Source organism: Peromyscus maniculatus, chromosome 1 (assembly GCF_049852395.1).
Source record: "Peromyscus maniculatus bairdii isolate BWxNUB_F1_BW_parent chromosome 1, HU_Pman_BW_mat_3.1, whole genome shotgun sequence".
Classification (NCBI taxonomy): Eukaryota; Metazoa; Chordata; class Mammalia; order Rodentia; family Cricetidae; genus Peromyscus; species Peromyscus maniculatus.
Window position 1 is genome coordinate 92,804,872 of NC_134852.1, and position 70,649 is coordinate 92,875,520.

Consider the following 70,649-nt stretch of genomic DNA (forward strand, 5'->3'; position numbering starts at 1 on the left):
GGCCAGTGATATCAAACCCAGCTGAAACTGAGGAATTCTTCCAGCTCCCATCTACCCATGCTCAGAGATACCAACACACTCCTGCCCAGAGGTGCTCACTTCAGGTGTCAACCGGAGTCTCCCTGAGAGCCACGAAGAGCTTCCCCATGGGGTCACCAGGGTCAAACAGAGTCGCTCTTAGTAGTTCCTCCCCCAACCCCTTAGAAGGAAAGCGGAGCCAGAACCTAGGGAGAAGACATTTTATTGAGATTTTGCTACATAAATACCTACAGAAAGCTGAAGGAGCAGCTACTGTCTTCCCCTGCAGAGTCACTAAGGAACCCATGGGAAACAGGCGGGAGGGAGACAGTGCCCCCACACCAGGTGGGTAGAAGGATGGAGGAAGGAGCGAGGGAGGGAAGGATAGGGGAGAGATGAGTGAGCAGATGTCACAGGGAAGGACAGGTGAAGATCAATGAGGTCACAGTACTGAGGAGTCACTGGGTCAGAGCCTGTATCACATCCTTCACCAGCATGGTGCCAATCACCATCTTCTCACTGTTGACGGTCAGTTGGGCAGGTCCAGCTGGCCGGGCATCCAGAGTCAGCAGGACCAAGCTCCCACTAGTCAGGGTCCTCCCTGCAAACCTGAGGTGGGAGCAGAGGAAGGGGTGGGCGCAGAACTGCCGAGGGTGACTGCCGGTAAGGGGCTCAGCCCTGGGGCTTGGGGCCCCCCTTCAAGCCAGGCCCCAGCAGAGCCCACCTCGGCCCCTCTACTAGTACCTGTACTCATCAGATGTCCCGCAAGGAACCCGACCCAGGTTGGCAGTGGCAGTCACTTTCTGCACCACTGTGTGGTCACTCCGACAGGTGTCTGGCAGTGTAAGCTTCTCTGTGATCTCGTTCATGCCTGTCAGCTTCCCTAGGGGTAGAGGCCAGGATGAGGGCAGAGGCTGTGGTGGACACAGGCTAGCACCTGCACCAGCTAGCTGAACATTCTCAAGTTCTCCCAGGCTCGGCAGGTCAGGATCACCCTCGTTGGCCTTCTATTTGGCCTCTCTCCTTCCTGTGAAGCTTCCCAATTCTCTTTTTTCAGGAAACCGACACACTTGGTATTTCTCACAAACCCTTTATTCTTGGCCAGTAACATCATCATGCCGCTGTACATCACTGGGCATGCTCAAGTCTACCCATTTCTGGGAACTCCTTTCTGGGAGGGAGAGCGTTCCTCACGTTGGTGCCCTGCTCTCTCCCTATTCACAGCCAAGGTCCTCCAAAAAGGATTCCAAAATCTCCCTCCAGCCACTGCAGATGTCTTGTTCCTCTTTAGTAACCCGCTCTCCCTGAGGTTGGCATGGACTCTGGCATGCCAAGTCTGGAAGTGTTTGGTCACTGCAGCCTGCAGGCACCCCTCAGCACCTTTCTGCCTCGTCATCTCTCTGTTCCCGCCCTCCCCCTTTCTCCTGTAGAGGGCAGGCTCTCCTCAAGATTCTGCCCTTGCTGCTCAGCCCCTCACCCATGCCGCCACTGCCTCTCTGTCAGGGTGATGTCACCCACACTCACAGCTTCCATTTCCACCTCGACGCTTGTGACTCCAGCCTTCAGGTGTTTGCTAAGCACAGACCCATATATTCAATCACATCCTAACACCTCCCCAAATGCACTGTAGCATGGCCTTTCCCCCAAACTAGCCAGGCTCTCTTCTCTTGCCTGCCTTGTTCCTTCTTCCAGATCAGGGGTTTGACAAATTTTAGACTGGAAGCCAAATGTAGTCCACTACCCAAATGGCTTGCAATTGTTTTGTTTTATTGCTTTTTTAAGAAAAAAAAAAAAAGCATTGGGTGAAAATTCAAGAGAAGATGAGCATTTCTTGAAACTTGAAAATTAAATAAAATTGAAATTTCCCAAACTTATAAATAAAATGTTATGAGAAACATAGTCCCACTCATTCATTTCAGTATCCTCTGTGGCTGTTTTGTTGGAGAGCAGCAGAGACCACGTGACTCTCCAAGCCTTAAACGTTTGCTCTCTGACCCATCACAGTAAACAGTCACCACCTGCTCTGGTGGAAGGGCGCTCATTTCCATGTCAGGCCTGGGATTCTAGAGTCACACTGTGGTCCGTCTCCTCTCCCTCCCAGGGCCGCTATCTGTAGCTTCCCCCTGCCCAGTCACTGTCTCTCCCATTCCAGCCCTTCACGCCTTTTGCCATGGCTGCGATCCCGCCTCGCCATCTCTCATCAGATCAATTACAATGGCTTTATCACTGCTACAGTATTTACCCCACACCCCAAGAAATTGAGGCTAGAGCTGTGTGAAGCCCTGTGTCTCCCCTGACGGAGGACTACCTTCTCCCCACGGCAGGCTCCTCCATTCTTAACTGTGCTATCAGGCTGTTCTTTCGGAAGCAGAGGACAGAGCCTTTCTCCTGCTTCCCTGGCTCCTCCACTGCCAGAAAATGAGCCCCAGTAACTTCTGGAACCCCTTCTTACCCTGGAATCCTAGGACCAAATGCCTTTAGCATAGCATTCAGGGCTCCTCAGAACTAGACAAACATTCCACTTCCAGTTTTGTTCTTAATGCTCCCTGTGATAGGGACTCCGTTGTCCCACACAGAACTGCTCCCAACACTTTCCACCAACCTCTGCATGTCCTGTGTCCCCAACTGGAGTGTGGGCCTGGGCTGTGTGCAAGCTTTCTCATGCCTCAGCCACATGCCTCAGTCTTTGTGAGGACTTGTCGGAAGCATAAGCTGCAGGGCCTCTCTGTCTAAAGGACTGACGCTCCTCCCACCCGTCTGTACAGTCGACCAGAGAACACTCACCCTGCTCCTTCTTGAACTCATTCTCACTCATGAACACGGGGGCCATCAGCTCCCCAACAGGTGGCTGAATGGAGACGTAGAACTGTCGGGTTTGGGTGCTGGGAAAAGCAAAGGGAACAGGAGCAGACGTGAGGCCAGCGTCCGCTCCCCTCACTCCCATCTTACCTTGAGGCGGGGCCTAGAGACAGGAGATGAGGTAAGGACCTGGGGCTGGGAATGGCAGCCAGACCCCTAGACCTCCATGTAGCCCCACCTACCACCCTGTCCAGCTCTGGTTCTCCCAGACCCCGCTCTCTCACCAGCATGTGGACTGGGTACATACCACAGCTGGAAGTTGGCTGCCTGGGTTGAATCACAGAAGTTAATGCCCATCACAGCAGTGGTGGATTCTCCGGGTGCCAGGGACTCTGGATGTAAGGAAAGCAATGAGGGAACAGGAAAGGCCATGATTGTCCTGGAACCTAGCGAGGCTCCAGGCTCCCTTATCAGAGCAGACGAGCCCTCTGTGGATTCCTGGCTTTCTGGGCCCCTGGAGACTGTCACTGGCTTCCTTTTGAAGCCTAAGTACCTTTCCCTCACCCACTCTCAAATCTGCTCAGTGACATCATGCCTTAATATGAACTTATCTCCTAATCCATCTTGTCTACCATGGTGTGGGTCATATTAGATGCCACCTCTGTTTCCCCATAGCAGGGCATCTGGCTTGACCCTTAGAGGATATCAGCAATCACAGAAAGACTAAGTCTGCCTGGGGACCTCCTCCTCTACCCTGCCCAAGGCCCTCTGTACCAATTTCAGGGAATTCTTGGATGCTGATGCCAGCAGGCAGCTTGGGAGTGCCCACATGCAGCCCCTTGATGGGCGTCTCGGAGTTGTTGGAGAAGTAGATGTGCACTGACACCATGTGGGGATCCCCAGAGAAGGGCTGACGGCTGAAGGCATAGTCTACGGCCAGCCCCTCGCCAGCCACCCGATGCAGCAGCTCCTGCCTCCCAGCGCTGGACACTGGACTCAGCAGCTGGAGGGAAGAAGACGGGAGTGCAGACGTCAGGCAAAGGATAGCCAGCCCCAGCCTTGTCTCACCTAGGGCCGTCCTGAAAAACTTAAGATGTAATGGTATCCCAGTCGCCGCACCCAGCTCCTACCACACAGGCGCACACCACAGGATGCAGCATAAAGCTGAGTCCTTCCCCGACTCACCGAAGGCACCAGAGAGGAGTCTGTGAGTGTCAGGCCCTCCAGGTCAGCAGCCAGACTGGTGGACACAACCACGGGAGGAGACACAGGCTGGGCGCTAGGAGGGGTAACTGGGAAGGGAGGAGCAGAAAGGTGATTAACGAGGAAGAGGAAATCAGAGTGGTCCTGGGTTGAAAGGAGCCCAGGGCTCAAGGAGCAGAATTCAGCACTTTGGACAGCGAGAGACGCACTGTAGCCCAGGAACTAGGTTGACCCAGGACAGACTCCTCAGACCTCAGGACGCTGGCCTGGAGCTCCCAGGGTGCCTCCTAAGTCACACCGGGCTGCCTCCCTCCCCCCATGCCTTCCACCATCCAAACTCACAGTCCTCTAGGTCAAGCAGGGAAATCTCCTTGGCTACAGGGGCACTCTTGCTGCTGGGAGGCTGAAAGAGAGAAGAGGGGGTGGGGCAATGAGGAAGAGGAGCATCCTGGCCTTCTCTGGGGTGGTGGGGAGGTGGGGAGGAAGGTAGGGTGGGAAGGACGCTCTTACTGTTTTCTTCCTCCAGGAGGCAGGCTCAGCCTGCTCCTCCTCCTCCTCCTCCTCGGACTCTGACGTCTCCTCGGACTCTGAGGAGCTGCTGCTGGACTCACTGCCCTCCTCCGATGATGAGCCCTCCCTGTGGCCCTCTGGCACCTTCTTCTTCTTCTTCGCCTTCTTCTTCTCACCTTCCTCCTCACTCTGTTCGCTAAAGGGGGGTGGAAATGTGGGGCTAAGGTCCCGCCTGCACACCCTCCCTGGCTCATAAAACGGGGGAAGCCCTGAAAAGTGGAGGTGGGAGTGGAGACCCTGGGCCAGCCGAGCCCGTATCTGCTTCTTATACCCGGCCCCAGAGGAACTTTAACTTAGCTGGTGCCATCTCGGGCCCCGAGCCCCTGGTTACCTCTCTGCCACTCCCATGGGGTCTTTAAGACCTCCTAGACGTTAGCAGCCAGGCAGAGCAACCATCCCAGGAGATGGAACAGTGGGCGTGCAGGCCCCCAGCACCTCTTGGGAAGCTCAGGTCCTCCTAGGGACCCAAGCCTCCCCGCTCACCTCCCGCTGCCCCCTCCCTTCTCTTCGTCCTCATCATCGTCGTTGTCCGAGTCACTGCTGGAGTCCCCAGTGCCGGGCTCACTGCTGCTCTTACTCTGGGACTCGCTCTCAGATTCGGGCTCTGTGGAGGAGACACGTCAGGCCTCCCCGCCGCATGTGAAGCCCCCGCCACCAGTAAGGAAGGCCCTCCGCACTGGATGTAGAGCCCTTTCCGGGTCTGTGGAAGCTCCAGACTCAGAACTGAAGCTTCAGCTCTATCTGACCTGCCCCAACCCCCGATGCCACCCGAGACTTCAAAGACATGGAAGGACCCCCACACCAAAAAGCGTCACTTGCACAGCACACACTGTGTCTGTCTGAGAATGGACACCTGGGTTCACGCAGGCTGCGACTCATAAGCTAGTGCCTGTCCTTGATCTACACGCAGGTAGAGCATGCTCCGTCACACACACGCAGGCGTGCACAGGGGCAAGACATCACAGCCTGTTCTGAATGACAGGAAGCATTATCCCTCTGCTCACCACTGTCTGCAGACTCGGTGGGGCCAGACTCTCCCTCGGAGTCAGAGTAGAAAGGCTTTTCTTTCTCCTTCCTCTTCTCCCGATTTGAGCACTTGGTCCATTCAGGTACCTGAAGATGTTGTGAACGGGTGTCAGTTCCTCGTGGTTGGAGGAGGGGGAAGGAAAGTACATGCACTTTGCACCCATCTCTCCTTGGTTCCCTACTCGGGCCTGACCCCAAAAGAGAAAATGCAGATGTACAGTCCACAGGGAGAGAGTAAATGGCTCACAGCCACGACAGCACCCAGCTGTGGAGAAAAAGCCTAGGGCACAGCACACAGGGAGAGAGAAGCAGTCGAGTACACGGCACACAGAGGGGACCTCAGTGTATTCGCCCAACAGGCCCACGTGGGTCTCAATAAGGGAGAAGTCTTCTTCCTGTATGTGGGGAGGGCATCAGGACGACTGGACAGTACTGACAAGGTTCCCTGCTGCTGTCCCTTTCCCAACACACACACACACACACACACACACACACACACACATACACACACACACACACACACGCACAGACACACGCACGCACGCCAAAGCTGCTGACCTCTACATTGCGCACGGATGGGTCTGGGGCTTCCTCTGGCCAGTCTGGGAGCTCCTGGTAACCCGTAGCCTTTGCATTGAGCAGATGGGACAGCGATCCCAGCTGGAAATGGTCCCGATCTGAAGACAGGTTTACAAGTTAGGGCAGCGGTGGCAGTGAACGATGCTTGAGGCAGGGGTATTTGTTCCCTGGGTGGGACTGGGTGCTGATTCCAGTGGGGATTCCCAAGCTGGGCAGGGAAACTGATGGAAACACCCCTGTGACTCCTGTACCCGACTACACACAGGCCTACGTGCTGGGAGGAAAAGCTTTCTAGTCAGCCCAGGACAGAGACTAAAGAATGTGGACAAGGTGCTAAGGGAAAAGGCTCCAGGGTTGGAGATGCTGCTGGCCTGGCTGCTCCGGTATCGATGGGAAGCCCAAAGTGTGAATGTGGCTCCCCTCCTGGGCACGGCAAGGCCTAGAAGGCTAACATGGAACAAGGTGAAGAAGAGGCTGGCCAGGCTAGCCATGGGGGAGGAGACAGGTCTGGTGGGCCTCTGTTTTCACGGGGAGGGATAAGCAGTCAAACCAGGAGAGAGTTAGGGTCACAGCGGACAGACAGTGTAGGACAGTAACACGGAGACGTGAATGAGATGGCTTCAGGGCTGTCCAGCAGCCCGGGAGATTACATCACTGTCTTACCCCAACTCCTGAGACCCAGGGGAGGGAAAAAAAGTGCAGAAGTACCAGGAAAACTGGGCTCTGTGCAGGAAGCATCTTTCCTGGGTAGGCCCTGGCTTTGGTTCCTAAGGCCAATGAGGCAGCTGAAACAACCCCTGACCCCAGGTCACAACTATGAACAGAGGCAGAGAGCCTGGAGACTAGGGCATGGCTGACCTCAGGTGACCGCACTTAGTGTTGGCCACTGCATCCTCAGGATTGTTATACTATGCCCTCTCCTTTGCTGTTCTACTACCTGCCTTCCCGGGTCCTTGGTATTTAACATCTTAGTATAGAATCCCAAGCCCAAAGCCTGCTCAGGAGGGAGGGAGGGAGAAGAGCCTAAGAAAGGGGGAGAAAGCCAAAGTCCCATGTGACAGGGAGAGCAGACACTCAGGTGAGGTGAGCTGCGGCTGTGGTGGAGACTGCTGGGAGAACAGCTAACCAGTTCTACACACAAGAGCTTGGTGCCCGGCTAAGGCTGTGGCCTTGGGTGAAGGCCTGAGCCCTGGGACCTGGCCTAGCCACTTCCTGCCCTCTCTCCCAGGAGGGTTACCCTGGTTCCTGCTCCCACCTTTGAAGGATGACTCCAAGACAGGGGCTGGCTTAGGGGCCAGGAAGAGTTTCTTGGCGTGGCGGCTGAGGGCTCCACCCTGCTCCGAAGGGACGATGAGCTGCCGGGTGAAGCGGGCGCGATCTCGGATATCATAGTTCTGGTCGTACTTGGCCAGACTCAGCACGTACTGGGTCAGGAGCTTGGTCTGAGGAGAGACGAGAAGGGGACTCAGCAGCCAGCAGAGGGTGGGGAGCCAGGAAACTTGGAACCAGCTTTGTTCAGCCAACACATGCAAGGAGAGATCGATCCTCTCTTGCTCATGTACGTCACGCGAGTTTCCTCCCCACCTGCCCTGGCTCCAGGCTCTACATTTCAGCTTTCTGGCTCTGACTTCTTCCCCCAACTGTCACAACTGCCTCGGGCCAACAAATGAGGTGGCCCTCTCCTCCCTCTTGGTCCTGCATTCTATTCTTCCTCTAATTTCTGGTCCCTAGTGATCCAGGCCAGCCAACCTCTTCACTCTGGCACAACAAGGTTATTAAAGGGCCAGAACACTGTGCTCCACCTTGTGATTTCCAGGCTCCACCCACCCCCAGAGTATGAAGACAGTAAGGGGCGAGATAAACAAGGGGTCCTTCGACAGAACTATCAGCACACAGAGCAGACTCTGAACAGCCTCGGGGGTCTCAGAGATTCCAGTCTGTCCCCTAGAAGATTCCAACAAGATCATAACAAAATGGCTCTGGCTCTGAGATTTGCCGAGGTTATGTGGAGTCCACAGTCTGCAGCTGTATCTGAGGACCCAAAGTCTCAGATACTGTCTTAATCTTGACCTAGTCCAAGCTGCCTTCATATGATGACAGTGGTGGCCGCCATCTTTTATGAAGGACTTTCTGGAGCTAAGAACTGGGTCCGGCGTCCCCCACTCTCCTGTCATCTCTACAACCCTTCTGAGTGGCAGGTGCTATTGCCTCACTTCAAAGAGAAGGAGAATCAGGAAGTGGCTTCTTCAAGGTCGGGGAGCCCATAGACACTGCACCCAGGTCTGGATCTGAGGCCCATCTGTCCCCTCCCCGTCATTGCCTATGCCTTTGTGTCTCTTTCCTGTGACCAAGATCAAAACCACCAAATAGCTAACTCTAGAGTATGTCCAGGCTACAGGCAACAGCAAGACAGAGCCTAAGGATGACTCTGGGATTCTGAAGATTTGTGATGATATAGTATCACATCCAACCTTAGACGTGACTAGTTTGCTAACCCCTGCTGGCCATCAAGTAGATATCCAGGAGGGGTGGAGATTTCCAGGTGCTGGCCCAGAATCAGAGCCGCTATTGTGGCAGACCTGCCCCATATCACTTTAGGGACCCCTGTGTCTCTTACACTATGTCTCCCATGGACTCTGATGCCTCCCGCTCAGCTCAGTCCCTTCCAGTACAGCACCATCCATGATTCCAGCCCCAGACTCTCCTAGCGCAATGGACTCAGAACACGAACACAGGATGCCACTGGCCATCTGACCAGCAAAAATTGGTAGACACCCTTGTCAACATGTCATTAAAATTCAGCAGCATGTCTGTCCCCTCTCCTTCTGGTTTAGGACAGCATCTTCTTCCATAGGCTGCACAGGTGGCCGATAACAGACCGCCTCCTTCCCTTGCTTCATTCTAGAAAGAACACTTAAGGACTAGATCCATCTGTCCAGAGTCCTAATCCCATGTCAACAATCAAGGTAAGGGGCTGGTCCATGCACTGCCACACTGCAGGACTGTACTAATCTGTCACCTTTGCTCACTCTAAAGAGCCATTCCTCACACAATGTCTAAGCTATTCCCTAGAACCCCACCTCACCTAGCCATGATGTACTAAAACTGTAGGCTGTTATGGTTGGAGAGATGGCTCAGCGGTTAAGAGCATTGGCTGCTTTTCCAGAGGATCTGGGTTCAATTCTCAGCACCTACATGCTAGCTCACAACCATTTCTAACTCAAGTTCCAGGGGATGTGGTGCCCTCTTCTGACTTCCATGGACTCCTGCCTGTATATGGTATGCATAAAAATATACATGCATACACATAGGCACACACATATGCACACATACACACACACACACATTTTATGTGCCTATACATATATAGGCACATAACATAAATACATATATTTTTTAGATTAGGCTGTTCAAGAGAACCTATGAACCAAGTGTTAGTACCAAAAACTCCTATTGACCAAGGGGTCCAGCTGCCAGGGAAGAACATTATGGGACACTCTCAATAACCTGTGTCAACATTCACGCTAACTTATACCCAAGCTGACTATTCAAAAAAAGCTAAAATACAGTCTCTCCTTAATACTACATAAATTCTAGACTCCAGACTTTAACATCCATCCCTGCTTCCTAGTGTTTGTACTTTGTGTAATCCCCTTGCCTTGGTGTGATCAAGGCCTGAGACTCTGGAATGTGGTAAAGGTAATGGGAGTAGAGGTCTGTCTTGCTAGTACAAAGGCTCTACAGACTTCGTCCTTCGTGGCTTAGAAAAATTAAATGGCCACATTGGGAGGCTCATATGGAAGGAACTAAAGACAGCCTCTAAAAATTGAGAGTAGTCTATAGCTGACAGCCAGCAAGAAGTCACAGCCTTGGCTCTATAGCAATGTGTGAGCTGGGATGTGAACCTGACATTGTGTGAGCTGGGACATGAACCTGTCATTGTGTGAGCTGGGACATGAACCTGACATTGTGTGAGCTGGGATGTGAACCTGACATTGTGTGAGCTGGGATGTGAACCTGACATTGTGTGAGCTGGGACATGAACCTACCTATCATTGTGTGAGCTGGGACATGAACCTGTCATTGTATGAGCTGGGATGTGAACCTGACATTGTGTGAGCTGGGATGTGAACCTGACATTGTGTGAGCTGGGACATGAACCTGACATTGTGTGAGCTGGGACGTGAACCTGACATTGTGTGAGCTGGGATGTGAACCTGTCCTCAGCATAACCTCCAGGTGGAAACCCAGCCTTGGCCTATACTTCCAGGACAGTCTTGCATAAGACCCAACTGAGTCATACCAGGTTCTTGACCCATAAAAACTGAAAGAAAATATTTGTGTTATCTTAAGGCACTAAGTTGATAATAATTTATTATTATTATTTATTATTATTATTAAGCTATGGAAAGCTAAAGGATTAAAACGTGACACCTCAATGCCTGTACCTAAAGGCTCAGGGAACATCTAGAAAAGATGATGGATGGATGGAGGAATGCAGACATGTACATGTAGTTCGCAGTGATGACTATTCACAGTCCCAGCATTTGGTGGTCCTGCCTCCCTTGCTTGAGTCCCTGGGGCTAACACTAGCCACTGTGAATCAAAGAAGCCAGTAAAGAAGTCAATTGTCACCCGGGTGTGGTGGCTGCACTCAGGAGGCAGAGGCATGAAGATTTCAGTGATTATGAGACCAGCCTGGTTTACAAAATGAGTTCCAGGACAGCTAGGACTGTTACACAGAGAAACCCTGTCTTGAAAAAAAAAAAAAACAAAACAAAACAAAAAACAAAACAAAACAAAAAACAAGTAGAAGAAGGAAAAAAGGAGGAAGAGAAGAAGTCAGTTGTTACCACTCTCCATGACCGTGACAACTGCCATGTGGACAGGCCCAAGCATATAAAACACAGTGGCCTCCGGACCCTGGCTCAATGCCCGGGGTTCTGGGCATGTCACCCTCCCCACTCCTTGAGTCTTGATAACACCCTTTGCTTGGTTTGCTTCCTTCGGGTGTTGGGAATTGAACCCAGAGGACCAGAGCACCATGCATGTTAAGCATGTGCTCCATCATTGAGCCTCATTTTCCCAAGTGCTCCTCCAGCCTGCTCCTTCCTCCCTCCCAAACAAGACAGCTCACACACACTTGCTTCCCCATGCTGCTCGCGGTCTCTCTCCTGGCTGATTCCCCACAACTGATATGCGGAGCCCAGTACTCTGCTGCCTCTACATGTAGTTTCTGTCCTCCTGTCTGACCCCTGACGAGAGTCCTGACACTTGGTGGCCCAGCCTCCCCCAACTTGAGTCCCTGGACTCATGCCAAGCACTAGGAATCAAAGGAATGAGTAAAGATGCTAAGTGCTGTGATCATGAGACTGCCACAGGATAGCAAAAGAACCACCTTTCAGGCACACTGCAGTCTCAGGCTATAGCCTTACTGCAGACCTGATCCGGTCATCCAGATATTTTGCTTCAAGGATCTGCAAAACCTTTTCTGTACAGGGCCAGAGGGTTTTAGGCTTTACAGGCCATGCATACTGTTTCAAAGTAGTCAACTCTACCACTGTAGCACAAATACACCCATATGTAATATGTAAATGAACATGCTCCCATTGAAATAGTTGTAAAAACAAGCTGCAGGTCAGGTTCAGCCTGTGGGCAGCAGTTTGCCAATGCCAGTGTTGCTGAACTCTCCTCTTGTTTGGAATCTCTAGCTCCTTGAAAAGTTCTGCACGTTCTGCCTTACTCTCAGAATTCACTAGCACCATCTCAGGGAATACCGGATAACCAAAGGCTCTGAGCCCCCCGATATTCCAGCTTTCTTGAACCACATCCTTGACTATAGTATCTCTCACAATCTTTTACCTTTCAAAAGGAACTGGTTGCCAACACCACCCACGCTGGCACAGAGAGGCCAGACGTCACCAAGCTTTGGGAAGAAGCACAGCCCATGTCCCCTGGAATACATGTCCTCCCATCAATGCCCATCCGCCAGCCCCTCCCTCAGCTCAATCAGCAGGAGCACTTCACAGCCCCTGTTCCACCGATGACAGATAAGGACTCCAACATCAAGACATGAACACTCACAGCCTCACAAAAGACTCTCTTCAATGGCAACTCCACTAGAGTCTCAGGAATAGCAATGGACACTGGGGTGGCACTGGTCACTTGACAAGATTAGTCACCTGTCCTAATATGCCTTTTCATAAGAGTCCATGCCCACTGGAGAGAGTCAAAAGAATGCTTCCTGGGGCAGCTCTTGGGGTCCAGAGTAAAGCTGGTGGGGACGTCTCTCACTCCTTACCTGCTTGGAGTTGGTCAGGTAGAGCTTGGCTGCCAAGTTGATGACCTGCAGCTTCACAATGTCTTCCTCTGCTGTGAACGACTTGGCCATTTTTCTCAGGACATCAGGTGCAATCTTGGGCACATGCTCACAGTACTCTCCAATAAGCCAGAGGATGCTGGCTCGTGCCATGGGCACCTGTGGGTATGGTAAGCATTAGGACTAGAGGAAACAGGTTGATGGGGTGGGATGAACAGGCAAGGAAGGGCTGCCATCTGTGCTGGCCTACTGTCCTATGGGTGTCTGAGGGTGGGGGCAGAGGGTAGAACAGATTCGAAGGTGGGGCTTTCATAAACAGCACCCCCTATTCCATATGGTTTCATTACCATGGGTTAAGCTGCCAAGCCCTAAAGTCAACCATGGCTTTCTAGATTTATTTCTGTATTGCCATGTCAGTATTCCTGAATCTCCAGTAATAGAATTAGGGATTCAGTGCAACAGAAAAACAAAGATTACTCAATCAGCCATCCTTGGTGAGAGCTTTAGTGGGAAATAGAGTGGCGCCCCCAGGCACTGGGACTGGGACCTGTCCCTAGTGCATGAGCCAGCTTTTTGGATCCTGATGCCTATGGTGAGACACTCTGCACAGCCTCGGTGCAGAGGAGAGGGGCTTGGACCTGCCTCAACTGAACGTACCAAGCTCTGCTGACTCCCCACGGGAGACCTTGCCTTGGAGGAGGTGGGAATGGGGGGTGGGTTGGGGTGGAAGGCTGGGGGTGGGAGGAGGGAGGACAGGGGAATCTGTGGTTGATATGTAAAATGAATAGAAAATCTCTTAATAAAAAAAAAGAAAGAAAAGAAAATAGAGTGGCGGTGAACGCTGAAGAGCTCTGTGAGGGAGCCCCATAGGGATAATCTTAGACAACAAGGTCACACAGTCCAATCTCTCTCCTTCTACCTGAAGAACTTCCGATGCCCATTTGGAATTTGATTTGGAAGAAGCTAAAGCATTTGGTTACAGGGTCTGAAAGTCATGGACAGGGCTAGAAAGATGGCTCAGAAGTTAAGAGCACTCGATGATCTTGCAGAGGACCCAAGTTCAGTTCCCAACCTGTAACTCTAGCTCCAGGGAATCTGAAGCCTCTGGCCTCTGCAGGCACTGGCACTCACATGCACATCACACACACACACACACACACACACACACACACACACACACACACACACACACACTTTAAAGCAAAATAAATCTTTAAAAAGAAATCATGGGGACAATGTTGGGGCAGGCTGGGAACACAGAGTTGCTCCCTCACCTGGATGTTGTCTGTGAGCTTTGCCAAGTGTTTGATGATCTCTCCATGCTGCGCGGGCTGCATCTGCAGCAGCTTCTTAATGACCACCACCGACTCTGCGACCACAAGCTCTAGGGAATGAGAATGAGAACCTGAGGCCCAGAACAGTCGGATGGCCACACCAAGGTGGACAGGCACACCTGCAATGCCCTTGGTCGTCCTCTTCCTCGGCCCCCTGCACTTCTCAAGCAGCCCTTCAGTTACAGTAACACCTGGACGCTAACTGAAGCAGATGTACATTGTAACCAGACACAGAAAGGGATAGCCACTGGCCAGCAGGGTCAGACATGCAGGCATGCATACACCATCGAGGATGAACACTTCTCCAGGCAAACACTGACCATCACGGTTGGAGAGAAGCTGCACCAAGCCATTGAGGCAGGTGTCACGGACTCGGCCTATGTTCGTTGCACATCGTCCAATGGCCTGGATCGTGGCTGCCACAAAGTCTTTGTCCATGCTGCGAATGTAGGTCTGCGGGACATCACGACAGAGTAACATCCAGTAAGTAGTGACCTCACAGTGAAGGGCTTGAGGGTGACCTTCAAGTAAACTAAGAATGTGACCCCCTCATTTTATAATTCATCATGCCAGAGATTAAGTCTTGGGAGACTATGGCATCTCCAAACCACATCGAGGGAGTTCTCAGCACAAAGCCAACAGAAGGCACTGAATGGGGGACCTAAGGCAACAGTTTCTACAGTTTGGGACTCTTGCTGAAGATGAGACCCATCAGACCAATTCTCACTGGGTATAAGGAACTGCTGGGCATCTCTCCTGGGGGCTGGGGCTGGAGGCTAGCCCATGGCTTGTACCTGGAATTCCCGTAGGACAGTGGGGATGTTGGTCTCATTAGCCAGGTTGGTCAGCACTTCCAGCTGCGGGGAGAGGTAGAGACAGAAAGTGGCCAGTGTGGCCAGCGCATTTTCTGGGCTTTTATAGTATAGACTCTATAGACTCAGGACAGTTCTGCACATGCTTAGAGTGATGCAGAAGCACACGATCATAAACCTTCTTCAAAACACAAGAGGATCGATTTGCCTCCTCAGGAAAGTCCCCGACAAAGAACAGGTGAAGTAGGGTCATGTCCCTTCCCTCCTCTGGAGAAAAGCTATTCCTTTAAGGATAGAAGCCAGGGGTGATCTGCAAGTCTCTGAATAATCTGACCACTCTTCTGCTTCCTGCCTCAGAGTCTGCAAAAGCTGTTTCATTTGTATGGAGTAGTTTTCTTCCCATTTCTGACCCTGCATTTACTTAGGTAATTCTCATTCATTTACCAGGTCTCAGTTCAGACTTCATCTTATCAAGGAAAGCTTCCTCAATCCAAACGATGGTGGCACTACTCTAATTTTTTATTTATTTTCTGCCTATGTTGTTTTGTCTAGGCACCATGTACATGCAGTGCCTGCAGAGGCCAGAAGAAGGCATTGGAGTCCGTGAAATTGGAGTTACAGGTGGTCATGAACCATCATGTGGGTGCTAGGAATGGAACCCTTGTCCTCTGGAAGAGCAGCCAGTGCTCTTAACAGTTGAGACACCCCTCTAGTCCTAGTGCCTCCTATTTATATCTCTCTGCACCTGTCTCTCTTCACATATCTCATAGATGGATTTTTACAACTGTCTTGTGATTAGCTGCTTAATGCTTCTTCCTGCCCCCAACAAGACTATAAACTCAATAAAAACATGGTCTCTTACTCATTTGCTTCACCTTGAACCTTTGGATCTATACCTGGTTGTTGTTGTTTTGTTTGGAGACAGTGTCTCAAGTAGCCCAAGTTGGCGTTGGCGTTGGCCTTGACCTTGATATGTGGCCAAGAATGATCTTGAACTCTTGATCCTTCTGCTTCTACCACCGGAGTGATAGGATTACAGGCATGTTCTACCTCATCCTGTTTATGGGATACTGGGGATCAAACCCAGGACCTTGTGCATACTAGGCAAACGCTCTCCTCAGACCTCTTGTCCCTAGATCTAGTAACAGAGGAAGCAGCAGATGTGCCAACAAGATAGGGAAGTTAGCTATGACATCACTCAATGATGAAGCAAGAGAATGGGAAAGGGTGGAAGCGCAGCTCTCACATTACCCTGTTGGTGCATGTGTGCCAGAAAGTCTGAGGGGTAGGTATGTGAGAGACAGAAAAGCAGCAGGACCCTTCAAGCAGCAGACTTTGATGACTCCACAGTAGAAGCACCACTTCCTGGAGTCTACAATTTTTTAAATATAAAATGGAAGCAAAACATACTTGGGGAGGTGATTATGAAAATTGAGTTATTCTGGGAAGTGTCTTGGGCATACCAAGCAGTTGTGTCTCAGTTTCCTCCAAGATTGAAACATTTCATCCTACAGGAAGCTCATTAAGCAGAAAGGTTAAACAACTCACAATAGCTTCAAGAAGATCCTGAAACTGACCAGATCCACCAGACCAGTCCCTACCAGAGTAAACAACACAAGCTGAGAGTCCCTCTCAGTCTAAGAGAAGCCGCCAAGAGCAGAGGAGCTAAGCTGCAAAGTATAATCTCAGCCAAGCCCAGCTGCAAAGACTCTGAGCAAGCCCCGCTGTTTGGGAGAAGCAGAAACCAGCCCAGCTGCCTGGAAGAGGTGTAGAACAGAGTCACTTGGAAAGGACACTCCAGCCTTCAAGCTGTGCAGTGTGCTCCAGGTTTCCCAGCTTTGTGAGCTGTCACTTATGCTGGGGTGGACCTAGGTGCTACAGCTGTCTTGAGTCATTTGTGCTCCTGTAAGTGAGTCTTCACCCCCTCACCCATACTCCTGTAAATCACCCCAGTAAAACTCACTGGTTCACCCAGTTGGACTTCGGTGGTATCTGTACTTTGATTTGTTGTGGGGTCCCTATCTGGGATGCGTAGACATGTGCTGCATCTCTCCAGAAAAGGTTTTGTCCTATGACAAGACAGAGGCAGTTCCCCACCATCTGGGGCAGTTCCCCTTCACCTGGGGCAGTTCCCCACCACCTGAGCAATCGCCTGCAGCCTAGAGAGGGGCTCAGCTGCAGAAAGAGGCAGGCACCGATGCAGCCAGGTATTCAACCAGGTGAGCAGGAATCCGAGGCCATGCACACTGTCCTGCACTCACCTTCAGGATCTTGATCTGGGTGGGATCCGTGGACCTAATGTAGAAGCTCTTCAGGTAGGGTTCAAACATACCCTGGCAAAAGAGAGCATTCCTGGGGATCTCCACCACAGCCCTAGATTTGCCCTTCCAGAGACACTGCCCCTCCCAGCACAGGTCCAATGTCCCTTAAGCCTCAACACACTCATCCTTGCCCCACGTTCTCAGTCCACCTTAGGTCTGACTTATTCTTTCTCACTAGGCATCCCACCCCCACCCCCGTAGCCCCTTCAGGATCTAGACCCTGTTCCCGTTTGCGTTTGTAGTTTTGAAAACCTATACCCTGCACACAGGGTAATTCCCCTATCATCCATTCTCCCACCCTCTCTGCCCCAACAACCCCCACAGGGCCCACAGCATCCAGAGCGGGCCTTGAATGCATGCTCACCCGGCGCTTGATGGACATGGTGGCCACATTCTGGAGCACTACGTACTGCACCTCACTGTGGAGAGGATGGGTCAGAGGGTTCTGAACCCCTCAACTGGGGGGGGGGACGGTGGGTCGGGGAAGACAGATTGGCTAAAGAGTTGGGAGGAAGGAACTGTTGGGAGGAGGGGGCTGGGGCTGCGGAGGGGGCGGGGCTGCCCGCACCTGTGGCTGCGCAGCAGGCGTACCAGCGCCTTGGCGATGACGCCCACCTCCGCCTTGGGCGCCAGGTGGAAGTAAAGCTGCGCCACGGCCATGACCACCGCGGCGCTGCGGCTCTGCAGCAAGGGCTTGGTGTTGCGCAGCAGCAGCCGGTGATCCGGGTCCATTACGTAGGGCTTCCGAGCAGGCAGCGCCGCGGTGGCCGCCTCCTCCGATCCAGGGCCTTTGGCCTCGTCCTCCTCGGAGCCATAGAAGGCCTTCTCCGGGTTCTCCTCCAGCAAGGACTCCTGGAAGGGACACGGCCGGGTCTGTGGGCGCCTTCCCTGGGTGACCTCCCTCCCCTCCGCCGGACTGGAGCCTCGAGCTTACGTTCTGCGTGGGGCTCAAGAACTGGGTGCGCGCATAGCGCGTGAGCATGCTGATGATCACCACCTGGCCCCACTCCTCCACATCAATGAGTAGGTTGCAGAGCTTCCGGTAGTTTTTGTGAATCAGGTCAATACGCTCCGGACAGACCTCCTCAAAGGCCATCACCACACTGCCCGCCACCAGCTGGGGAAGCAAGGCGAGAGGATGTGAATGGGAAGGGCAGAGGAACTTGAATTGGCATCTGTCTTGTTCCCTTCCCACCACTTGCCCTGTCTTCCCACAATGCACCCACCGTGGTCTTGTCGGCCAAAAGCTTCTCAATGACTTCTATCAGCTGGTCCTTCTGATCGGAGTCCAAACTGAGGGAGAAACAGTTGCAGGGAAAATGTCCCTTTCCTGTCCCCAGGCCCCCCAACAGCTGCCCCCAGCCAGACTCACTTTGGGCACATATGCCCACGCATCAAGAGATCAGAGCCCCCACCTTTGTCCTTAGCCCCCACCTTACTCCAGACAAGTAGGAGCCTGCAAGACCGTGGTAAGGTCAGGGGTCAGCTAGGGGCTAGGAACCCAGGTCCCTGGAGGATAAAGGGGAAAGGTGGGGCATGCACACCTGTAAAGTTTGGGGATCGCATGAGCAGCTGTTTTCCGAACGTAGGGTGACATGTCTGAGGCAGCTTCCTTGATGGCTAGCATCATGATGGGCACTATGATGGGCACACGGATGCTAGAGAGGACACGGAGGGCACTGGCACGGATCAGCTGGTTGGGATCCTAAGGACGGAAGTGAAGACAAAGGCCAGAGAGGCCATTGGGTCCCCTAATGGGAAGACCAGACACTATTCCCGGCTGCTGTCTCCACCAGAACTGTTTCCCTGCCTTTGTGGCCGAGGGTAGCTTGTGTCAGGAACCTTGGTGTCCTGTGACAGTTTCCTGTGAGTTTGTAGCATTCCATCCTGCCGAGAAAGTCCATGTCTTCAAGAAGATCCTGAAACTGACCAGATTCACTAGACCCCTCCCTACCAGAGTAAACAACACAAGCTGAGAGTCCCTCTCAGTCAAAGAGAAGCCGCCAAGAACAGAGGAGCTAAGCTGCAAAGCAGAATCTCGGCCAATCGCAGCTGCAAAGACTCTGAGACCAGCCCAGCTGCCTCGGAGAGGCGTAGACCAGAGTCACTTAGAATGGACTCTCCAGCCTGCAGGCTGTGCAGTGTGCTGCAGGTTCCCAGCTTTGTGAGCTGACATCCATGCTGGGGTGAACCCTGGTGATAAGGGGTCTTAAGTCATTTCTGCTCCTGTAAGTAACCCCAGTAAAACTCAGTTTGACTTTGGCGGTATCCGTACTTTGGTCTGTTGTAGACTCCCTATCTGGAGTGAGGGAATGAGCAGATGTGTGTGTTGCCTCTCACCAGCAAAGCTTTTGCCAAACAACACACGGGAGCACCACCTCTTGCCTCTGGGTTCGAAACCTGACCCAGAAACACGTGTGGCAGGGAGCAGCTTTGTTACTGAAAGTGTAGAAAACTTCAGCACTCTTTCTTGGGAATCAGCATCTGTCTTTGCCTGCCGTGCTGGCCAGGAAATGCAATCTGCTCTCCTCCACAGTTCACCTTGCCACACCTCTCCCCAGAAGCCTATCAGAAGTTGCTCTTCTCCAATATTTAAAACTCACGTGTAGGCCTCTGTTCAGAGGGCATCCATACACCCCTGCTAACAGCATGCACTCTCCTGCTACAATCTCAGAGTTTACACTACATTCCATCTGTGGCAGTAACCAGCGGTTCGCAACCTGTGGGTCACAATTCCTTTGTGGGGAGTGTCAAACAACCCACAGGGGTCACACATCAGATATCCTGCATAGCAGATCTTTACATTATGATTCATAACAGTAGCAAAATTATGGTTATGAAGTAGCTATGTAAATAATTTTATGGTTGGGGGTCACCACAACATAAAGACCTGTATTAAAGGGTGGCAGCATTGGGAAGGTTGAGGACCATGGCTGTAAACAGACACTAATCCTTCAGAGTGATGGACAACAAGCATGCTGGGAAGATAAAGGACCTGATTTCTCTGCTGGAGAAGGAGAGCCACAAAACCAGATGTGGAAATGATGGTAATCCCTGGCAAAATCTCATAATTGATTTTTAGTGGTGTGGTTTTAAAGCATTTATTTAAAAAGCAGGAGCCTATATTTTCTTAGACAAATTGTATCACGCTGACCATTAAAACCTGAACTGCTGATGACTCCAGCTAAGACTCCTAGCAATAGTGGATACATAGCCTGAACTGACCATCTCCTGTGACCAGATTGGTGCCTAGCCCAATTGTCATTAGCGAGGCTTCATCCAGCAACTGATGGAAACAGTTGCAGACCACAGCCAAACATTAGATGGAGTTCTGGGGAATTCTGCAGAAGAGGGGGAGGAAGGATTACAGGAGCCAGAGAGATCATGGACACCACAAGAAAACTCACGGAATCAACTAACCTGGGCTCATAAGGGCTCACAGAGGCTGAATCAACAACCCAGGAGCCTGCATGGGACTGACCCAGGCACCCTGCATATATGTTACAGTTGTGTAGCTTGGTCTTCTTGTGGGACTCCTAACAGTGGGAGGGGGGGCTGCCTCTGACTTTTACAGGCTTTTGGGACCTGATTCCTCACACTGGGTTGCCTTGCCCAGCCTTAATACAAGGGGAGGTGCCTAGTCTTACTGCAACTTGATATGCCATGTTTTGTTGATACCCATGGGAGGCCTGCCCTTTTCTGATAGAAATGGAGGAGTGGATGTGGGAGAGGCAGGGGAGAGGTTTCAGGGAAGGAATGGAAGGAGAGGAGGGAGGGAAAACTTCAGCCAGGATGTAAAATTTAAAAAAAAAAAATTATTTTAAAAAAAACTGGCCTGCTTTACTTTTACCATTTTTTCTTTTGAAAACAATCATAGGAACAAAACCCATCAGTTTTCATTTGGGGAGAGGTAATTAGGCTGGTGGATATTAGCACTGTGGCTCTTGATTTCAGCAAGGCATTCTGGGAGTCTCCCATAACACTTCTGCATTGCCATCCTTGATGCAGGCCTTTGGCTTCACAGAATCACGTGAGCATTTTAGGAGCAGAATTTGGGCCTGATTTATCTCTGTGTCATCATAGCTCTTTTCACATGAAGGGTGTTAATGTTTTTCTCCTTGCTTTCATGATCTTCCAAAGTAAGACAGAAATACTGGCTGACTCTACAGTTGTCTGGGTCCATAACCCAATAAAGCCTAGCTGGGTAAGGTTTAGTAACACAGCACTGACAACCTGGAAACACTGTATGCCACACACTCCATGCTGATGCCCTGGCTCAAATAACCTCTCCCTTTTAACACAGAGGCAGACAATGCACTGGGTGTGGTGGTGTGTGGTGGTGTGTGCGTGAGGTCCCAGTTACCAGAGAAGTCGAGGCAGGACTGAATGGTTGATGCCACCCTGGGCAGCCTCACAAAACTGTGTCCTAAAATAAATAAAAATCAGGGCTGAGGATGGGCCAGATATTATTGTGTACATCTATAGCCTGAACACTCAGGAGACTGAAGGAGAATTGTGAGTTACAGGCTAGCCTGTACTACAATAAGTAAGTTTCAGCAAGGTCCTGTCTCAAAACACCAAAACGAAAAAGGTGTGGTGTATATGGTGTATGTGTGTGTGTATGTGTGTGTGTGTGTGTGTGTGTGTGTGTGTGTGTGTGTGTGTGGTGTGTGTGTGATGTATGTGTGTGTGGTGTGTATGTGCGTGGTGTGTGTGGTGTGTATGGTGAGGGGGTATGTGGAGTTTGCGGTGTGTGTGTGTGTGTGTGTGTGTGTGTGTGTGTGTGTGTGTGAGTGTGTGTGTAGCACAGTGACAGAATGCTTGCCTAGCAAGTTTGAGGGCCTGGGCTCAATCTCTAGCTCTGCACTGGATCCTGGATTAGAGATTTTGTGAAACTAATTAAATAAAACATAGTGTTTCCCAGGCAATCCCAGAGGTCACCCACAGAGACAGAATGGCAGAAGTCTAGATTATCTGTTTGCCAACCACAGGGTTGAAAGAGAAGCATGCTGAACAGAAAAAAAGAAAAGAAAAACAAACAAACAGAAACATGGCTTCAAGTTAGCTGATAAAAAGAGAACTTGGGCATACACAATGGCCCAAGACAGACCCCAAACACAGTAATCAAAACAAGAAAACTCCATTTATATTATGAGACCATTTACAAGACAGTATTCCATCATTTAGGAATGATGCATAACTAAGCAGCAAAGAATAAACAGACGGCCAGTGAGGTGCTCAGAGGGTTAAAGCATTTGCCACAGAACCTGATTTCTCTTGAGTTTGATCCCTGGGATCCACAGGGGGGAAGGGGATCTCTGACCCCCCACATGTGCTTGCGCACACAAGAAGTAAATGAGGAAATATGACTTTTTAAAAGAATAAATATACACTAATGAAAAGTAAGGGAGATACACAGGAGACCTGGGCTCTGTGCTTGTTTGTATACAGCATGACATTCATTAGGCCTTTCATGAACGTGGAATTTTCTTTTGTGGTTCTGGTGATTGAACCCAGGTGCTTGCCTATACTTAAAAGAATTTTTTAAGAATAGCTACAAGCTGGGTGTGGTGTCACAGGCCTTTAATCCCAGCACTTGGGAGGCAGAAGCTAGCAGATCTCTGTGAGTTCCGTAAGCCAGCCTGGTCTACAGAGCGAGATCCAGGACAGATAGGGCTGTTTCACAGAAAAACCCTGTCTTGATAAACAAAGAACAAACAAACAAACCAAAAAGAATTATAGCTACAGGAGTTTCAGTAAAATATAATAGTTAAGAAACAAACTCAAGAGCCATGTGCAGTTGTCTTAGGATAGGGTAAGGGGTGGCTCGTGGCTTTATGAGGAAGTGTGGTCCCTATTACTGGAGATGTGTCGGGGATGTTTGACAACAAAGCTTGCTAGGCCACAGACCTCAGGACAGTTCTATTAGCTGCTTTGTTTTTTTGAGACAGGGTTTCTCTGTGTAACAGTCCTGGCTGTCCTGGAACTCACTCTGTAGACCAGGCTGGCCTCAAACTCACTGAGATCCACCTGCCTCTGCCTCCTAAGTGCTGGGATTAAAGTCGTTCACCATCATCGCCTGGTTTTAAAATGAGAATTTATTGGAATATAACTATGCACATTTTTTAAACACAAAATCTAGTAATTGCATGGTTGAGACACTACAGCCTACAAGCCCTGAATACTATTTGAATATTTTATAATTTTCTGACAACTGTTGTAGAGGATTTTTTTTCTTCTTCTTCTTCTTTTTAATTCTTGCATTGATTGGGACCAAATGAACCCAGGTTTTCTTAAGCGGAGGGATGGGGACACAGATTGTACATAGTATAAGAAAATTCAAATTTTGTGCTACATTTTCAGAATACCTTTGAAGAAATAATCTAACCGTGTTTCAAACAAAAGATTACTTGCCAATCTGAGATGGAGCCCATAGTTTTGACTTGTAAGGCCAGTCTAGTATTTGCATGATATAAAGACAGTCAAACTAGGCCAGGCAGTGGTGAGGCACGCCTTAATCCCAGCTCTCAGGAGGCAGAGACAGGTGGATCTCTGTGAGTTTGAGGCTAGCCTGGTCCACAGAGGGAGTTCCAGGACAGCCAAGGCTACACAGAGAAACTACATCTTGAAGGAAAAAGAAAAGAAAAGAAAAAAGAAAGACACTCAAGCTATTTACTAATTAACATATATACGAGTAACCATGCTTCCTACCCGGCCCTAAGAACAAACTGCTACTCCTGCCAGCCCAGCAGACTATACCAGAGCTGAGCCCCAGAGGACAGCAGTCATCCTTAGCCTGTCCAGCAACCTACAGAATTGTTGGACTATGAAAAGGATGAGTTGTACCTCTAGAACCTGCTATGGAATAATCCTCTGGTACACTGTAAAAATTTGTCACTCAAATTGGTTTAATAATATGCTGATTGGCCGGTAGCCAGGCAGGAAGTATAGGCGGGATGTCCAAACTAAGGATGATGGGCAGAATCAGAGGAGGTCACCAGCAGACGCAGAAGGAACAAGATGGGCATGCCATGATGAGAGAAGGCACCAAGCCATGGGGCAAAGCATAGAGAAGAAATCTGGGTTAATTTAAATGTAAGAGTTAGCTAGTAACAAGCCTGATGTTGGCCAAGTATTTATAATTTATATTAAGTCTCCAAGTCAGTTATTTGGGAAGCAGCTGCTAGTTATTTGGGAGCAGGCAGTCAGGACAGAAAAACACCTTCATATGGTGCCCAAACATTTGGCAAGATTTCCACATAAAACCTGAGAAAGTTTTTTTTTTAAAGGTTTCTAAACACACAAAAGAACAGGGTCAAGCATGGCTTCTTGGTGGCAGTAGGGAGCCAAGTGGGAGGAGCCAGCCACCAGCATGCCATGATCTAAGTTACACAGCAGTTAAATTTGCTCATGCAGACAGAAAAGGACAATAGATATGCAATAAAAACAGATCCAGACAGAAAAAAAAAGCCTCTGATCAGGTTACAGTGTGTTTAAAAATATACATAGGCTTGGGAAACAAAAGAGAAAGAGTATATACAGTCTTAGATTTAAAAAATATAGTTTTAAAATAATAAAATTCTTTAAAGGGGGAGTAAAGCAATATAAAAGGAAAAAGCCACATAACTATGAATAATACACAGTGAGTCTGGATCCTGTAAGTTATTGTGTTGCCTTTGAATTTTTTGACTGCTAAGAGACACTGGGTTAAAACTGCTAGATTAAACCAACCTATATCTTTTTAAAAATATCTTGACTTCAAAACTTAAGTCAAAAGATGTGTTGCTTTGGGGGAAAGGTTATGCTTTTATTTCCACAGGAAATGAGAGGCTGTGGATTCATTCTGGGTTAAAGAAAATCAGGTTTGATCGAGGAAGACCCCCTGAAATCCTGACTACAGATATAAAGAAATAAACTACAACATGAAGAACTACAAGACACGTGATGTATATTTTACCTGCTCAAACAAAACATAACAAAAAAAAATCACCTTTGGCTGACTTGTGTACAATGCACAATCTATAGTTATATTAATACAGATATGTATGTTACCTTTAAAAGTTTATGTATTTTCAGAGCAAGGAGACCAGACACCAATAAAAACAGCCCAGGTGATTCAGCATCCAAAACAGCTTTGAGGCTGCTGACTGCAATGATCCAGCCTCACAGAATACTCCAGCCAAGACCTAACAATTATCCTGATTTTCTCAAGGGTCCCCTAAAGATGTCAGTGCCCCACAGACAACAGGAAGTAGTTTACAGAACTACAGCCACATTCCCAAAAATGGGTTATAGATGTTTATTATCATTTAAGAGGGATTGGTTACAAGTTGTTATTGGTAATGGTCAGGAACAAACAAAGGACATTAGATTCAGGGATCTTATTCTAAAAAGAAAAGGGAGGATATACAAATAATAGGATAAAAGGGTAGATTATTGAATCTACTTTAATCCAAAACAACTATTAATCTTAAATATTATACATTGGTATGGATTTTGGTTTATTGGTACAAATTATTTATTTATTTATTTTTATATTGATACAAATCTAAAGTTAATTTTGTTATACTATATTTATACTTTTATTTAAGGTATTGTGTTTATGCAGCTAATTAAAAAATATAATGTATAATTAAGAAATACAGATTAATAGCCATCTATAGTGGTCAAATTTATAGTCATGTTAGATATGTTTTCAAGGTCATACACAGATATTTAGATATATTTAGATATATAGATGGTCTTCAAACAATTCAAAGACCTACAAAATATGATGTTTAATATGTTTAATAACCTAAGGTTTTTCATAACAGTGAGTCATGTCTGCTCCTGGCAGCACCAGTCTACTTCAGAGAAGATTATGGGTGTTAAAGATTATGGAGTTTATTTTCTTTATGGGAAAAGAAACTGACCTTGCCTCAGTTGCTGAGTTACTGTCCAAACTGAATCAGCAGGACACAAGAAAGGCAACCGCTGAATTTTGCCAAGACAAAGTAGGACAGTCCTTCAAAATTCCCTGCTTCACAGCAAAGTCTGTCAGATGAGCTGGGCTTATAGGCCAGAATAGGATTCTCCAGTGTTACAGAGTAACTCTGGGTGACTGTCCAGGCAGTCAGATATTCCTGTCATTAGGTAACATTTCATCATCCTGGGGTCTTTGATGGAGTTGAAGACTAGATAGTTATAGTTTTCTTTAGTTATGATAAAAGATAAATTAGGTACAAAACTTTGTACTCACAAAGATAAGATAGATAATAGAATATTTTCTGCCGGGCGGTGGTGGCGCACACCTTTAATCCCAGCACTTGGGAGGCAGAGCCAGGCGGATCTCTGTGAGTTCGAGGCCAGCCTGGGCTACCAAGTGAGTTCCAGGATAGGCACAAAGCTACACAGTGAAACCCTGTCTCGAAAAACCAAAAAAAAAAAAAAAAAAAAAAAAAAAGAATATTTTCTTCAATTTTGCCAAATACAGATGGACTAGATATTGTAACTGTAATACTTACTTAATAACTGTTTTTGTTGTATACAATCTTACTATGTTAAAATTAAAACCTTTTTTAATTAGACAAAAAGGGGAAATGCTGTGAAATAATCCTCTTGTACACTATAAAGATTTGTCAGTCAAATAGGTTTAATAAAATGCAGATTGGCCGGTAGCCAGGCAGGAAGTATAGGTAGGATACCCAAACTAAGGATGATGGGAAGGAAAAGGGCAGAGTCAGAGGAGGTCACCAGCCAGATGCAGAGGGAGCAGAGATGAACCTGCCATATTAATGAAGGTAACACCATGTAGCAGAACATAAATAAAGAATATGGGTTAACTTAAAATGTAAGAGTTAGCTAGTAATAAGCCTAAGCTATCAGCTGAGCATTTATAATTTATATTAAAGTCTCTGAGTCAGTTACTTGGGAGTTGGTGGCCAGGTCAGGAAAACTCTTGACTACAGAACCCACCTCACAGAAATCTGAACTGAAAGTTTAGAAAGAAGGGACATTAGAAGTCATAATCCGAGCTTTTAAAAGAAAGTTTGATGTGGAGAGAGGAGGCTGCCTGCGTGCTTACTGGAGGAATTTAAACTAACCAGCAAAGCACCAAGAAAGACTTCCACATGAGCTCATGAATTCAAGTCTAGGCCCTGTACAGAAGGGAAAAGGGGGGAAATATTTACAGCTTAGATAGTGAGAGGTTTTATCCTCTTCTAGAGGACTTGACTCTTCCCACTGTCCGTCCCTCCATTTGGGTGATTTCAATTTCTGTCTGGCTCAGATTTCTTTCTTCAGGAATAGATGTGATCTGGATATTTAAAAGGTAATTGTTTTTTAATACTCTGTGCGTCTAAAACATGACACTGACCCCCTGTGTGAACAGAAAAAAGACCAAGTCTTTTCAACTCTAGAATCACCAGCTGTACAGAACATACAGAGAACGGGATTCCCAGGGTCAGTTTTGGCAGGTGTTTTTGGTCTTCTGCAGTGACCTTAGCAGCCAGCCTCCCAGTGGGAGAGCAGTCTCCTGCATGGGAAACTTGGTTTTCTTCTCACTGGTTCTAGCAAAACCTCTGTCCTCCCTCTCCGGTTAAAGGTAAAAAGACTCTTCAAGTCATTGATCTCTACAGACACCAGAACCAGGAGGCCTGTCCCAGCCAAGGCTCTACTGCCCAGGGGAAGAGACTCCTGTCATTCTTCCCCAAGGGACTGGCATGGGCCTGATGTGAGTCACAATTCCTTTCCTTCTATAAGTAGAGGTAAGGACTGAGAGTCTCCACTCAGAAGCTCAAACGACTCATGCCGAAGGCAGCCTGCTGGTAAAGAATAAATCCACTAAAACAACTTGAGCTGTAATCCCTACCTGAGTCAGAAGGGCTCTGGGTGGATGGATTAATGGCTTAAGAATGGTTCTGTCTCTTGGATATGCCCCTCTCACCATGTGGTACATACCCTGTGCCAACTTGGGACTCTTTAGAGCCAAAAAGCCCTCACCAGATGTGCCCTCCTCCTGGCCTTGGGCCCTCCAGCTTCCAGGGCTTCGAGATGAATAAACCTTAATTCTTTTATTTTATGTGCACCGGTGTTTTGTCTGCGTGAATGTCTGTGTGAGGGTGTTGGAGCCTCTGAACCTGACTTTTCCAACTTTTGCAAGTAGGAGGAGGTCCCCAGAGCCTATAGGACGTTCATGGCCTCTGCATGGGACCACTCCTCCCCTATAGTTCCAGTGAAGCCCGGGGCCCCATGCAGACCTCTGACCTTTAGGCCACGCTGGAAGGTAGAGATCGACAGTAGGGCTAGGTCCTGCTGCTCCTCCGCATATCGCACCAGGTACACGTAGACAAGCTTCTTCACCTAGGAGAGAGCCTGTGTCCTGGCAGGGGTCCCAGCAGCGGGTAGCACCTTCACCTCCCAGGATGCCATCACCACCCCTGCATGCACTGTGGTTCATGGGGTCAAAATCTTCCAATAGGGGACAGCAGCTTTGAGTGTGTCTCCAGTCCTCTAGCCTGATTCGCATCCGGTTCAGGGACATAAGGACAATGTCCTCTGGGTGAGGGATGGCTTGAACAGGTCAGGCCCCCAAGGGTTGGGTAGATTCCATCCTTTCTCTCAGCCCAGCTTGAGTCTAGTCCTGGACTGGGATCGGAGGCCAGTTTCTGAATGGTGCTCACCTCTATGTTCTTACAGGCCACATTCTTCACCACGGCAGGGAACAGGTCTGACGCATTCTTCCCCCGGGCGATCATCTGAATGTTGGGGTCAAACAGGAAAAGAGAAAAGGAGGGTGGGGGAGGCAGAGCACCGATTAGAGCAAAACCTGGTACATACCCAGGGTCGCTGCTCTTGGACACCCAGGCCCGTCACCCATGGGACTCCCCTCTTACCGCCACAATCCTCTTCATGGCCTCCAGCTTGAGGGAATCTTTATTGGTGTCCAGCATCTCTTTCAGGTCATCATGCCTGGGGGGAGGCAGAGGAAGTCAGATGAGGGATGGAGGTGGGGCATGGATCACCAGGCTCCAGGCAGGACTCAGGCCAAGTCCAGTCCAGAGGGACCAGAGCCAGGGGTGCCGGTGGGGAGTGGTAACCTACAGATTAGGCTTTCAGGAGAAACATGTGCGCCAGCCACTATTATGGGTTGGATTGTGTTCCCTGGCCAAAAGAAAGGATGTTGAAGTCCTAACCTCCTAGTGCCTTAGAAATTTGGGAAACTGATTTGTCAACAATGTGGGTAGGGAAGATAGCTTTGTAGCTTGAACCCTAACCGGTTTTAACAATAAAATCCCAGAGCCCAATATCGAGGTAAATGCTGAAAGATCAGAGAGACAAAGGAACAAGCCACAGCCACCTCTCACCTCACCAACTCCTCTGCCAAAAGGGGGAGAGTTGGTGAGGTGTTTGCCCCATGAGCAGAAGGGCCTGTTCAATCTCCAGGACCCACATAAAAGCCGAGGGAAGTGGAAAGTGCTTATAATCCCAGCACTGGGGATGTGAAGAGAGGAAGGTTCCCGGGGCTCACTGGGCAGCCAGTCCAGGCTAATGTGTGGGCCTCAGGTCCCAGTGAGAGACCTGGTCTGAAAAAAAAAAAGTCAGGTGGATGTCTCCTGAGGAATGAAGCCCAGGATGACGTCTGCCTTCCAAACACACACACACACACACACACACACACACACACACACACACACACGCACACACACACTCCACGTACCATACTCCATACATACATCTAATGATGGAATGACAGATGTCTCTTGGTTAATAATGGCATTATGTCCCCATAAACCCAGTATAAAGTGAAGGTATCAAGATGAAAATACATTTAATACACTTCCACTACCAAACATCACAGCAGAGCCAAGGCCATCTTCAATGTTCCCAGAAGTCGCTGATGGGTGGGAACAACACCAAAGCATCACACTGCTCATTATTAGCCCGGGAAAGGACCAGAACTCGAAGTACTTTCTGTGGAATGCACATCACTTTTACAACACCATAAACTCAAGACTCACAGGCTAGACCGTCATCAAGTTAGGGACTACCTGTACTGAAGCTAAATGAAGCCACAGTTATGTCTCCTGGTTTGTTGTGTTAATTCAATATTAGACAGCTCTTGCTATATAGTCCAAGCTGGACCCCCACCTCAGCCTGATGACTCTCCTGCCTCAGCTCCTGGAGTGCTAAGACTACTAGCCTGCACCATTACATCCAGATCCTCTGGTGTTCCCATTCAAAGAGATGGAGTCACAAAGTAAACACTGTAAAGCCACAGGACTGAAGATTTTCATCTGTAAGCCAACAAATATCAATGATTGCCAGCAAGCCACTTGAATTTAGATAGAATTCCCCTCTGGGTTTCTCAGGGAACAGGACCTTGCTAACTGTGGTGGTTTGAAAAAAAAAAAAAAAAAAAAAGGCCCCCAAAGGGAGTGGCACTATTAGGAGGTGTGGCCTTGGAGGAAGTGTGTCACTGTGGGGGTGGGCTTTGAGGTCTGTTTTCTCAAGCTTCACTCAGTGTGACAGTCAGTTGACTTCTTGTTTCTTGCGAGATGTAACACTCTGAGCTCCTCCACCATGTCTGCCTGCACACTGCCATGCTCCCCTTCATGATCTTAATGGACTGAACCTTTGAAACTGAAAGCAAACCACCCTCAACTAAATGTTTTCTTTATGAGTGAAACATGGGGACTGGAGAGATGGCTCAGTGGGTAGGAGCATTGGCTGCTCCTCCAGAGGTCCTGAGTTCAATTCCCAGAAACCACAAGGTGGCTCACAACCATCTGTAATGAGATCTGGTGCCCTCTTCTGGCATGCAGGCAAACATGCAGACAGAACACTGTATTCATAACAAATAAATAAATATTTTTTTAAAAAAAGAGAGAGAGAGAAACATGATGTCTTTTCACAGCAATAGAAACCCTAACTAAGACACTACCACGTTGCTGGGTGGAGGTGGCACATGCCTTTAATCCCAGCACTCGGGAGGCAGAGCCAGGAGGATCTCTGTGAGTTCAAGGCCAGCCTGGTCTACAGAGCGAGATCCAGGACAGGCACCAAAACTACACAGAGAAACCCTGTCTAGAAAAACAAACAAACAAACAAACAAATAAACAACAATAACCAAAAGACACCACCACCTTGATTTTAGACTTTGGGCCTTCTGGGCTGAAACAAAAAGTTTCCATTCTAGGGTCTGGGATGAAGCTCAGATGTTAGGGAGCTAGCTTAGCTGCACAAAGCTCTGGGCTTGATCCCCACATAAACTGGGCATAGTGGCACAGCCCAGTGCTCAGGAATAGGAGGCAGGGGGACCAGGAGACCCTGTCCCCCCAAAAGTAACCCAGCTTGTGGCTCTTTGTTACACCCACCATAGAAAACTAAGCCAGGCGTGATGGCACACGCCTTTAATCCTCACTCAGGAGGCAGACGCAGGTGGATCTCTGTGAGTTTGTGTCCAGCCATCACTACAATGAGACCCTGTCTCAAAAAACAAAGCAACAAAACAACAACAACAAAATTCAGAGAGCCAGGGCAAAGGAAAGGTTGGCGCTAGAGCGATCAGGGCTCCCTGGGTGGATGGGAAGAACCAAGGGAGAGGAACTGGGTGTCAAAACACGGGTCGGAGACTGGGGAGGTGTCCCACTAAAGTGCTTTCCAGGCAAGCATGAGGACCCGATGTTCCTTCCCAGCATCCAGTAAGAGCAGGGCATGGGGGCAAGCACTTGTAATTCCAGTACTGGGAAGGCAGAAGCAGGGGGACCTCTGGGGACTGATAGCTAGCCCACCTCATCAAAGCAGTGAGAGCCAGGAACCAGGGAGAGAAGCTTTGCCTAAAACAAACAAGCAAAACCAAGGTGGATGGTCCCTGAGGAAGGGCACACAGGGTAGGTCTCTGGCATCCACACACATGTGCTCACATGTGCACCTGCACAGTGCTCCCATACACACAAAAAGAGATTATGATGCTCTTTCCCCACATCAAGCATGCTTGCAGGTCTTGACCTTACAGACCAAAATGAATCCAAGAACTGGACAGCTCCCAAAGATTCCATGGATGGCCTCATTGTCCAACGTCAGACATGTTAGCACGGAGTGGCCATTGATGAAGCTATAAAACACCAATGGGAGAAATAAAACATCTGGAAACAGCATACAGTCCTAGGAGGGGGGGAGGCAATGTGTCTGCTGTTGACACTGAGAAATAAATGACCCACACCCTGAGAAGGAGAATCTCCTTACACAGGTCCTAGTCATAGGTAAGCCTAACAGAAAAAAAAATGAGGAGGGACAGGAGCGCTAAGAAACCCATGTCCCAAGAATGTTAGGAAATGTCTCTCCTCACCTGGCTTCCATGTGCATGACACACACAGGCACTTTCATAAACCCAGGTAAACATATACGCACAAAATGAGAAATGTCTTTTCTGAAGAGGTTTTTGACAGAAAGCCAAGTAGAAAAAGAATGCCTTCTAGAACACAGAGGCCCTTGCTAGCTGGCAGAAGCAAGCATCCAGCCCTGCTCATGTTAATTCAAAATGCCTTTGCCTGGGTGGATGCCCCCAAGACCAGAACATTTCTGGCACTCTCGAAGCAAAGACCATAACACAAGCGCTTTGTCTCTCAATACTATAATAGTAGTCATTTCTTAAGAAACAGCCCCTCCTGATGGCAGACTCCTTAAGACTCAGGAAGTATCTGAACCTTAGAAGATCAGAAAATAAGACTCATCAGGTCCCCCGCAAAGTTACCCAGTGGTTACCATCTTGTAGAGAGAAGACTCTTCCACGGGACTAGCCAGAAGTGTGCAGGGGGCTCCAGGGATCCGGCTTTTGTCAACTCTCACCCCTGCTGGAGCGGACTTTTCAGTGATAAGGCTGCCTCTGAGTCACCCTTGCTCCTGCGGGTAACTGCTCACCCATACTCCTGGAATTCTCCGGCTCACTGAGCTGGACTTAGGTAGAATTGTTTCTTTGGACTGTCTTTGGTGCCACATCTGGGGTGAACCTATATCTATACATGTCACTCCAGGAAAGGTCACACAGCACTCCCAGACACAGACCTGGTTTTCAGTTCCTCAGGGGTGTTGAGCTAAGGGTGGGCAGAAGCACAAAGTATTGGGCTGGGCATTGGCAGTACGGAGCGTCTTGGAAGCTGACAGAGAAGGGGCTTTACCAGCTTACCAGCTTTCCTGATGCGTAAGTGTGCGCTGCTGTACCACTCAAATATACACTCCATGTTTAACTCTCATACAAGTACCACACACATGTCCACCCCTGTGGATATACCTATACCCCAGAGACAGAGAGCTATACCCCACACACATCCCTCACAGACACAAATGACCATAAACATGAAACGGCAGACACATATCCACAAACCCCGGAGAAGCACACACAAAACCATACAGCATCCTTCCACAGACACACTCTCAATGCAGAACCCCCAGACACATTTCACCTGCACAACTATGACTATATGCCACAGAGACCACTCCACACACCCCCACACAGGGCCCTTACAGTCACACGCCACAGCCATATCTAATCCATACACAATCTTGACAAATTTGTTCACTGCGGACTCATTCACCAAAATGGCCAGGGGACTTGAAGACGGACAGAGGATGCTCTGACCTCCTGGGGCCTAACCTGGTGGGGTGTGGGGTAGGGCAATGGCCTGCAGTGGACAGAGAGGCTTGGTCTCCTTTAACTCTCAGTCGTCTCTAGAAACTGACTGCTTCACACCTGGGTGTCCTTTCCATGCTCCAAATATCTCAGGACCCCGTCAAAAGCACACACCCCAGGGCATCCCACCCACAAAACTGGTAATGCATTCTAGGCTGTTGACAGAAGCCAGGGGCACTGGGTATAAAACAGAGCAGGCAGAATTGCTCTTCAAATGCCCACAAGCCACACTTTTCCTCTGGAGTGAGGTAGCCTTTGCCCTTTCCTCCTGGGGAGACGGACCTCATCCCTCTTTTGTTCCCAGTACTCCCACTGGCTTCAAGTTCCCTAGAGGCAGAGGAAGGGAGAGGTCCACAACAGTGCCCTGAGGTCATGAAATATTCACCTCCCCTCAGATCCCTTTACCTTGCACTCCTTCTGACCTGACCCTGACCTACTCTGGATTAGCAGACTCCCCTGATGGTGGCTGGAACCCTCAGGTGTGTCAAACATGACCCCGGGATCAGACACATCCACCCACCCCTCAGTGGCCACCAGGCTCGCTCCCCAAGTTACAATCTACAGACCCAGAGAGACTGCTCAAACTTGGACAGTGTTTGTTTCTGTCCTCACAACTTATCCTGAGGCCACTCCAGCCAGGGCTGGGGGATGGGGAGAACAGTCAAGGTGGGACCCCAAACCTTGAATGTTTTACTGCCTCCCTCTACTTGGAAGGTTCAGCTAGTTAAGTTCCTCATCTCCCTTAGTCAGACTCTCAACCCTCAGGTGTCCCGTGACCTCTACCTGCAGCCCCTCAAGCCTGGACCCTGAACATGTGTCTATTGCTCCTCTACCTGAGGAGCTGAAACAGGGAGCTGGGTTGAAGGTAGAGGCCACTCATTCCCTGACCTTCTCAGCTCCCTGGGGGCAGAGGCAGGACATTCTGTACCTTAATGGCTGGCTCGGGGTCTGGCCAGCCTCAGGGCAAGGTCCTTCTGTGGATGTTTCTGGAGCTGTGTCTTCCTCAGGAGCCTGCAGCCACCGAAGCTCCTCAGGCTTCAGGGCCTGATACCAGGGTGGGGGCCCACCTTCAGGACCTAGCACAGGACTGGAAGCCTCCTCCTGATCAGCCCCGCTGGCCCCTGGCCTCACTACAGTCCCGGGGAGCTGCAGGAATCGTTGCATCTGGCACCAAGTCCAGCTCCCAGAGAGTACTGAGCTGGCCAGTGAGCAGGACTGTTTGTCACTGCCCACTGCCACCAGAAGAGCCGCCCCGAAGCTCAGTAACTAGACACTGGCCAGATGGGAGGCTCTGGTTTCCTTCTCAATGCTCAGAAGCAAAGCCACGGGAGGGACAGATGGCTGGGGACAGGGACTGAACCTACACCAGTCTCGGGGCAGGTGAGAGGGTCAGGGGAAGAATTTTTTTTTTTTTTTTTTTTTTTTTTTGGTTTTTCGAGACAGGGTTTCTCTGCGTAACTTTGCGCCTTTCCTGGAGCTCACGTGGTAGCCCAGGCTGGCCTCGAACTCACAGAGATCCGCCTGGCTCTGCCTCCCGAGTGCTGGGATTAAAGGCATGCGCCACCACCGCCCGGCTTTTTTTTTTTTTTACTCCAAATCTTATAGCCACAACTGAACCCTAAATTTTCTCAGAACTGTGTTTCCCTCCTCCCTAGAAATCTCATACATCCCTGCTCACTCTGGTGCAGCCTCTTGATTCTCATCAGTCCTCCCAAAGCCAGTTTGTGTAGTTCATCTTGACCGTCAGTTTGTAGGATACAGAATAATCAAAACAAAAAAAAACAAAAACAAAAACAAAAAAAAACACCACTACCAACAACAACAACCCATAGGCTTGTCTGTGAGGGAATATTTAGATTGGTCCAAGAGAGACGGGAAAACCCATCCTAAGTATAAGTGACAACACCCGGTGCTCTGGGAGCCCTGACTGAATAAAAAGGAGAAAGTGGGGGCTGTAAAGATGGCTCAGTAGTTAAGAGTTCCTGCTGTTCTACCAGAGAACCCAGGTTTGATTCTCAGCACCCACATGGCAGCTCACAACTGTCTGTGATTCCAGTTCCAGGAAATCAGACAACCTCTTCTGGCCTCCACAGGCACCAGGCACGTGTGTGGTTCACAGACATGCATGCAAAACACCAATACACATAAAATAAAAATAATAATAAATTTAAAAAATTACACACACACACACCATACACACAAGAGAGAGAGAGAGAGAGAGAGAGAGAGAGAGAGAGAGAGAGAGAGAGAGAGAGAAATATGAAGCACCAGCATTTATCTTCTTGGCTTCATGGCTGACTGTGTCCAGCCTCAGACTCTTGCTATCACATTTCCCCAACATATATTCTCCATCTATGAGTTAAAATAAACCCTTGCTTAAATTGCTTTTTATCAGATATAGGATCAAAGCAATACAAAAATAAGCCCTTATGTCCCCTGTCTCCCCTAGTCTAGGTCAGGACATCTTAAACATTCTCTGCTGAGCACTTTTTGCACCTAAGAAATTCTTACATGACCCTGTATGCAGATACATAAGACAGGCAGACAAATCAAGCATTACTGGCAATAAATCCAAAAGAAATTTATTGTAAAACAATTCTTTGGGGCTGGAGAGATGACTCAGCAATTAAGAGTGCTTTCACAAGAGACTAGAGTTCAGATCCCAGCACCCATGTAAAAGCCAGACATGGTCCTGTTCGCATCTCTAACCCAGCACCGAGAGAGCAGAAGCTCCAGGAAAGGGCTGGCTGCCGGCCTAGACGAAACCTGTGAGCTCCAGGTTCAGTGAGAGACTCTGCACCAAAGGAACAAGGCAGCGTGACAAAGGAGGACATCTTCCTGTAGTTTGGTGGCATGCTCACCCACACATGCATGTGCACATATACCACACACATACATACACACACTCACACATGCATATAAAAATAACAAGATAACAAAATCAGTTATTTAGCACAGATAATTTTACCATTCAGGACTAAAGTAAATTTGCATACTAATGAGATGGATGTGCTTGTTTGTGTAACACAACCATCGGAGGATACACTAATTTGATACATACTGAAGAATGATGGTAAGACAATGTGAAAAGTCCCTGTTTTAACATTACGCTTTTGTAAGAGCAGAAGATTGTGTATGTACAGTTGAAAGTGCTGTGGGTCATAGCATATCAGTCTCTAGGGAGAGCCTCCAGTGTGCACCAAGGTGTCTCAGGCAGTGTCAATGTCTGGTGTGATCTAATCACAGTTGTAGAGTGTGAATGGTATTTGTTTAGAATCACAGTTGCAGTAAAGTCACAGTAGGCAGCACAGGTCAGAAACGTCTAAGTCCCATTATGTGTGTGATTTTGAATTAATTGTAAAACTTTGTGTGTTCGGAATCCTTTACTGTTGGCAAACTTTTTGTGAATGCTCATTCCACTATCAGACCCAGTTGGGACCCTCAGTTTAAACAGATTTGCTCTAGGCCAGCCTCATGCCCAGACATTCAACTCCAACTACCATCTCCTTCCCTTATTTCTTGCTCAACCCAGATGACGTTCTTTTTTTTTTTTAAGATTTATTTATTTATTTTTATTTCATGCTTGTGAGTGTTTTGCCTGCCTACATGCGTGTGCATCATGTGCATGTTTGCTTGGTGTCCAAGGAGGTCAGAAGTGGGCATCAGACCCCTGGAGCTGGAGTTGCAGATAGTCACATGAGCCAACATGGGGTGCTGGAACCGAACCTGGATCCTCTGAAAGAGCAACAGGTGCTTTTGACCACTGAGCCATCCCCCCCAGCCCCTGAACCGGTTCACTCCCACTTTCTTGAGTCCAGCCTGAGATCCTTCCAATCGACAAATCTGGTGGCAGCCTCTGCTTAGAACCCTCATTCATTCTAGTGACTTGCAGTGATTCTAGCCACACTGCGCTGACATCAGAGGAATCTACACATTTTTTGTATTCTTTAGTCCTCTGGGATGTAGAAAATGCAAATGAAATATGCTTGTTTGTTTGTTTGTTTGTTTGTTTGTTTGTAGCCCTGGCTGTCCTAGAACCTGCTATGTAGACCAGGCTGGTCTTGAACTCAAAGAGGTCTGCTCACCTCTACCTCGTGAGTACTGGGGTTAAGGGAATTCTGCACAGGCTCACAGCCTAACCTTGGTCTAAGACCAAAATATGGGCTCAAAGCTGCATCCTGAGCTGGGTGGTGGTGGCACACAGCTTTAATCCCAGCACTCCAGAGGTAGAGGGATCTGAGTTTGAGGCCAGCCTCTTCTACAGAGTGAGTTCCAGGACTGCCAGGGCTTCACAGAAAGCCTGTCTAAAACACAAACAAACATACAAACAAAAAAATCAAAACAACAAACACAAAACCCCCCAACACACACAAAAAAAGCTGTACCCTGTTGTCAAAAAAAATTACAACTTGCTTACCAGTTGCACTGCTTTTAAGCGTTTGTTGTTATTAGCAGCCAGCTAAGTATGTGATGCCTAACACTGACCATCCAGAGTGAGGAGCAGGATCACCTTTGCATCAGTAATAAAATCCAGGGGACTCCCACTAGGTGCTCCTTCCTGCTTGAATGCCCCTTCTGCAGAAGTAAATTTACCTGCCCCTAGTGCTTTGGATTGTGTGGGCTTTTCCTTGAGACCCCAGACCCATTTCTTTTTCTTTTCTTTTCTTCTTTTTTTTAAAAAAATTATTTTATTTGCATGTATGTCTGCATGGGGGTGTTAGATCTTGGAGTTACAGACAGTTGTTAGCTGTCATGTGGGTGCTGGCAATTGAACTGAGGTCGTCTGGAAGAACAGGCAGGGCTCTTAACCGCTGCGCCATCTCTCCAGCCCAGACCCATTTCTTATGTGAGTACTTTCCTCCCTAAAACGGAACACACCTCCCACTCCCCTCCTGACCCTGAAAGCTGAATTGTCAGGCTGCATTCTTGCTCCCTGTTAGAGCAATCTGTGGTCTCCTGTTCGCTGCTGTGTTACATGGCTAGCAGGTCTATGCGGTAGGCCTTTAATAAATGATTGCTATTGAATTTATGAACAAAGAAATGAATGAGTCAAAGGTAAGAGGCTGAACCACAGTCCTGCTAAGTAGGACTGAATCATAGCGCAATGGGGGGGGGGGGTTAGGGGGGGGTGAGCCAAGTGAGAATGAGGTGGGAGATTGTAGGAGGAGCCAGTTTCTCAGTCTACATCCTGGGCGGGCTTCCTAGAGTGGTCCAGACTCACTCCAGGTTCACGAACTCAGATCCCCCCTCCCCCCTCCCCCACGCAGTTGGGTTTAGGGGTTATGTTTTGGTTTCCCTTTGAGCCAACCCACCCAGCCAATAAAAGGTTGCAAAGAGATACAACACCGGCCGGCAGCAGTTCCTGGAGAATCCTGCCTGGCTGGCCTCTCCCCGACTAGCCTCGGGTCCCCTCGGTTGCCTAGGGCGAGGTGGCAGGGCTGTGGGAACCCCGCAGAGCGAGTCCAGCAAGCCCGCGGCCTCCAGGGCGCTGTCCATGGTGCCCTCGCGCCAGCCGCGTCCCGGCCTGCGCTTCGCTAGCTCACCGCTTATAGTCGGAGGAGAAGATCCCGCCGCTCGCCGGGTCGTGGCCATATTCCGGCTCTCCGGGGCCGGCCGAGCCGCCCTTGTCTTCGCTGTAGGCCGGGGCGGCCGACATGGGTCTGTGATGCCGGGTGGCTGAGAGGCTCGGCTGGGCTAGGGCCGAGGCAGGGGGCGCACGCCTAGCTCTGCAGAGATGCAAGCTGCGCTGCAGAGGCTGCGCGCGGATTCAGCAATCAGGGCCGCGCGCTGAGATTCTTAAAGGCACCGGCACCACACGCGGAGTGCAGGGGTTGGGGTGAGCGTACCAGGGCAGAAGGAACGGTGCCCGGCCCGCGCCAATCCCTCAGAACCCCCTGACACCCGTGCCGCCGCACTTAAAGCCACTGCGAGCACCTACACTGGGAACAGTGAACCAGGCTTTGGAGGGATGCGGACCTCCTGCCACCACCCGATCACCTGACCTCCAGGGGTCCGCCCACCCACGCAGTGAAGGAAGGGGGGTACGCTGAAATAAGGCCATACCCGCAGACACCAGTAGAACACCGGACTTGGAGATTTAGGGATAGTACCTTTACAACTTCCTTTTCCACACATCTAAATCAAATCCCTCTGGGGGCAACCTGCCTACCAATTGGGAAGCATAACAGTTTCCTGGAAGAAGTGGTATGTCAGGGCAGCCTGACCCAGGAAGCAAGCACTAGTGCATTCTGGGAGCAGAATGGTTCCAGGGGAAGTAGAGAGCACATCTAACATCCTAAGCAAGTTTTAGAAAATACTTTAATGATCCTTTCTGAAGCCTCTTCTGCCCCACTCAGGAGGGACTAAGGTCACATTAATCCGTGGTTAAGTCCATTTCCATTGACATCTAGGAGGGAAGGGAGAAGTAACAGGTTGAGTTAGGGTCTGGTGTAATCACCAGGTCTCAGGGACTTGGTGACTCTTGGACCTTAGCGCTCAAGACCCAAGGAAGGGAGGAAGGGAAAGAAGGAAGAAAGGAAGGTAGTAGGTCTGGGTGGAGAGAAAGCCCTAAACTATGCTGATGTATGGGTTATGTCTCTTTGGGCTAGAGTTTGGGGCATGGGGTTGAGTGGTTGGAAACTCCTGGCAAGGCTTGGAGAATGGAAGAGTTGCCAAGGGCTGTCTTCATGGGTAGAACCTAGGATCCCCAAGTCTCTGGAATCAGAATTAGTGGTCTCATTGGAAATGGGATGAACTCAGAAAGGAGGACTTTGGGTCCCTAGAAAGTGGAGGGCTCTAGTAGGCAGGATCTTGGCAAACAAGGCTCTGGTGGGTCTTGCCCCCCATTCCCTCTGCCTTCTGAACTGTTAGATTACACTCCTAAAGCTAGCCACCAAGGTCGATTCCCTTATTTGGCCACTTCCTCCTCCTGAGGCTGACCACCAAGGTCCAGCTGTCAAAGAATTGAAGTCCAGCAATCAAAAGCCCCTTTTGTCTATACTAATGAACATGCCCAACCAAAACATACCACCTCATTAACACCAGGGTTACCCTTTTCCCTTTATAAACTGCTTTTTGCCTATGGGCTACATCTGCCTCCACTTTATCCAAAGGCGGTCCTTTGTTCCTCTGGGGAAAACCTCTCTTCCCCTTCTCCATTGCCCCTTTTCTCCCCTCTCCCTTGTCTCCTATCCTCTGCCTTTGTCCCTCTGGGGCAAAGAATTCTCCTGTGGGCTGAGAACTTGGTCTTGGTGTGTCTTCCAGAAAGACATTCTACTGAAGGAAGAATGATGGGTTTGGCCCAGCACCTGGGTAGGAGATTGGTAGTAATCAGTGAATATGTCTGGCCAGGATGTAAGGACTGGGGCTTGAGGCCCGCCTGGCAAGGGCTCAAAGGGTTTCATAGTGTGTGACTTCAACAAACAGGCACGCCAATTTGTTTCTGGGGACTTTAGAACTGCCAGAGTAAAGACCTTAAAGGAACCTGGTCTGAGTGTAGTAGGGGAGGGGAACGTCTGAATTTTGCTGGAGCAGGTTGATTGGTAGCATTTCTTAGCAAACTCAGGGGCTGAGGTGGAGATATGTACGGCTGGAGGAGAAGTGCTTACTGAGTCCACGCCCAACAGGTTCAGTGCAAAGTGCACGCAGTTGCTGCTAGTGGGATTATAGAGAGGAGGATCGCTGTTCATAGCTTCTTGCACGCGGCGCTCCAGCACCTTGGGGTCAATGCCACCGCGTCTGCGAAGCACACGCCAGAGCTTTCGGGAGCGCTGCAGCGCGCGGTGACCCTGTTTGCACACCACACCTTCGCAGTAACCCAGCAGGGTTTGTAGTCCACCACTGCCAGAGGTCCTGCCTGCAGGGGTAGCAGACCCAGTGCAAATCAGAAGTAGCATTTCCTCAAACCCAAGTCCCACACCCGGGCTGCCCCTCCCCCCTTCAGAGACCTACCCTTTCACCCCGGAGCAGCCCTCTCGCGGCTGGTCCACTATGTTTTCACTCACCCTCAAAGTGTATGATCTCTCCGTGGCCACAGTAAACACCCACGTGGGCCCCGAACCACTGTGCCCTAGGAGACTGCAACTTGAACAGGAAGAGGTCTCCAGGCTGAGGCTCCCCTTTGTCTAACTCCACCTCCTGGAAGTGCTGACCCATGAACGCCTCAGAGAAGAAGAACTTAACGGTGCTGGATGCCCTTTCTAGGGTCTAAGAGGAGAAACGTGGAGACTGCAGGGTAGTACACGCACGGGTGTAGCTAGCTGGGTCATTCAGCTTATCACACACGGCAGACCTGGCTTGGGGTAGGGCCCTGGGCAGGTCTTCACTGCTTCACATCTGCCTCCCTGTCCTTAAGGGATTCCAGAGGCCTGAAACCCACAGATAGACCCTGCCCTGAGCCACCCGTAAGGACCCCATAATATCCAGCAATTGGGCTTCCCTCACCACCCACAGTTATCCACTTATTCCCAAATCCTCCCACTCCTTTCTCCTTTCTCTCCCAGCTCCTGGATCTCCTTCCTCATCCGTCTTCCATCTTGTCATTCCTATAAGCAACACTGGGTTTTGGGTGTCAGCAGGTACCTTGGTTGAGATGTAGGCCTGAAGAAACAGGAAGATGTCAGTGAAATCTGGACCATGGTAGATATCTTACAAATCCAATAACCTCAGTAGCAAATGTGCATTCTTTCCCTCCCTGCTACAATTCTCAAGATAGGTATAGTATCCTTATTTTCAGGAGGAAATTGAGGAACGTCAAATCTTGCTACAGGACACACAGCTAATCTGTGTCCACAAGACCATCCTGTGTCCCATAAACAAACACCATGTCATGTTTTTGTTTTTTATAGAAGGAACTGAGAGATCTAGTTTAATTTCTCATCTTTACTGCAAACAGAGGGCTCTGGAAACTTGGAAGGATGGTTTCACTGCCCTGGTTATACCTGAGCTTTGGTTTCAGAGGAGAGAGAGGGTAGATGGGGGACTATTGAGGGACTACTAAAGGACCTGGGAGCAACAAGTGACCCCTCAGCCCAGGACTCTGGGCATCTTTGTGTCCTTGTGCCCTTTGGTCAGGGGTCATACCCGCTACCACCCACCCACAGGGAGAGCACCTTACTCCTGGCTGCCCTCTAACCCCACGGGGTCAAGCAGAAGTCACAGCTGTGGAAGACAGTGGACTGTCCTGGCCCCTGTTGAAACAGCTACCACCCTGCCTGGGGAGGGGACGAGATGAGCCAAGGACTTCTGTTCCATTTACCTCGCATCTGAAGCTCATCTAGGGAGAGAAAACAGACATTACCACCGGCTGCTTCCCGTGTCCTCCATGTTCTGCTGCTCATGTGCTGTGTCTGAGTCTGCACTAGATGCTGATGACAGGTTGAGAGACCTATGTCACCTCTCCATATGGGACATCAAAAAGTCCCTTCTCTCTCTACCTCAGCTTCCTCATCTGTAAAGTGGGGACAGTAAGGTTGGCAAGCTGGGCATCACCTGACCATTGGGAAGCACTGAGAGGTCTTTGTGATCTGTACAAGGCCAGAGGGCAGGGCTTGTTTATCTAAGGTCTAGTTGGCTCCTGAACTGGCGCATTAGCCTGAGCATGCACATTTGGCCACAAAGTGAGGGCTGAGAAGAATACCTCTTTCTCAGCTCAGAGGAGAAGAACAATGTGTCCCAAAGGCTGGTGGCCTCCCTGTGACCCCTGCCTCACAGATCAAATGGAATCACTCAACTGAAAAGCCTAGACTCTCCCTCAATTTTCCCACTGGGTCAGAGAGGCACTCTGGCTGCCATCGGCTGGGGCTTTGCTCCTTCAAACGGAGTTCCAGGTCAGGTCCATGGCTGGTGTTCCACCCATAATGAAAAATAATACTCATTGCCAAAAGGTGTGTGAGGGCCCCAGTTACCCCTAAAACCAACGGCATGTACAGCCCACTGTCATTGTCATTTGGAAAAACGGGGCTTGGGGAGGTTGTTAAGGTTACATGTAAAAAGTGGTAGAACCAGTGTTCCAGCTGAGGTGATCTGACTTAACCAGGGTATAGGGCTGCCTCTGGAATGCTGGGACCTTTTGCATTGTGTATGGAACCCCACCACCAGGAAGTATTGACCCCCGTTTTCTTCCTGACTAGAGAAGCAGCTACCCTTGCATTTAGCATTCATTCATTTAGTTATATTAAAAGGAGGAAGAGCAACATCCTGGGACCATCAGAGCCTGGGAGACAAGTTCCCGAATTCCACGGCCCAGGGCCTGACAACACTGCCCACCATGTTGGGGATCCTGGCTTGGAGGCTGAGACCTTCCCTCTCTGGCTATCAGAAACAGATCAGTAGCAGGGCATCCCTGTGACCAGCTTTGGGGTCACTGCTCCCAGCCAGGTACCTACAGCTAAAACAAAGTCAGAGTGGCAGCCCACCTCTTCTGACCATCCTCCCCTTTCCAGACCCTCTGGTCGCTGGGATCCCACCCGAATCTGAGCCCATAATGTGAGCCACTTACCTTGTAGTCACCACACTTCACTCCTTGTGAGATGTGTGTTGTGTCTTCTGTGACCAGAGCAAAGAGGACAAGTTGGCCATGGATCTGGCAGATAAAGGGGCTAACCAGGAAGTTCTGAGCACTAGTGTCCTAGCCAATCTGAATGAGGCAGCAGCACTTCTGCTATGACCCTGGGGCAGGCAAGAAGCCAGAGCCTGAGGGCTGGGGTCCAGGTAGGCAAATGGTGCCTCCTTCCTTCCTCCCTCCCTCCTTTCCACATCTGATATCAGACATCCTGTGACCGCCTTCTCCGCAGCACCATTTCCTCACTCTTCAGAGGCCTCAGGGTATTCAACTCTTTGTCTCCACCCTGCCTTGGTCAGAGAACAAGAGCTAGCCTTCAATCCCCATGAATTTGTTGAGGTTTTCTGTATGGTCTGTTCTAGTGAACATGCTTTGCATCCTTGCAAGTGTAGTTTTGCAGGTTTGGGTGTAGTGTTCTGTAAGCAAATGCTAGGTTAAGGTGGTTGACAATATTGTTCATCACCTCTGACTATATTAACTTTATTTTCGATACTGTTTTCTGTCAGTTAAGAGGGATGGTAAGATTTCCTGCTATGTACAGGTGCAGAATTGTCTCCCTCTCGTTGTCGTATACTTTGCTCTGTGGAGTGAGAAACTCTTATTACATGTAGAAACACTTTGCTACATCTTTGGATGAACTGACATTTATCATTATGAATGTCCCCCTGTACCTCTGCTAATGCTTCAGTTGAAGTCTTTACCTAATGCTATGCTTGCTAATTGCCTCTGGGTCTTTAATCATTCATCTGCTTTCCTCTTCCCATTGACCTGTAATCTGTTTGTGTCTTTACATTTATTTTTGATTTTGAGATGGGACTTTCAATTGTTGCTCAGGCTGGTCTCAACCATAGGCTCCAGGGACCTTCTCATCTCAGCCTGGTGAGTATCAGAGACCTTGGATGCATACAATGTGCCTGGCTCTACGTCACTGTTCTTAAAATACATACATCATTGGGTCTTCCTTTTCACTCCGTAGATATTTAATGTGGTAATTGATGTGGTTATCATATCATCTTCGGTCTACTATTATTTACCTGTTTTTCCCTTCTCTCTGTGTGTCTCTCTCTGTTTCTCTGTCTCTGTCTCTCTGTCTCTCTCTCTGTGTGTGTGTGTGTGTGTGTGTGTGTGTGTGTGTGTGTTCTTTTGTTCTCCCTTTCTTGTCTCCTTTTGGAATATTTAAATTTTTTTAGTAATTCATGTTAAGATGGCTGAAGTAGGAGGATTTGGAAGTTCAAGAGCAGCCTGGTTTATATAACCTGTGTCATATAGTTATCTATTTTAGTTTTCTGCTGGCATTAACTCCAGTTCTTTGTCTTATATACTAAGTCTCTTTAGAGATTATAATACAACTAGTTTTCAGGCTGGCCAGTTGACTTAATTGGTTAGAACATGGTGCTGTTAATAACCACTTTACACAAACTACTGAACTATTGAGCTCACAACTGCACATCCAATGTAGAAACCATGGGTAGTGTAGGTCTGGTACCGCCATCCCTAGTTGCTCTTTATATTATTATGTCTGTCATACATACACTATACACCCCACAGGACAATTTTGTAAATTTTTATTTAAACTGGAGTGTATTTTAAGAGAGAATAAAGATGCCCCTTTTAGTTATACTCCTGAAGATCTAAGTGTTTCTCTAATACTATTTCCCTTTAGACAGATGAAATTCCTCAGCATTTCTTGTGCGTCAGCCACTGTGAACCCTCTTAGTTTTATTTGAAAACAACATCTTTGATGTTATTCATCCTATTGGACACAGAAGTGTAGTGGGCTGGCTCATGGCGCCACTGTCTCCATCATCTTGACAGGAAACGTCTTTCATTATTATTTCCTACTGGCTACCTTATACTGTAAACTCTTATCTTCAGATTTTTGAGTTGGTCAGGTAACAGTTTCCCAGGAAAAGCTTCTTCCATTTTTCTGTTAAAAAGTCTATTTCAGATGTGCAGATGGAAAAGTGTGAATGATGTGGCCACATGATCGGGTTTCTGACCAATTTCTGAATGTCTGAGATTATGTGTTCTGTGTGCTTGAAAACAACAACAACAACCATGTGACCTCATGGCAGGTGGCAACTTGACAAAGTTCAAAGACAAACAGGTCATATGACTTCATAGTCATCTTTCTTAAGGGTGATCAAAAGGGCAGTCACCATCTTGCCTAAGATTTACTGAAGATAAAGACCTCTCTGTTTATTTTATGGATAGATTCCTGTCCTGTCCTAAAAACTAAGTTTATAAAAGATAGATTTAAAACAGTACTGGTTTTGATAATTGGTTTTAGAAGTACTAAATTGTTTATAATGTTAAAACTTGGTTTTGCCTTATTATACCTTAGAGACTGAGATATTCCTATTTTATGCTTCCTAAAAAGTTTTATAAAGGGTCTCTCCTTATCTAAGGTCTATTCAGGGTAACAAAGACCAAATTTAAGAATATATGCCTAATCTTCTCACTTTTACTAACAATAGTAAGCTGTAACTAATTTGGAAAACTGTATGTCCAGATTTAACATATTTGCTTTCAAAGTTAAGCCTAAATACCATTTGATGTTGTTTCCCGACCTCATTGTGATGCAGACTGCCACGTGACTGGCAGCCATCTTTTACTAAGGTTTATTAAGGTTAAAGTCCTCTCTGTTTATTTTATCTCCTTCTATATTTGATTCAACTCTGGTTTATAATACTCTATATGACAATAAAAATTAAAAAGATCTGTTCAGATTAACAAAACCTAACAGGTATTTATACCTATGTCTTGTCCAAGTGTTCACCACCAAGCTTCTAGAGAATTTAAATAAATGGTGATATACTTTTTGTTTGTTTGGTCTTTTGAGACAGGGTTTCTCTGTGTAGCTTTGGAGCCTGTCCTAGATCTCACTCTGTAGACCAGGCTGACCTCGAACTGACAGATCCACCTGCCTCTGCCTCCCAAGTGCTGACATTAAAGGTATGTGCCACCGCCTGGCTTGACAGGTGGCATAAGTTTGATAAATAAGATATTTGATAAACAAGATATACATTCTATAATAAAATTTCTGGTCCCCCGAGAGGGTCCTTTTCTCAGACTTGGGCCACAGCCCAACTCACAAGTCCTCTTTTCTCCTGGTCCCACTTGGCCCTGGGATCCTTCCTCGTCACTGTTCCTTGCCTTCTCAGGGGACAGCCTTACCAGTTTGATACAAACTTGTCCTGGTTTTAACCACGTAATGGTTATTTTGGTTTCTTTATTCAAAATCCTATTTTAAGGCTAAACCTGACAGAAATGGAATGCAAGTCCTAGTCTAATGAAAGCTGCTAACATTGAAGACTGTAAGGGAACATAAGTTGATAGTGACTCATTCATATCTAATAGACAGTCCTCAGATGCTCAGAAATCTGCAGACTATGGCATTTAAAATTTTGAATTAAAAAGCTTTTCATAGCCGGGCGGTGGTGGCACACGCCTTTAATCCCAGCACTTGGGAGGCAGAGCCAGGTGGATCTCTGTGAGTTCGAGGCCAGCCTGGGCTACCAAGTGAGTTCCAGGAAAGGCGCAAAGCTACACAGAGAAACCCTGTCTCGAAAAACCAAAAAAAAAAAAAAAAAGCTTTTCAGCTTTTCATGATAGACATGCCAGATTCTGGCAGCACCCCTATCTCCTCCAAAGAAGATGGATGGGCACCGAAGAACTCCCATCCGAACTTGCTCCAAGAGTGGCAATGCTATCCACTGAGCAAAACTGCCTTTTGCCTCGACTGCTGCCAGAGCCTTCTTCAAACCATGGACAACAGGACTCTGGGGACCCATTGCCTCACTTTTACCTACACAAGGTAGGCTGGTCCTCCCCACAAATTCCTACCATACAGCTGTTGGATCTTCTGAGACCTGGTAGGCCTAGACCTGGCAGCCAAATTCTGATGTTTTTGCCCTGAGACCTCTGATCTCAACAACCATGGAGGACCCTGGTGTGGCTGTCTAGGTAGCCAGCAAGTAAGTCTCTGTCACTTTCAATCTCTAACTCAGGTACAATTTATCCTTCTCAGATCTCTGATGCTGTTTGATGACCAGGCTTTGTCAGTTCAACAGCAGCAACCAAGACTTCAGCTGCCTTCTCAGTTCTCTGTGTAAAACCCACGGGCCTCACTCTCTTAGAGCTGATACTAAGTCTAGACATAGCTCACCTTGCTACCAGACTCAAAAGAGAGATGAACTCATTTGCAGTGACTACTTTTGGTGGTCAGCCACCTGTATCTCCTCGTAAATTGAATAAAAAGATGGTCCTCTAAGGTTTGTTTATGTAAAGAGGAAAGCTGTCTCTCTCCTGCTCATTTACTTGTCCTTCTCAGAGCTGATGATATTTGATGGCCAGGGTATTGGTAGATTTGCCAGTTAGTGGCTCTCCCCGACACATTAGAGAGGGTATGGAAGCCTCCCAGACCTTTGCGATGACACCAAGATAGAAACCTGTTCCAGCTGTTTTACAGACACCTGCAGGTTCCTGCACAGGTCCACCCCTTGTGCCAGCTTCGTGCCAACGCTGATCCACAGGGCGTCCTCCAGATATGCCAGCCCCTGTACCAGCTTTGAGGATGCAAATATTGGCAGGTTAACTCCACCCACATACCCACTCAAAAAAACTCCATTATCTCTTAACTTGTTGACATTGTTACAGGATGGATGGGGCATTTCCCACTTCCAGAGAAACAGTAGATGTGATGGCTCAGGCACTCCTGGAACACATCATCCCTCATTTGGCATGCCATTCCCCTAAGCTCCTGGGATTTCACTGCTAGTACCACTTCTCCAGGTTCAAGTGGGCACCTACCAGCATCTGGAGCCTGGTTTTCCAAGATGTCCTAATGAAGAACATATCTGCTCTTGTGTCTCACTCACTCACCCTTGCCTCTTCTGTACAACCAGAGCACTTCTCCATTCCAGTCTTCCTGACTGTTATCACTCTTCCCATGGCTATCTCTGCTCATGGGATCCATGATAACAATCTATTTTTTTTCTCCTAGCAACCTGCCTTCTCAGCTCCCTCAAGGAACAGATGCCCGAGGTCTCCAAGATGACAGCTAACTGAATGGTCCTTTTGTGCCCAGGTCACAATATCCCCCAAGCAAGACCATCACAGAGCCAATATTCAATGCACACAGAGGTTTGTTAATAACAAAGCAAGCCCAAGGGCTTGGTCCTTATTCCAAACACTGGACACAGTGGGTAGAGGAGGATGGCCCCCAGCATTTACTTTAAGGGGTTTATATAGGAAAGTTTTACATGCAGAGAGTTACCTATCTTGGGATTGGACAAGGGGCTTAGGGGTGAGGTAGTTCTTTGAAGTTACTGGCTGAACTATAAGCATGAGGTTACTCATGGCTAACAGGATTCAGAGTATCTACAGAGATATAAATTTTTTACTCCCTATGTCCTGCTTTTGCTGAACCCAGGATATACACATTCAGATTTATTGTTCCAGTTGTATTTTTCCCACAAGTTCAATTTCTGGTCAATTGAGTCCATTACTCCCCATACCCTGTGTTACCAAGTCCACGACTACCAGAGTTACAGAGAGTTTTATTAGGAGGAAGGAGGGGATAGGAGGGGGGAGAGCCAGGCCTCGGGGGAGGGAGAGATGATGGCGGGAGCAGAGCAGGGAGCAGGGAGAGAGCAGAGAGAGCAGAGAGAGAACAGAGAGAAAGAGTGGGGTCCATGTCCAGCTTTTTTAAGGCTCAGATTGCATGACCACACATTGCGTATATAGTCACCAGCGCCTGCTGATGACGTAAGACGCAAGACCCTGAGGAGTGAGGGCAGGATCCTAACACTCATTGCTGCACCATCTCTGCGAATCCCCTCATAAAAAGAGGAGCCCCACCCACCTCTCTTCCTCTTCTCTTTCCATGACGTCAAGTTCACATCTGCGCCTCTGCTCCCTCTCTGTCTCTCTTTCTCTCCCTCTATCTCTCCTTCCCTCCTACCTTTTCCCTTCCCCCTAATAAAACTCTCCACATGAGCACTGTCTGCATGCCATCTCTGTCTCTTACCCACCATGGGGCACCTTGGCTCCAACCCACCAAGGTCTCTCACCCACTGTTTTTAAAATACAATGCACTTCTTAGCCAGGCTGTTGTAATTTCTAAAGCTGCCGAGGGATCTTGCATGTTCATTCTTTCTTGGAATTTGGGGTGTTTTTTTTTTTTCTGTCTAAACATATTATTTTGAGAGAAACAATTTGAAGCTCCAATATTATTTCTTCACTCGTTTGTTCTTGAGGTTTTTAGCTGATTTTTTTAACTTATTTTATTTAATTATTCTTATTTTATATACTATTTATTTAATTTTTGTTTTTTGAGACAGTGTTTCTCTTTATAGTCCTGGCTCTCTTGGAACTCATACTGTAGACCAGGCTGGCCTCAAACTCAGAGATCCACCTACTTCTGCCTTCCAAGTATAAGGATTCAAGGTGTGCACTACCATCGTCCAGCTTCAGCTGATTTTTAAAAATCTGACTCACTAAGCTTTTCATTCCAAGACTCTGTTTTTTGTTTGTTTGTTTTCAAAAATCTCTCCTTTACTAAATCTCTCATGCATAGTTTGAATTGTTTGCCTTAATCAATTCAACTGTTTATATGTAATTTCATAGGCACTATTGAGCCTTTTAAAAAATGTATTTGAATTCTTTATCATTCACTTTGGTATCTCTGGAATCTGTTATTATAGGGTTATGAACTTTATGAGGTGTTGTATTACTTATTCTTCCATATTCGTTGTGTTTTTTTTTTATTTTGAGGTATACATCTGTTGAAAGGATTGTCTTTTCCAAGCCCACAGGAAGGTCATCTTAGTAAGTGGCCTCTTAATGATGTGTCTTGGGGTATGTCTAATATCTCCGTGGCTTCTTTAGTTGTATGTGTATTATATTTCAACCCACTGTCTTTGTGTGCCTTGCAAGACTAATGTCTTTCTGGCAACATAAGTGGGTGTGGGGAGGCAGCAGAGTGTGAGTGCTGTTCCCTTAGTGGTCACACAGAGTGGAGTTGGGGATTTCCACTCACACTGTATCCTGCCTCTATGACTCAAAAGCAGTTCCGATACTGGCTGCTCAGAAGGGAGTGAATGGCTCAATGCCTTAAGTCTCTGATACTGGTGCAGTCTGCCAAGTGTCACGGAAACTGGTGAAGACCAGGATCTCAGATCCCCATCTTGGGACTCACTCCTGTCCAGTCTTCTCATCAATGTGTGATCTGACAAGGCGTGGGTAGACTACTGCTGAAGACCCTGGTAGCTGTGGTGTCTGTAGCAGGTGTGTTATCTTTCTCTGCTGTTACTCTAGGGACAATGGATTGTCTAGGAGTAGGATGCCAGATGAGTATCATCCCAACCCCCCAACCCCTCCCTGTGCAGACTTGAAGCTAGACCATGCTGGGGCATTCATCTCAGGCACATGCTGTTTGGCATTCTGGTCAACAGTGGATCACATGTGCAAATGTAGCTGCATAGGCTTACAGGTCACAAAGTGACACCATTGTAGCTAGAGTTTTCCTGTCTTGCCCACAGTCAGGACAAATCTTTGTCACCCGCCAGTCCCACAGCCGCTCAGACCCAACCAAGTAAACACAGAGACTTATATTGCATACAAACTGTATGGCCGTGGCAGGCTTCTTGCTAACTGTTCTTATAGCTTAAATTAATCCATTTCCATACATCTATACCCTGCCACATGGCTGGTGGCTTACCGGCGTCTTCACATGCTGCTGGTCATGGCGGTGGCTGCAGTAACTCTCTGCCTCAGCCTTCCGCTTCCCAGAATTCTCCTCTCTCCTTGTCCCACCTACTTCCTGCCTGGCCACTGGCCAACAGTGTTTTATTTATTGACCAATTAGAGCAATTTGACATACAGACCGTCCCACAGCACACCATAGTTACAATAGGTAACTTAAACTCACAATGACAGAGTACCATGATGTTGCAATTCTCAGAAAATATCAGTCAGTAAGGTATGCATGACTGTAGTTAGTAAGATTAGGGCGAGTCCAAAACCAGTATTAGTTCAAGGTCATAAAAACCCAAGTCTGCTTGATTTCAAAGTGTCTGCTTATTAATGACTATCTTGCCATAGTCGGTTCAATGCACTGTACACAGGACACAGACTAAGTCTGTGACTCTTCTGTTCTGTCCTGCAGGAATCCTTACCTTGAATGCAAAGGAGGAACCAATTCACAGCCAGGACTTTGGAGAGGTTAGAAAAGTACTAGTCCTGGATGCATGATCTAAAAGGGTCAAACATTCTAGTAATCAAGATAAACATGCAGGCATGGCAGCTTGTATCTATAATCCCATCGCTCAGGAAGCAGAGGCAAGATAATCACTACAAGTTTGAGGCCAGCCTCTCTACATCATGAATTTCAGGCTAGGCAGATTTACATGCTTGACTCAGTCTCAAAAATCAAAAAGAGAAACAATATTTTCATACATTATTTAAAAAATTAAAATGATATAAAACAACCCATGAAGTACAAAGTAATATAATTTTAAGTAAATGTCAGTGTTCTTCAGAGCTATACTGAGCAGAGCAAAAAAAAATATATGTCCCTGTTTCTTTTTTTTTTGGAGACAGAGTCTCATTATGTAGCACTGGCCATCCTGAAATTCACTCTGTAGACCAAGCTGGCTTCAAACTCTCAGAGATTTGCCTGCCTCTGCCTCCCAGGTGCTGGGATTAAAGATGTTTTTGTCCCTGTCTTTTATGGAAGTAAATTTATCAGTATTTGCAAGGTGTGTGTGTGTGTGTGTGTGTGTGTGTGTGTGTGTGTGTGTGTTCCCGTGTGTATGATGTGTGCATGTGCTCATGCCTGGGTGCTCATTTGGGAAGATCAGAGGTTGTGGTTGGGTGTCTTCTGACATAACACTGTACAAGATCCAATTCTTATTTCATTTTCTGAGGAGATAATTTCGGTGTGTGATCATTTTGTTTCTGATCATGTGATGCCCCTAAACAATTTCTATTTCAAATTGTAAATAAATGTCTATGTAAATAACACAGGTAAAATAGTGTGAGACCGAACATTAAGGGGCACACCTCTAATACCAGCCCCAGGAGGCTGAGGCAGGATGATGCCAGTGGGAGACCAACTTGGTCAATGTGGCAAGAGCCCATCTCAAGAACAAACCAGCATGGGCTGGAAAGATGGTCTGTTGTTAGTGTTGTTGTTTTAGAGCCCACCAATGAGGACACAGGAATAAACAATTAGTTATTAACAAAGCAGTGACAGAAGAAGGAAGGACAAGAACATAGAGAGAGACTGAGGTAACAGATACCCAAGAATCCTTTTAAGTAGGTTATCCCCAGACATCCTCAGTCTTTCTTCCCAGCTGAAGTGGGTTAGGGATTAACCTTCTACTCTAGTCTCTGATTCCTATTCTAACCACTTGAAAACACATCACTTTATACTCTTTCAAAGTGCTGTAACAATGACTGATTTGAGATGCCGCGACAGCTGAACCTGATGAGTAACTGGTGTGGACCACTTGGCGACCATTGCTGCTTGACAAAGTTCCATCATTTTGATGTTGCGATCACAGTTCTCCAGCACTTTTTTACTTTCATTTTTTTGTTTGTTTGTTTGTTTTATTTCGAGACCGAATTTCTCTGTGTAGCTTTGGAGCCTGTCCTGTCCTGTTCTGTAACTCATTCTGTAGACCAGGCTGTCCTCCAAACTCACAGAGATCCACCTGCCTCTGCCTCCCGAGTGCTGGGATTAAAGGCCACAACCGCCTGGCTTACTTTCATTTTTAATGATTCTCACCATGTGTTATGGGAGTTCCCTTATGTCTTTACCTAGGGGAAATTTTGTGTGGGTTTTAAAGGATGAAAATGGCAGCCTTCCCCCTACCCCCAATGTAAAAGAGAAGAGCCTTATTTCACGCTCTGGAGATTGGTCCCTCCAACTGTAAGAGCAGAGAGCCCCGAGCTCAGGTGGGGTGGAGTGAAAATGGCAGCCTCTTTAAACAAAATAATTCTTTGAAAAAAATCCCCATCAACATGGAACTATATAGCGTGATGACTCTGCACAACACTGGAATGTCCATGGTCACTTCCTGGTTACACCAAGAACAGAAAGTTAAAGATTTACTAACTGGACACACCTGATCCCAAGAATGAAAAGGGTACAATCCAGATCCAGAGCCTGAAGCCATTAGGGGCAAGGGTTCAGTGAATAAGTCTAGAGAAATCAGAATGGTATGGTATAATGGGAAAAGAGTCAGACGCTAGGACCTTCCCTTTGGGGAGCATTATGAGGGGACAGTCCCGTGTGGTAAGACTAAGACACAAAGGAAGGCTTGGTGTAAGAGGTGTGACACCACTCCATTGTGTAAGAGGTGTAACACCACTCCATTGTGTAAGAGGTGTAACACCACTCCATTGGTGTAAGAGGTGTAACAGCATTCCATTGGTGTAAGAGGTGTGACACCACTCCATTGGTGTAAGAGGTGTAACACCACTCCATTGTGTAAGAGGTGTAACACCACTCCATTGGTGTAAGAGGTGTAACACCACTCCATTGTGTAAGAGGTGTAACACCACTCCATTGTATAAGAGGTGTAACACCACTCCATTGTGTAAGAGGTGTAACACCATTCTATTGGTGTAAGAGGTGTAACACCACTCCATTGGTGTAAGAGGTGTAACACCACTCTGTGGTGGTATTCTAATTGTACTGAAATGTGATTTTGATTGTATGTTAATAAATAAAGTTGCCCGGGGGTCAGAGCTATTAGAGCCATAGACAGAGTGTGGCGGTGGTGGTGCATGCCTTTAATCCCATAGATCTCTGTGTGTTCAGGGATACAGCCAGCATTGGAGACATATGCCTTTAAGACCTGGGGGGCTGTACATACAGACAGTGGCGAGGCAGTCACGTGTTTGGGTTTACAACCAATGAGAAGGCAGAACAAAATACTATGAAAAGATGGACAGACAGGATATAGCTCTTTTTTCCGGAAAGCTAGGAGCTCTCAGGAGGAAGGGTGAGATTTTAGTTCTGGGCTCTGACCTCTCGGCTTTCTCTTTTACATTGGTTCTGTGTTTCTTATTTAATAAGATGGTTGGTTACATCTACACCACTCCATTGGTGTAAGAGGTGTGACACCACTCCATTGTGTAAGAGGTGTAACATCACTCTATTGGTGTAAGAGGTGTAACATCACTCTATTGGTGTAAGAGGTGTAACACCATTCTATTGGTGTAAGAGGTGTGACACCACTCCATTGGTGTAAGAGGTATAACACCACTCCATTGTGTAAGAGGTGCAACACCACTTCATTGTGTAAGAGGTGTAACACCACTCCATTGGTGTAAGAGGTGTAACACCACTCCATTGGTGTAAGAGGTGTGACACCACTCCATTGTATAAGAGGTGCAACACCACTCCATTGTGTAAGAGGTGCAACACCACTCCATTGGTGTAAGAGGTGCAACACCACTCCATTGGTGTAAGAGGTGTGACACCACTCCATTGTGTAAGAGGTGTAACACCACTCCATTGTGTAAGAGGTGCAACACCACTCCATTGTGTAAGAGGTGCAACACCACTCCATTGTGTAAGAGGTGCAACACCACTCCATTGGTGTAAGAGGTGTGACACCACTCCATTGGTGTAAGAGGTGTAGCACCACTCCATTGGTGTAAGAGGTGTAACACCACTCCATTGTGTAAGAGGTGTAACACCACTCCATTGTGTAAGAGGTGTAACACCACTCCATTGTGTAAGAGGTGTAACACCACTCCATTGTGTAAGAGGTGTAACACCACTCCATTGTGTAAGAGGTGTAACACCACTCCATTGTGTAAGAGGTGTAACACCACTCCATTGTGTAAGAGGTGTAACACCACTCCATTGTGTAAGAGGTGTAACACCACTCCATTGTGTAAGAGGTGTAACACCACTCCATTGTGTAAGAGGTGTAACACCACTCCATTGTGTAAGAGGTGTAACACCACTCCATTGTGTAAGAGGGCACCTGGTGGAGTTACTGGACCTTAGAGAACAGGCACCCAGATAGTTGCTGAACTTACCACTTTTGTCTCAGGAAAAATGCTGTAATGAAGTTAACGGTGGCTTTTGTCCCTGAATCATTGAGCCTGCTTTCAATCTTGCCTGTGGCTAAACTATTGTACAATTACAGAGTATAAAAGGTGTAGCCTTTTTTCAATAAAGTGGCAGCCAACCTGATTCACCCTCAGATCATGTCAGTCTCCTCCTTCTCTTCAGTGACTCCACACCTCCTCCTTGGGACCCGAACCACGCTGGAGCTGGACTCCAGCAAGTACCTGTACAGAGAAACCCACCGTCTGTGAGTTCCCAGGGATACTGAGAAAGTAGAATACATATCTCATGAAGTTTTATCCTGGCCTGTTGCAGGCTAGTCACCTGCAGCATTCTGAGAGAAGGCAGTCTAGTACCTGCTTCTAGCAGGGTGTTCCTGCCTGTGGTGGTTTAAATAGGAACGGCCCCCATAGGAAGTGACACTATTAAGAGGTGTGGCCTTGTTGGAGGAAGTGTGTCACTGTGGGGGTAGACGTTGAGGTCTCCTATGCTCAAACTATGCCCAGTGTGCCACACAGTCACCTTCTGCTGCCTGTGGATCAAGATGTAGACCTCTCAGCTCCTTCTCCAGCACCATGTCTGCCTGCATGCCATCATGCTTCTCACCATGAAGACAATGAACTGAACCTCTGAACTGTGAGCCAGCCCCATTTAAATGTTTTCCTTTAAAAGAGTTGCAATGGTCATGGTGTCCCTTCACAGCCATAGAAACCCTGACTAAGGGGGCTGGAGAGATGGCTCAGGGGTTAAGAGCAATGGCTGCTCTTCCAGAGAACCCAGGTTCAATTCCTAGCATCCACATGGCAGATCACAACTGTCTGTAACTCCAGTCCCAAGGGACCCAACACCCATGGCAAAAGACACCATGCACATAAAATAAAAATAAATAGATTTTAAAAAAGAAAGAAAAAGAAACCCTGACTAAGACAGCCTCCTGGAGGAAGAGACAAAGGAAAACAAGGGATGGCTGCAGCTCTGAGCACACACATGCACACTGCACACTTATCTGCACACATACACATACACCATATAAATAAAGTGAACATGTATCTACAAATAATGCAAGATCAGGCAGGATTAGAAATAACATTTCTACTTCAGCTCCTTCTTAGGGGCAAATGAATCACACAGGATAACTAACTCCTTTACTTAACCTAGATGTGTGCTCCTCACAGTTTTCAGTTTTCTCCATTCTAGACTCTCACATGTGAATCTATGACTTTGGTTTGAGACATTTCTCATCTATGCCTACCTTCTTTGTAGGTTTCAAGGATGTTTCTCACTTCCAGTTGGTGTGAAGGTCTTGACTCTGTTCTCACAACTCCAAACAGCACCCTCCTCCTTGGAACTTGGTGGGGTGTGCCATCAGAACAGGCCATCAGAACCAGCCCCCCAATCACAGTTTAACACATGTACTCAGGAATGGCACCTAGAAAAGCAGCTGTGTGTGGGTCACAGGTTAATGTTGGGTGTTTTCCTTGATTTGAGACTTCTTACCTTATTTTTGTTTCTTATTGTTTGAGAGTCCTCAGCTTATTCTTTGAGATAGGGTCATTTACTAAATCTGGAGCTCACTGTTTTAGCTAGGCTGACTGGCTGGCAAGCCCCCCTCAGGACTCACCTCCTTTGCTGGGGTTACAGATATATGTCACCATGCTTGGCTTTTTACAAGGGTGTTGGGGATCTGGACTCAGGTCCTCATGTGAACACTGTACTTAACAAGCCATTTCCCTACCCTTCACTTTGTTTGTTTTTTTTTAATTTAACTTACTATGATTTGGGGTAGGGGAGGAGTTGGGGTTTTTGTTGTTGTTGTTGTTATTTTGAAGGACTCATTTTGGCTTGTGGCTTAAGAAGGGATATGTCCATGGTGAAGGCATGCTTGGTCACACTGGTCCATAGTCAGGAATTAGAAAAATGTATGCTAGTACTCAACTGGGCTGATGGCAGTCTTGGTTGTCAACTTTACTACATCTGGAATTATCTAAAATCCAAGTGTATAGGTAGGACTGTGAGGAATTTTGTTTGTTTGTTTTTTCGAGACAGGGTTTCTCTGTGTAGTTTTGGAGCCTGTCCTGGATCTCGTTCTGTAGACCAGGCTGGCCTTGAACTCACAGAGATCTATCTGCCTGGCTCTGCCTCCCGAGTGCTGGAATTAAAGGTGTGTGCTACCACTGCCCGGCTCAAGGAACTTTTTTTCTTAATTAAATCATTTGAAGTGGGAAGACCCACCTTTAATTTGGATTTTTTGAGGTGGGAAGATCCATCTTTAATCCGGGCCACACCTTCTGTGGTGGCCTATATAAAGGACAAGAGAGAAGGAAGCTTTGCTCTTTGCCTGACTGCTCTTGCTCTCCCTGGCAAGATCGCACCTTCACTACATTAGAGCCTACTTCTTTGGGATTCCAGTGTCGACTGAAGACCAGCTGAGACAATCCCAGTGTAGACTGAAGACCAGCTGAGACAATCCCAGTGTAGACTGAAGACCAGCTGAGACAATTCCAGTGTAGACTGAAGACCAGCTGAGACAATCCCAGTGTAGACTAAAGACCAGCTGAGACAATCCCAGTGTAGACTGAAGACCAGCTGAGACAATTCCAGTGTAGACTGAAGACCAGCTGAGACAATCCCAGTGTAGACTGAAGACCAGCTGAGACAATTCCAGTGTAGACTGAAGACCAGCTGAGACAATTCCAGTGTAGACTGAAGACCAGCTGAGACAATCCCAGTGTAGACTGAAAACCAGCTGAGACATCCAACCTCATGGACTGAACAACTCCTGGATTCTTGGACTTTCTATTGGTAGACAGAATATATATGTTCATTCTATCACTTCTGCTCTGTGGCAGTTTGAATGTTATTGGCCTCCATAAGCTCATAGGGAGTGGTACTATTAGAGGTGTGGCTTCGTTGGAGTGGGCGTGGCCTTGATGGAGGAAGTGTGTCACTGTGGGGGTGGGCTTTGAGGTCTCCTACGTTCAAGCTACACTCAGTGACACAGTTTACTTCCTGTTGCCTGTGGATCAAGATGTAGAACTCTCGGCTCCTTCTCCAGCACCATGTCTGCCTGCATGCCACCATGTTCCACCATGATAATGGACTAAACCTCTAAAACTGTGGCCCCCTCAATTACATGTTTTCCTTTATAAGAGTTGCCGTGGACAAGGTGTCTTGTCATAGCAACAGAAACCCTAAGACACGTTCCTCTAATACAGCTGGCTTCTCCTTGTTCTCTTTTCCCCAGCCCTACACAAGGAATGATGCCATCCACATGCGTGGTTTGTCTTCCCTATTCAGTTGACTACCTCTGGAAACACGCTCACAAACATCTACACATCTATCTTCTTTGCAGAATGTCCTAGTCCCAGCATCTCCAACATCCTGGGGTCTCCGTTGCCACTTAGGCCTCACCTTCACAGCTTCATACAATGGCCTCTTACAGCCTTCTTGTAGGGAATCTGACCCTACCATACATTGCCCGGTCTTAGCAGCTTTGGGAACCTTGGCAGAAGCCTGCACCACCCCATGACTCTTGCATGTTGCACATCTTGTTAATCCAGCACCTTGAAGGTGACAAGTTCTGCTCCTAGCTCAAGATGTGTTCTGTCCTTTCTACCACAACTGCCATTGCTTCTGTTCACCTTAGAGGCTTGGCCTGGGAAACTCTCTTCCAAGCAGTATTTTAAATGTTGGTTCTTTGATAATTTCATGCATATATGTAATATGTTCAGCTCACTCTCATCACTCCACTCTCTCTCTCATGGGTCTTCCACCCTCCAAAACTTCCCCCACCTCCTGCTAACAAGTCCTCTTCCCATGTTTGTAGTCAGAAGTTTTCCTGTGTCCCACAGCTGCTCGGTCCCAAGTAAACACACGGAGGCTTATATTATTTACAAACTGTTTGGTCTATGGCTCAGGCTCCTGGCTAGCTAGCTCTTTCATCTGAAATTAACTCATTTCTATTCATCTATGTATTGTTACCTGGCATGGCATTACCGGTCTGTTGGCATTTTGCTCCTTGGGCGGCAGGCTGGCATCTGCTCTCACTCTGCCTTCTTCTCCTTGTCTCTCTGCTTGGATTCCCTGCCTGGATTTATTCTGCCTTGCCAAAGGCCATAGCAGCTTCTTTATTAACCAATGGTAGCAATGCATATTCATAGAGTACAGAAATTCCACCCCACAGCACATGTTCATGTCTTTGTGTTTTGTTTTTGCTTTTGAAGAAGTTGTTTTTAAAGCAGAGAACCCCTTCATTGGCATTTTTTAAAGTTTTTTCCATTGGCATTTTTAATTCGGCCTCCAAACTCTTCCACCTTACTCCAGAGACCTGAAAACCATGAGACCATATTTATTACAGCAGTGACCTAACTCCTTTATGCCAACTTTCTGTATTAGTTACTTTTCCACTGTTTTGACAATACACTGGCAGGAGCAGCTTAAGGTGAGCAAAGATTCAGCTCATGGTTGGTGGGAAAGCAATGGAGTGTGAAGGGTGGTGAGATTGTGACGACAGTCCAAGAGATGGGCCTGCTTTTTGTTTGGTTGGCTTTGTGTTTGTTTGTCTTCATACTGTGCCTTGCTATGTAGACCAGGTTGGCCCCAAACTCATGTCTTACCTGCCTGGAAGTACATGCATGGCCATGAACAGCCTTTTGGTTGCTGTTCAGTTTTTTTCCTCTAGCTGGCTCTGAGAAATTTGACTGTGCTCTGACTTGACATTGGTGTATTTTTCTTCATATTCCTTGGTGTCTGTTAATCTTTCTTCTGTGGATTGATAGCCTTTATCCATTTGAGAAACTTTTGGGTCACAGTTTTTTTGTCTTTTTTTTTCTTTTTCCCTCTGCTCCCTCCTCCTTTTTGAGACAGGGTGTTTCTCTGTAGCTCTGGCAGGCCTAGAGCCTGCCACATAGATGAAGCTAGACTTTAACCTGTGGCAATCCTCCTGCCTCTGCCCTTAAAGTGATGGAATTACAGGAATATGCCATTTTACCTGACTACTAAATTTTCAAATGTTTTTTTTCTGTCCTGCCCTATTCTGTCCTTCAAGGACAATAATGAGTATATAAAACCCTATCAAATGTCCTTCAAGGACAATAACGAGTATATAAGGCCCTGTGGACTTGCCCCACAGTTCACTGACACTGCTCAGTACTTTCAAACCGCATTTCTTCTGTTTTATGGTGGATAGTTTCATTGTAGCGCTTAAAATTCACCAGTCCATTGTGCTGTCTGACCTGATGTGGATCCAATTAAACTTATTTTCACCTCAATGTCAGCTGGCATTTTTCACAAGAATTTCCATTGGGATAGTTTTAGTATTCCATTAATCCAGTTATTTTTGAACGTGTAGTATACAGTTGTAGTAATATCTTTTGTAATACCTTTTTCTAAAAATCATGTCCTGGGTTTGTTTGGACACTGTTGACCGTGCTATGTGCTGCATTTTCCCACCTGGATTTGGCTGCATTATCACCCCACCATGCGTGTGAGAAGGGTCTTCGCCTGCCTAACGGTCCTCACTTGGACATCAGAGGTTGTCCTGTTACTTTGTAGCTGCTGTGTATTGTTGCATTGCTACAAAGCTTGTGGAGCTTTATTGACAGATGTGGTTAAGCTTGGAAACAGTTTCTTCTTTCTAGATCTTGCTTTTACATCTTGCCAGGTAGAGATCTGTTGGTTTTGAGTGGGAGTAATTATTCTCCAGCACAAAGCAAGGGCATTTACAGCACACTTTCGATATTCAAGGAATTAAGAGATTTTCCAGTCTTCATCATGGGAAGGAGTGCCCTCAATAGCCTCAGAACACAGGTAACTTTTGCTCTTAATTCTTCCAGGTCTCAGGTAATTTCTTCCCTCTGTTCCCCCATCCTATGCTCCCTCACCATCTCCATCCCTTTCTTTTGCTTTTATAACACCAGGCTTCACTCAGTAGTTTGTGTTGGAGCTCACTGTGTGGTCCAGGCTAGCCTTAAACTCATGGTAATCCTCCTGCTTCAGCCTTCCAAGTGCTGAGATTACAGGTGAGAACTAAGTTTCTCTTCCTTTTTCTGTGTCCTTTTCGGAACATCTTATTTATGTTAAGAAGCTACCTGAGCCCCAGGCTTGTGGTACACATCTGTTATTCTAATAGTGTTTGGGAAGTAGGGGAAGAAGAATCAGGAGTTCAAGGTCATTTTTAGCTACAAAAGAGAATTCAAAGTCAGCCTGAGGTATATGAGACCATCTCTCTCTCAAGAACATGAGAGAGTATAGAAATAGTTTTTAAAAAAGGAAGAAACTACCCAAGCATGTATGTGACATCAGCATTCAGGAGGAGCAAGAGTCTAGGCCGGCCTGGGCCACAGAGAAAGACCCCGTCTCAAAAGGCTCAGGTAGTTTCTTGACACAACATAAGCCAATCAATATTCAGTTGAATACTCGTGGCAACCCCTTAGAAGTTCTCCGAGGGTACCCTGTTCTAGAGACTCTATGTGCCTCGGTTTCCCTTGGATTCTCAGATCTCTCTCTTCCCCTCTGGGAGCCTAGGGGCCTCTGCTGGAGTTCTCCCTCCCTCTGCTCTGCCTTGGTAATTCTTTGTAAAAACTGTAAACTTGGAGACAACTACCCTTTTGGCCAGATGTGTGGTGTCCTGCAATCTGTCGTTTCATCTCGCTCATTCTTTTTATCACTATTTAGTGCGACAGTTCCTGATATTCTATCTCTCCTGGATGCAAAACTGACTGTGGTGATCAAGGTAGTTTTGTTACAGCGGATATAATGGTGAGAACAAAACGCCCATTAAGGTGGAGGTAATTACAACACTATGTAACAAGCTCAAATAGAAAGTAACAAAGAGAAATTAGTTTTCCCTACCTCAGAGTCAGAGAGGAGATGTTTTCAGAAGGGCCTGGAAGGTAATCAAGAGTCCTTGAAGGGAGGATCCTGACTAGGATGGCACCTAGTAGCTGCGTAGAAAAACACTTCAGCTTCCTTCAAAGTGATGCAAGTGGAAACCCTAGGGAGAACTTGAAAAGGAGAAGGCCAGGCCTGGTGGGGAGGACTTGGATAAGAAGGCCAGGCCTGGTGGGGAGGACTTGGATAAGAAGGTCAGGCCTGGTGGCACACACCTTTAATGCCAGCACTCTGGAAGCAGAGGCAGGCGGATCTCCATGATTTCAAGGCTAGCCTGGTCTACAGAGTGAGTTCCAGGTCTCAATAAAACAAACAATGCAAAACGAAGACTCAAATCATCTGGGCTTCGTGGCTGTACTCCCAGGACTTGGGAGGCGGAGGAAGGAAGATCATGAGTTCTGGGCTTCCCCGGGCTGTACAATGAGTGCCTGTCACAAACACAAAACAAAACAGAATCAAGTCAGCCTCAGCGGACTTCCTGCGTCAACACCCAGAGTTCCTTCTCCAAGCTGCGTTTGCTCCCATGACCCCACCCCGTGTTTAGTAATGGGATGGTTTCACACTGACGGCAGCTTTAAAGGCTAGAAGGTCTCCGACACACATCACGTGGTACTCCCCCACGTTTGTGGCTGGCTCCGGCTCCTTCCCCGGGCGTGGCTCATGCTTCACCAGGGTCAGTGCCCTCACTCACCGGCTTCAGCGTCAGTGCCCTCACTCACTGGCTTCAGCGTCAGTGCCCTCACTCACTGGCTTTCTGGACTTTTGAAATCTTGTTCCTCTCATTGTTTCTGCTTAGTCTGCTTGTCATTCATCCGCCAAAGTTCAGCACGGACCGTGTAGTAATCAGCCGCCTTGCCGCCCCCACGGCTGGGCATGTGCCTCAGTTACAATAGTCTGCCAGGTATTGCGACCATCCCCAAGTATACAAATGTGCTGGGGCGGCGGGGGTTGCAGCACATTCTCTGCACATACTGGGATCTGCACAGGCCCTTTTGATGAGTGTTTGCTAAATGAATGAATAAAATGAGCGGACTAAAATAATAGGATCCAGCCGGGCGGTGGTGGCGCACGCCTTTAATCCCAGCACTCGGGAGGCAGAGCCAGGTGGATCTCTGTGAGTTCGAGGCCAGCCTGGGCTACCAAGTGAGTTCCAGGAAAGGCGCAAAGCTACACAGAGAAACCCTGTCTCGAAAAACCAAAAAAAAATAAGAATAAAAAAATAAAATAAAATAATAGGATCCATATCTACCTCTAAAATGCACAATTTTTAGGCTTGCAAGATGTCTCAGCAGGTAAAGGCACTTGCCACCAAGCCCGATAGCCTGGGTTTAAACACTGAAACCCTCACTGTGCAAAGAGAAAAAGGAATTCCAAAGGTTTTCTATGACTGCCATACTTGTACCAAGACATGAGTGTGCCCTACCTACACGCATATATAATGCATAAATAAACGAGGGCTGGAGAGATGGCTCAGAGGTTAAGAGCACTGGCTATTCTTCCAGAGGCCCCGAGTTCAGTTCTCAGCAAGTTCCCACATGGCAGCTCACAACTGTCTGTGACTCCAGTTTCAGGGGACCCAATACCACTCACACATATTCATGAAGGCAAAACACATTAAAATAAAAATAAATTGTTTCTAAAACAAACAAACAAATAAATAAGTGTATCAGGGTGTGGTGGTATCCACCTTTAATTCCAGCAGTTAGGAGGATGTCTGAGTTCCAAGACAGCCAGGACTACATAGAGAGACCCTACCTCAAAAAAAAAAAAAAAAAAAGCAAATAAGTAAACAAATATAATTTTAAAAAATTTAAAGTACATTTTTAGTAAAACATTTTCAATGGATGTGAGCCAAATGATCAGGGGTAGGGTGGAGGGTAGGGTGGAAGACAATGTTTATACATAGCCTAGCATTTAGGAGGAGGAATTCTTGAATGTCCCAATGAGTTGTCTTAAAGGAAGTGATGAGACCAAAGACCTTAACAGAGACACTTTGGAAGATGTGCTTATATGGTAAAGACGCACAGGAAGAGACAGCCACATCACAGACTAACGGAATTCAAACAATAGGAAACTGCTGCACACTCCTGGAACGGCCCAAACCTGGACCACAACACTAGATGCTGGTGAACATTTGAATCAATAGGAAGTCTCATTCACTGCTGGTAGGAATGCAAAATAATCCAAAACTGAAAAAAATGTATGTTCCTATCACGTGACCCAGCAATTGTCTTCCTTAGTATTGACCTAGAGAGGAGCTGAAAACTCTCCATGCAAAACCTTGAAAATGGATGTTAGTTTAGTTACTTTTATTACTGCTGTGATAAGACACCATGACCAAGGCATTTCATTTGGGGCTCATGTTTCCAGAGGGTAGTAGAGTTCATAGCCATCATGGCAGAGAGTGAGGCATCAGGCAAGCAGCAAACCACATGGCACTGAGAACTTACGTCTGATTCACAAGCAAGAGCCACACAGTGCTAACTGGGATGGTGTGGGCTTTTGAAACCTCAAAGCCCATCCCCTATGACACACCTCCTCCTTCAAGGCCACACCTTCTAATCCTTCCCAAACAGTTCCACTAACTGGGACCAAGCATTCAAATACATGAGCTTATGGGGGACCTTTCTTATCCAAACCACCACAGTTGTTTATAGTAGCTTTATTTATAAGTGAGAAAGCTTAGAAGCAACCAAGATTTCCTTCAGTAAGCCAAGGGATGAATTATAAAACACTTAGACAACGCAATGCATTGCTAAAACCAAACAATCAACCAGCCAACCAACATGGTCCTTGTGAGATGACTTAGTGGTTAAAGACCCATACAGCCAAATCTGACAACCCGAATTCCATCTCCAGGACCCACATGGTGGAACAAGAAAACTAACTGACTCTTGTAAGTTGTCCTCTGACCTCCACACTTGAGTCCCAACCCAACCCAATCAATCAATCAATCAACATAATAAAAGAAATTTTAAATAAGCAAACAAAGACATTAGAAAAAGAGCAAAAAAAATAAAAATAAAAAAGCAAAATCATTACAAAAACTAAAGTTGTAAGGTGAGTCAGGCATGGTGACACACACTTTTGATCCCAGAGGCAGGCAGATCTCTGTGAGTTTAAGGCCATTCTGGTCTACATAGGGAGTTCCAGGACAGCCAGGGCTATGTAGAAAGACCCTCTCTCAAAAAGACAAAGAAAGAAATAAAGAAAAAAGAAAAAATTCGAATTATAGCAGAAAGTTTAAATCCCCAAGCTGCTTCTTTCAAGACATCGACAACATAAATTTCAGCTGGGCCGGAGAGATGGTTTAGTTAAGACACTTGCCACCACACTTGATGACCTGAGTTCCCAGGACCTGTATGATGGAGAGAGAACAGAATAAATGTCTATGAACTTGATTTAGGAAAAAGGAAAGCAAAAGTGTGTAAGATCACATATGAGAGTGTGAACAGTCACGTGCAGAATTTTGCTTGGTTTTTGTGGCAAAATCTTTGCTGTTTCACATGCTCGTCTGGAACTCGTGGACTCCAGGAGTCCTCCCACTTTACCCTCTGGAGTAGCTGGCTAACAATTTGAAAACCTATTATCAACGGATGATTTCCAAGCAAAATACAATTTATCAGAATCCCAGAAGAGTAGAGGTTGAATAACCCCATTGTCAGATAGGTGGTTTAAAATCTACGCTGTAATGTGTCTATCATTCAAGTTTCAAGACAGTTTCACACTCAGTTTTCTGTCCAAACGTAAAAAAAGATTATCCTAACGTTTCTGACTTTTGTTTTTTCAGATCATAGAACAATATGAAATGTTCCTTTTTACCACTCTAAAGGCAGTGGGACCTGGGAGTAGAGCCTAAAACGAGGTGGACAAATGTCTCACGCAATAGCCAACTTTATTCAGAGTACAGACAACTTATACTCTGAGGGTTAAGAAGAGTCACACAAGTAAGGTGTTCAACACAAGGACAAGTCACTTGTGACAAAAGCATGTTTTCCCATAGAGGCACGTGAATTAACAGCAGCTGAAGTAAACTCAGCCCTAACTGCTACACCTGAAGGAGCATGAAAACACATTCCAAGAACAACTGAGAAACTGAGGTCACAAGATTCTTGTCTTATTTTCTTGGAGTTTTCTCACAAGTACTCAGAGTTTTCACAGGACTTCATTCTTGGACTGTGTTCCCACACTCCTCAATTTAAGGAATCTAATTTAGGTTTAGATACCAGCACTTAATTAATATAGTAGAGTCATGGGCATGCATCTCAGTCTCACGACAGATTCTAAATGTCAGTACATGGACTCTGATGGTGTCCCAAAAGAATAACATACTTTGACCTAAGAGTTATTTGCAGACTTTTCCGAGTATTCTAATCAAAATGTTTTATTAATTTACAATAGAATGTTATCTTTAAAACACTGAAATCTCAGCAGAAAAGATAAAATCTCCTATCTACTCAATTACTGTCTTTCAACAATATTTTATATTTGCCTTGAATCTCTATACCTTTTGTTCAGTATATTCATAGGTATTTTATATTGCCACCTTTAGATGGATTCCTTTTTAATTAAAAGGTTACATTTGTGTGTGTGTGTGTGTGTGTGTGTGTGTGTGTGTGTGTGTGTGTGCAAACACCCCCGAGCCCATGGGTGGCTGTCAGAGGACAGTTTGCAGGAGTCAGTTCTCTCCTTCCACCACGTGAGTCCGGAGACTGAACTCAGATCATCAGGACTGGCTCAAGTGTCTTTACCAGTTGAGTCATCTCGCTGACCTGGATGGGTTCTGTTTTCTCACACTTTGTAACTGGTGTATAACAAGTTTTAACTATTAACCTAAGCAACCATTCTGAACCCTCTAGTAGTTTACCACTGTCATCTTTTTAGAAAGAAAATCCTGTCATCTGAAAATGGTATTTTCATTTCTTTCTTTCCTAATGATTTTGCCTTTCTTTTTTGGACTCTGGATAGAAAATCTACTACCATGTTGAATATTAGCAGTAAAAATAGGTATTCACATTTTCCTGTGACAATAATTGTCTTTTAAGTCATGTGTACAATAGGTTTCTGCTAAAAAGCTTTTCATCAAATTGTTATCTATTCTCATTTTGCTAAGTAGATACTGGATTTTAAAATGTTAGCTATTGAGATAATTGTATAGTATTAAACCTCTAAATTATTAACACAATAACTTGCAGTGATAGGTTTTCTAATTATTTCTGGGAAACCAATGCTTTATCTATCTACATCAGTGGTTCTCAGCCTTCCTAATGTTGTGACCCTTTAATGCAGTTCCTCATGTTGTTGTGATCCCCAACCATAAAATTATTTTCATTGCTACTTCATGACTGTAATTTTGCTACTGTTACAAATTGTAATGTAAATATCTGATATAGAGGAATATGTGACCCCTGTGAAAGACACCCCCCAAATGGGTCACGACCCATAGGTTGAGAACCACTTATCTAGATAGCCTGCAAGGTAGGTTTGCTGATCGGTCTAGAGCTTTGTCTCCAGGTGAGCTTAGCTCCAAGTTTTCTTTTGCTCTATCTTTGCCAGGTTTAGTAATTAAAACACTAACCGCACTGGCTGGCTTTGTGTGCCAACTTGACACAAGCTAGAGTCATCAGAGAGTAAGGAGCCTCAATTGAGGAAATGCCTCCTGAGATCCAGCTGGAAGGCATTTTCTCAATTAGTGATTGATGGGGGAGGGCCCAGCCCATGGTGGGTGGTGCCATCGCTGGGCTGCTGGTCCTGGGTTCTATAAGAAAGCAGGCTGAGCAAGCTATGAGAAGTAAGCCAGTAACTAGCACCTCTCTTTGGTCTCTGCATCAGCTCCCGCCTCCAGGATCCTGCTCCTGTCCTGACTTCCTTCAGTGATGAGCAGCCAAATAAACCCTTTCCTCCCCAACTTGCTTTTTGATCCTGGTGTTTCGTTGCAGCAATAGAAACCCTAACTAAGACACTAAGGTTAGTAAATGATATGAGTATTTCTTATGCTAAAATACAGCATCCATGACAGCCAACCAGGCAGGTAAAGGTCTGCAACTTGATGGCAGCGTTCCAGGCGGAGGAGCCAGGGTGCCTACTCCAGGTGAGAAAAGCACAGGCCATGCCTAGAGTGGGTCTCACTGCATCGCCCTGGCTCCCTGTCCTTCCTCCTCCTCCTCCTTCTCACTGTGTAGTTCTGGTCAGCCTGGCACTCTCTACAGACACGAGTCTAGCCTTCAGTTCATGGAGATCTGCCTCTGCCTCCTGAGGGCTGGTATTAAAGGAGTGTGCTACCATGCCCAGAAAGTTACATCTTCTTAAATGATGAGTAAGAAAAATTAAATGGGTTTGGCTCAAACTGGTAACAAATTAACATTTTTGCTTCTGATTTTGTATATAAAATCCAACACCTTGGACTGTTGTATGTAAGATACTTTCTTTTTTAAACCTGCTTTCATGGACCAATTCTTGTTTCCTTATTTTGTTCCTTTGCTTCAAAATCTGGCCCCAAACTTCAGTGATCCAAAGGAGCTGTTTGAATTCATTCCTACAGCCAGCTTTGTTTGCATATTCCTGGAGAACTCTGACAGCGTACTGGGGTGGCTAGTGCTGCCCCCGAAGTTTATGTCTTTTCCTGCAACCTCACAATGTGAACTTACTTGAAAATAAGGACACACTGCACATGTGTTATACTAGAACCGATGGGCTTTTTAATCCAATAGCATTGATGTTTTTATAAGACACAGAAACAAGCAGAAACAGGGAGAACGCTGTTTGAGAACAGAACCGAGTGAGGCTCCTCCAAGACATAGCACATACATGATTCTAGCAATCACCGGAAACCACGAAAAGGCAAAGAAATCTGTTCAAAACGACAGAGGAAGCCTGACTCTACCAAGAGGCAAATGTCAAACAAGTCTGTGGTTTAAGGTCTCAGCATTTGAGGCCTTCTTGGGGCTGGGCGGGGCTGCCCACCCCCCACCCACCCCGGAAACGAATCCAAAAGGGATTTTACTATTTTCTTAGACTCAAAATTACCACGTCCCCGACCAAGGAAGGCCAGGACGCTCTCCGTCCCTTCCTCGGTGAAGAGGCATGGCCTCGCAGCCAGGGGGAGAAAAGAAGGCTACCGAGTAAAAGCCCCACCGAGGTGCAGAGCTCTATAAGCAGGGTGGCAAGACTGAGCAACACTAAGAAGCTTAACAGCCAGGGCTGGGTGGCGCAAGGCCGCAAGGAGCGTCGCCGGGGCGGGGCGGCAGGCTGCAGTTCCGGGGATGGCTCCTGCTGGGAAAGCTGAAAGCAGCATACTCAAGCCGCGGTGCATCCTTCCACACCCACCCAGGAACCAAATCCCTGGCCCTGAGTCTCCGCGGCCCGGTTGCCAAGCAGCAAGCCAGTGATTGGTGCCGCGCTGCTGCGTCAGGCGGGACTTCCTCCCCACGCCCGAGACCGGAAGGGGACTAAT

General features: G+C 47.3%; 2 protein-coding genes across 4 annotated transcripts; both read right to left on the reverse strand.

Moving 5' to 3' along the window:
* Positions 1 to 224: 224 nt before the first annotated feature.
* Positions 225 to 39,789, reverse strand: Ap3b2 (adaptor related protein complex 3 subunit beta 2). Of its 3 annotated transcripts, XM_076546128.1 has the most exons (27): positions 39,714 to 39,789; positions 39,194 to 39,376; positions 28,855 to 28,930; positions 28,642 to 28,716; positions 28,226 to 28,321; positions 18,526 to 18,686; positions 18,208 to 18,274; positions 17,916 to 18,098; positions 17,550 to 17,833; positions 17,346 to 17,400; positions 16,922 to 16,993; positions 14,643 to 14,705; positions 14,169 to 14,301; positions 13,789 to 13,898; positions 12,497 to 12,673; positions 7,451 to 7,637; positions 6,175 to 6,293; positions 5,595 to 5,703; positions 5,074 to 5,194; positions 4,531 to 4,726; positions 4,363 to 4,423; positions 4,003 to 4,109; positions 3,592 to 3,820; positions 3,125 to 3,209; positions 2,803 to 2,900; positions 763 to 901; positions 225 to 627 (listed from the first exon to the last, which is right to left on the reverse strand). In XM_076546128.1, exons 2-27 carry the CDS (start codon positions 39,304 to 39,306, stop codon positions 477 to 479), a joined length of 3,267 nt encoding a protein of 1,088 aa, XP_076402243.1. In that variant the 5' UTR covers positions 39,307 to 39,376; positions 39,714 to 39,789; the 3' UTR covers positions 225 to 476. The 3 variants fall into 3 exon arrangements, with proteins under 3 accessions (XP_076402243.1, XP_042134705.2, XP_076402234.1); XM_042278771.2 differs by lacking the exon at positions 39,714 to 39,789 and having other exon boundaries at positions 39,194 to 39,649; XM_076546119.1 differs by lacking the exons at positions 39,194 to 39,376; positions 39,714 to 39,789 and adding an exon at positions 34,579 to 34,829.
* A 160-nt stretch (positions 39,790 to 39,949) lies between these two features.
* Positions 39,950 to 44,229, reverse strand: LOC107402407 (uncharacterized). Its single transcript, XM_076546134.1, has 6 exons — positions 44,149 to 44,229; positions 42,907 to 42,924; positions 42,231 to 42,248; positions 41,654 to 41,855; positions 41,258 to 41,505; positions 39,950 to 40,056 (listed from the first exon to the last, which is right to left on the reverse strand). The coding sequence occupies exons 2-6, from the start codon at positions 42,922 to 42,924 to the stop codon at positions 40,024 to 40,026; spliced, it is 519 nt and encodes a 172-aa protein (XP_076402249.1). The 5' UTR covers positions 44,149 to 44,229; the 3' UTR covers positions 39,950 to 40,023.
* Between the last annotated feature and the right edge of the window lie 26,420 nt (positions 44,230 to 70,649).

Bases quoted from the DNA above. Each gene is read 5' to 3' on its own strand.
- Ap3b2 (XM_076546119.1), bottom strand. From the start codon at position 34,814: ATGCAACGATTCCTGCAGCTCCCCGGGACTGTAGTGAGGCCAGGGGCC. The intron at 28,931-34,578 runs GTACAGAATGTC...GCCTCCCCCCAG, and splicing joins ACCCCGAGCCAGCCATTAAG to GCATGATGACCTGAAAGAGA. The intron at 4,110-4,362 runs GTGAGTTTGGAT...CTCCCTTCCCAG, and splicing joins CCTGCTTGACCTAGAGGACT to TTACCCCTCCTAGCGCCCAG.
- LOC107402407 (XM_076546134.1), bottom strand. The intron at 41,506-41,653 runs GTGAGTGAAAAC...CTACCCCTGCAG, and splicing joins AGAGATCATACACTTTGAGG to GCAGGACCTCTGGCAGTGGT. The intron at 40,057-41,257 runs GTAAGCACTTCT...CTTCCCTCCTAG, and splicing joins ACCTGTTGGGCGTGGACTCA to ATGTCAATGGAAATGGACTT.